General features: G+C 42.9%; 1 long non-coding RNA gene across 1 annotated transcript; it reads left to right on the top strand.

The window, feature by feature from the left end:
• The first annotated feature begins 23,619 nt into the window (after positions 1-23,619).
• LOC133568758 (uncharacterized) lies at positions 23,620-42,253 on the top strand. Its single transcript, XR_009809664.1, has 3 exons — positions 23,620-25,430; positions 35,115-35,251; positions 42,035-42,253. It is a non-coding gene; the product is annotated as an uncharacterized LOC133568758 (long non-coding RNA).
• The last annotated feature ends 29,836 nt before the right edge of the window (positions 42,254-72,089 follow it).

Below are 72,089 nucleotides of genomic sequence, written 5' to 3'. Positions count from 1 at the left end.
TTTTTTCCATAACTTGAGTCGATTTATTTTGGAAAACCTTGTTACATCGTTTAATGCATCACAACAAAATAAATGAGGCATAATAATGCGTTCATTCCACGACTGTATATATCGGCATCGGTTGATATCGGAATCGGTAATAACGAGTCGGACAATATCGGAATATCGGCAAAAAAAGCCATTATCGGACATCCCTAGTTGTCATGTGTGTTTAGTTATGTTCTGTTTTGTTTTTGACTCGATTAGTTCCTGTTTTTTGCGCACCCTTGTTTGTTTTGGTTCCCATGCCAACCGATTAGTTTTCACCTGCCATGTAACGCATCTGGTTCATTTGGACTCATGCACCTGTTAATCACCACAGCATGATTTAAGCCTGTAGTTGCCAGGCAGTCAGGCTGAGGACATCACTTTCTACTCACATCCTTGATCCATGCTGATGATCCATGCTCTTTTCTCATTTCCCGTAAGTTTTTTTTATTCATGCCAAAGTTTGCAAGTTTTGTTTTATGTCCATAGTTTATGTTGTAGTAATTTTGTTTCATAGCCAGGTTTTTGTACATTTTCTGTGAGCGCCTTGCGTTTGTTCCTTTTTTTTTTAGTTAAGATTAAAATATGTCGTTACCTTCACACCGTGTCTGATCCTGTCGCCTACATACAATATATGTATAAAAAAATATACATTTAGGCCTCCACTCGGGCTGGATCTCGGGGACCCCAAAGGGTTTTAGTCAAAAAAATATTAAAATATGTCATTATTTATTATTATTTTGTTTTACTATTAGTCAAGTTTTAAATCTCCAGATCAAAATTAGGTCCATCTGTTAATACAATGATTTTAAAGATTTAAGTTGTATGCCCTTTTTGTCAAAGAAAACCCTGTTTTTTGATGGAAAACAAACACAAAATATGCAATATTATCACCCAATATTTTTTTTAAGTGGAATATTTGAGATTATATAATAATCGGAGCCTTAAAAAAGTCAATAACTAATAACAGCATTGATTTTAATTCATTATTATTTTTTGAGCAATGACACTTAAAAACAAATCATACTAAAATTATTGGGGATCCAAAAGGGTCCTACTCATTAAAGTGTTAAAAATAAATTATACATTTTTTTTACTGTTTAATTTCAACACAATAATCTTGAGATAAAATGATCCATATCTATCCATCAATTATAAGTTTTATTGTTGTTTATGTTTTTTGTTTGTTCATTTTAGGCCCTTCTTATATGTGAAAAAACGCTCAGTTTTTTATACGGCAAACAAAATATGCAACATTTTCCCCAAAAAATATGTCGAAGTGGAAAATGTAACATGATTGTGAAGAGGCGGAACCGACGAGCCGACGGCGGGGCAGAACACGCGTTGGCCCTGCTCAAGATGGCGGACACGAGGCAGAGAATGCGGCGGAACGAAGAGGCGGAGCGCGCCGGGAGCGACGCCGCAGCAATCAAGATCAGGTGCGTGGCTCACACGCCGGCTCACAATCTGCCTATCTCCTCTCAGTGTATAAAAGGGGAGAAGGAGGAAAGATGAGGACGAAAGACAGGAGGAGAACCAGCAGCGGAAACAGGCGAGCGAAAACGACCGAGCGCGAGCCTAACGCAGCGACGAAGACGCGGCCGACTGAAACGGAGACCGGAACGAGCAGCGGGGGAGGAGCTAAAAGCCACCCAGCTTAGACTGAAGTTTTATTTGAAAAAATAAAAGGGTCAAATCTGCTCAGCAAAATGTCCTTCCTGAATGGTCCATGCAACCCGCACGATGACGGTAGGAGTCTGTCACAGTGACGTAATTGGAGCCCCGAATAGGTCCATAATTCATAATGACACTGATTTTGATTCATTATTATTTTTTGAGCAATGACACTTAAAAACCAATCACAATAAAATTATTGGGGATCCAAAAGGGTCCTACTTATTAAAGTGTTAGAAAATAAATTATACAATTTTTTTATTGTTTAATTTCAACACAATAATCTTGAGATCAACTTCAGATCTATCCGTCAATTATAAGTTTTATTGTTGTTTATGTTTTTTGTTTGTTCATTTTACGCCCTTCTTTAAAAAAAACAGCTCAGTTTTTTATACGGCAAACAAAATATGCAACATTTTCCCCCAAAAACATGTCGAAGTGGAAAATGTAACATGATTGTGAAGAGGCGGAGCCGGTGGAGCCGACGGCGGGGCAGGACACGCTTTGGCCCTGCTCAAGATGGTGGACACGAGGCGGAGAATGCGGCGGAACGAAGAGGCGGAGCACGCCGGGAGCGACGCCGCAGCAATCAAGATCAGGTGCGTGGCTCACACACCGGCTCACAATCAGTGTATAAAAGGGGAGAAGGAGGAAAGATCAGGACGAAAGACAGGATGAGAACCAGCAGCTGAAACAGGCGAGCGAAAACGGCCGAGAGCGAGCCGGACACAGCGACGAAGACGCGGCCGACTGAAACGGAGACCGGAACGAGCAGCGGGGGAGGAGCTGAAAAGCCACCCGGCTTAGACTGAAGCTTTATTTGAAAAAATAAAAGAGTCAAATCTGCTCAGCAAGATGTCCTTCCTGAATGGTCCATGCAACCCGCACGATGACGGTAGGAGTCTGTCACAGTGACATAATTGGAGCCTTCAATAGGTCAATAATTCATAATGACACTGATTTTGATTCATTATTATTTTTTGAGCAATGACACTTAAAAACCAATCACAATAAAATTATTGGGGATCCAAAAGGGTCCTACTTATTTAAGTGTTAGAAAATAAATTATACAATTTTTTTATTGTTTAATTTCAACACAATAATCTTGAGATCAACTTCAGATCCATCCGTCAATTATAAGTTTTATTGTTGTTTATATTTTTTGTTTGTTCATTTTAGGCCCTTCTTTAAAAAAAACAGCTCAGTTTTTTATATGGCAAACAAAATATGCAACATTTTCCCCGAAAAATATGTCAAAGTGGAAAATTTAACATGATTGTGAAGAGGCGGAGCCGGTGGAGCCGACGGCGGGGCAGGACACGCTTTGGCCCTGCTCAAGATGGCGGACACGAGGCGGAGAATGCGGCGGAACGAAGAGGCGGAACGCGCCGGGAGCGATGCCGCAGCAATCAAGATCAGGTGCGTGGCTCACACGCCGGCTCACAATCTGCCTATCTCCTCTCAGTGTATAAAAGGGGAGAAGGAGGAAAGATCAGGACGAAAGAGAGGAGGAAACAGACGAGCGAAAACGACCGAGCGCGAGCCGAACACAGCGACGAAGACGCGGCCGACTGAAACGGAGACCGGAACGAGCAGCGGAGGAGGAACTGAAGCTTTATTCAAAAAAATAAAAGAGTCAAGATGTCCTTCCTGAATGGTCCATGCAAGCCGCATGATGACAGCAGGAGTCTGTCACAGTGACGTAATTGGAGCCTCGAATAGGTCAATAATTCATAATGACATTGATTTTGATTCATTATTATTTTTTGAAGGAAGAAACAGCCTGCATGGCAGCTTTGTGTTATTATAGTCAACATTGCAACATTTTCTTGTTACATTTCACCCGTTTGTTCTTTTTACGTTTTAAAAATGTTTCAATCGTATTTTTAAAATGTGGCGTGGGGCCGTTAAAAAAACTTACCCGCGGGCCGCACTTTGGACACCCCTGAGTTAAATGTTTTACGATGCCCCCCCCGGAACAGATTAATGACACGTTCATCTATTCGCTGATTAGCGCGCTCATCAGGATGGGCAGAGCCGACGGCGGGGCAGGACATGCTTTGGCCCTGCTCAAGATGGCGGACACGAGGCGGAGAATGCGGCGGAACGAAGAGGCGGAGCGCGCCGGGAGCGACGCCGCAGCAATCAAGATCAGGTGCGTGGCTCACACGCCGGCTCACAATCTGCCTATCTCCTCTCAGTGTATAAAAGGGGAGAAGGAGGAAAGATCAGGACGAAAGAGAGGAGGAAACAGACGCGGCCGACTGAAACGGAAACCGGAACGAGCAGCGGAGGAGGAACTGAAGCTTTATTTAAAAAAATAAAAGAGTCAAACCCGCTCAGCAAGATGTCCTTCCTGAATGGTCCATGCAACCCGCACGATGACAGCAGGAGTCTGTCACAGTGACGTAATTGGAGCCTTGAATAGGTCAATAATTCATATTGACACTGATTTTGATTCATTATTATTTTTTGAGCAATGACACTTAACAACCAATCACAATAAAATTATTGGGGATCCAAAAGGGTCCTACTCATTTAAGTGTTAGAAAATAAATTATACAATTTTTTTTATTGTTTAATTTCAACACAATAATCTTGAGATCAACTTCAGATCTGTCCGTCAATTATAAGTTTTATTGTTGTTTATGTTTTTTGTTTGTTCATTTTACGCCCTTCTTTAAAAAAACAGCTCAGTTTTTTATACGGCAAACAAAATATGCAACATTTTCCCCCAAAAATATGTCAAAGTGGAAAATTTAACATGATTGTGAAGAGGCGGAGCCGGTGGAGCCGACGGCGGGGCAGGACACGCTTTGGCCCTGCTCAAGATGGTGGACACGAGGCGGAGAATGCGGCGGAACGAAGAGGCGGAGCGCGCCGGGAGCGACGCCGCAGCAATCAAGATCAGGTGCGTGGCTCACACACCGGCTCACAATCTGCCTATCTTCTCTCAGTGTATAAAAGGGGAGAAGGAGGAAAGATCAGGACGAAAGACAGGAGGAGAACCAGCAGCGGAAACAGGCGAGCGAAAACGACCGAGCGCGAGCCGAACACAGCGACGAAGACGCGGCCGACTGAAACGGAGACCGGAACGAGCAGCGGAGGTGGAACTGAAGCTTTACCCGTTTGCTCTTTTATATCACTTTTTACGTTTTAAAAATTTTTCATTCGTGCCGCACTTTGGACACCCCTGAGTTAAATGTTTTACGATGGCCACGTTTTGACCCCTCCCGGAACAGATTAATGACACGTTCATCTATTCGCTGATTAGCGCGCTCATCAGGATGGGCATGCGAGCTTCTCGCCCTCGCCCCGCCTCCCCGCACGTAAAAAAGCGTTGTCGTCTTGGAAGACCGCTGACCTTTTCAATCCCTCGCCCGCAGGCCGCCCGACTGACCCGCCGCTCCAGACAACAATAATTAACTCCATTTATTGCGTAATGCCATTTAAACGCCCCGCTCGTTTCTGGTTAGCACCCTCACCCTCGGCCTGGCTGGTATTACTCAAACACACACACACACATTTAACACACACACACACGGCTGAGTTGAGGTCACTTAGCGGGTGACGACATAACGATCGTGAATATTTGTGTGAAGGAAAGCACGCCCACACACACTGCAGATGCATGCATGAGCAGACAATTATCACCCGGTGTGTGTGTGTGTGTGTGTGCGCGAGTGTGTGTGTGTGCGCGAGTGAGAGGTCACTGAAAGTATGTTCCAGCCTACAGCGCTCTATGTGTATGTGTGTGTGTGTGTGTGTGTGTGTGTGTGTGTGTCCAGGGAGACCACACACCTGACTGAATCTGCGTTACCTTTATTGCCAACAGGAAAAAAAGCCAAAACATTTTTTACACGAGACTCGCAATCTGAAGAAGATAGTTTGTTATTATTCCACCTCACATTTTTTTACACATGCAAAAGTGAAGAAGACGACATGAAGAAGCCGAGGGAGGGAGTGAACAAAACCAAACTTTACTTGAAAAACCTATTCTCACTCCGGCTTACCAAAGGCATGCGGTAAATTTAGGCCTGCGCTTAAAAATTTGAGTGTGATGTAAGGATACCATCATGAAAAGCACCTTTAATTAAAAAAATAAACGTTATTATGGTCTTACCTTTACTTATAAATGAAGTTCATGCGCAGCTCCTTCTGATCAAAAGCATCGATAACTTGTTTATAGAAGTCTTCCTTATCTTCCTTCAGTTTTAAAAGTCTCTCTGTCTCGATGGAGATCTGCCTTTATTACCTCCTGCTTCGATTGAAAGTCCAGTTTAGAAAACTGTTTTATTTTAGATATGTAATCCTCCATGTTAAAAGTGCAAGCGAGATGAAAAAATAAACGATCGCTGCTTGTTGTCACTTCTTCTGCAGCCGAGTAGTCGCAAGAAGGATCACTAGCGCCCTCTACCACCAGGAGGCGGGAGTCATTTAATGACTCATATTTGACACACGCAGCTACGGTATATTAATAAAACATAGCTGCTTACTGTTCTTTTTAGCATATTCAATAGCTTGGACCTTAAATCCTACTGAATAAGTGAAGTGAAGTGAATTATATTTATATAGCGCTTTTCTCTAGTGACTCAAAGTGCTTTACATAGTGAAACCCAATACCTAAGTTAACATTTAAACCAGTGTGGGTGGCACTGGGAGCAGGTGGGTAAAGTGTCTTGCCCAAGGACACAACGGCAGTGACTAAGATGGCGGAAGCGGGGATCGAACCTGCAACCCTCAAGTTGCTGGCACGGCCGCTCTACCAACCGAGCTATACCGCCCCGAATAGCTCGTAATCTTCTTCCCTTTATGCGATTTCAAATGATTGAAATCAGCCTCCTCCATTTTGAAAATGATGACAGGTGAAGTGTCACTCGTGACGTGACGAGTTTGACCCGGGGGAAATTCTAGTCAGGCGCATACTATATGCCCGGCGGCGATTCAAGGAAATACGGTATACAAAGTACCACAAATGAGACAATTAAAGGTTGTGTTGTGGATGACTATAGTGTGTGTATATTTACAAACGCCTGGCCCCCCCAAAAAAAGGTTGCATGATCAGACTTGGGGTGTGTTTGTTTATTCGTTTGTTTCATTGTGATGAAAAAAAATTAGATAACGGACATAACACAGAATTAGAGTGATTTATCAATAAATCAATCAATTTTTATTTATATAGACCTAAATCACGAGCGTCTCAAAGGGCTGCACGAGCCACAATGACATCCTCGGTTCAGAGCTGACATCAGGGCAAGGAAAAACTCACAACCCAGTGGGACGTCAATGCAGATCGGATGCAATGGACGTCGAGTGGGTCTAACATATTATAGTGAGAGTCCAGTCCATAGTGGATCTGACATAATAGTGAGAGTCCAGTACATAGTGGATCGAACATAATAATGTGAGGGTCCAGTCCATAGTGGATCTAACATAATAGTGTGAGAGTCCAGTCCATAGTGGATCTAACATAATAGTTAGAGTCCAGTCCATAGTGGATCCAACATAATAGTGTGAGAGTCCAGTCCATAGTGGATCTAACATAATAGTTAGAGTCCAGTCCATAGTGGATCCAACATAATAGTGTGAGAGTCCAGTCCATTGTGGATCCAACATAATAGTGGGAATCCAGTCCATAGTGGATCTAACGTCATCGTGAAAGTCCAGTCCATAGTGGATCTAACATAATAGCGGGAGTCCAGTACATAGTGGATCTAACATAATAATGTGAGAGTCAAGTCCATAGTGGATCTAACATAATAGTTAGAGTCCAGTCCATAGTGGATCCAACATAATAGTGTGAGAGTCCAGTCCATAGTGGATCCAACATAATACTGGGAATCCAGTCCATAGTGGATCTAACGTCATCGTGAGAGTCCAGTCCATAGTGGATCTAACATAATAGTGAGAATCCAGTCCATAGTGGTTCTAACATAATAGTTTGAGAGTCCAGTCCATAGTGAATCCAACATAATAGTGAGAGTCTAGTCCATAGTGGATCTAACATAATAGTGTGAGAGTCCAGTCCGTAGTGGATCAAACATAATAGTGAGAGTCCAGTCCATAGTGGATCTAACATAATAGTTTGAGAGTCCAGTCCATAGTGGATCTAACATAATAGTGAGAGTCTAGTCCATAGTGGATCTAACATAATAGTGTGAGAGTCCAGTCCGTAGTGGATCTAACATAATCGTGAAAGTCCAGTCCATAGTGGATCCAACATAATAGTGAGAGTCCAGTTCATAGTGGATCTAACATAATAGTGAGAGTCCAGTTCATAGTGGATCTAACATAATAGCGAGAGTCCAGTTCATAGTGGATCTAACATAATAGTGAGAGTCCAGTCCATAGTGGATCTAATATAATAGTGAGAGTCCAGTCCATAGTGGATCTAACATAATGGTGTGAGAGTCCAGTCCATAGTGGATCTAACATAATAGTGAGAGTTCAGTCCATAGTGGATCTAACATAATAGTGAGAGTCCAGTCCATAGTGGATCTAACATAATAGTGTGAGAGTCCAGTCCATAGTGGATCCCACATAATAGTGAGAGTCCAGTCCATAGTGGATCAAACATAATAGTGAGAGTCCAGTCCATAGTGGATCAAACATAATAGTGAGAGTCCAGTCCATAGTGGATCTAACATAATAGTGTGAGAGTCCAGTCCATAGTGGATCTAACATAATAGTGAGAGTCCAGTCCACAGTGGATCTAACATAATAGTGTGAGAGTCCAGTCCATAGTGGATCTAACATAATAGTGTGAGAGTCCAGTCTAGAGTGGATCTAACATAATAGTGTGAGAGTCCAGTCTAGAGTGGATCTAACATAATAATGTCAGACAATAATATTTTATTAATCCTGCACGTGCAAACAAATGTTACACATTGGATGGAAAAAAGCAGCACTAAAGCACAGCAGCAGCCGCCGAGCCCCAACTTGTCTCCAGACACCGTTGAACACACGTCTTCTTCTCAAACACGTGCGTCACATGCACACTGCAACCAAGCAGAGTCATGCAAGGCGGCGGCGTGAATAATTAATAGCACCTTTTAGATCCCTTGAACTCCAAATATCAAACAAAGTCATCAGCGGCTCCGCGAGCGCTGCCAGGCCTTCTCCTCCTCCTCCTCCTCCTCCTCCTCCTCCTCCTCCGCCTTTCTCATCAATAATGTCGCCGAGAAGTTGCGTTCCCATTTCCCCGCTTTTCTTTCCAACTGTATGATTCCCTCGCTCCGCCATTTGCTCCTGTGCACGCTTTTAACCGTGTTTGTGCCGACTACAAAGGCCGTTCAAGTCCACTCCGGGTTTCGATTCATCATCAGAAATGTGTTCACCAAAGAGCCGAAGACGTCGAAGCACATCAAGCGGCGCTCCTGAAATCCATCAATTAACTTTTGATGTCGTTCAATAACACAGGTTCCATTAAAAGTCACAATCGCGACCACGTGTGGCGCTATTCTGTTCAAGTCTGTATCTAAAAAAACAATAAAAATAAACGAAATAAACCCAAAAAGGCGAGGACTAAAATGGAGAGTTAAGTCTCGATGTTGCAGAAGTACGACTATGTTCGTAAAATACAAGTATGACGCTTTTGTGTTTGAATGACTTGTGACGGATTCATGCCGTGGTGCGGGTTCCATGGACCACCAAGGAAGGACATTTGTGAGCAGGTTTGACTCTTGTTTATTTTTCAATCAAGCTTGTCTGCAGGTCGGGTCGCTTTTCAGCTCCTCCTCCACTGCTTGTTCTTCAGTCGCTTTTCAGCCGCCCCCGTCGTCGTCTGCGTCTTGCTCTCTGTCGCTTCCGCTCATCATGCAATCCTGCAGGCTCTCCAACCCCTTCCGCCCCGTTCTCTCCTCCTTCTCCCCTTTTTTACATTGAGAGGAGATACGTCAATTATGTCCAGGTGCAGAATCCAGGCACCTGATCTCGCTTGTGGCTCGCTCTAATTTTCCGCCTCCTCGCCGCCATCTTGGGCCTACCTCTCTGTCGGACTGTCGGCTCCGCCTCTCCACACACCTATTTTGGTTAAAAATATTTTTCACAAAACAGTAATTATAGTCTGCGAATTATGTGTTGTTGTTGTTGAGTGTCGGTGCTGTCTAGAGTTCGGCAGAGTAACCGTGTAATACTCTTCCGTATCAGTAGGTGGCAGCTAATTGCTTTGTACTAAATACTACACGGTCTAGCTCCATCCTATCTTGCCGATTGTATTGTACCATATGTCCCGGCAAGAAATCTGCGTTCAAAAGACTCTGGCTTATTAGTGATTCCTAGAGCCCAAAAAAAGTCTGCGGGCTATAGAGCGTTTTCCGTTCGGGCTCCAGTACTCTGGAATGCCCTCCCGGTAACAGTTTGAGATGCTACCTCAGTAGAAGCATTTAAGTCTCACCTTAAAACTCATCTGTATACTCTAGCCTTTAAATAGACCTCCTTTTTAGACCAGTTGATCTGCCGCTTCTTTTCTCTCTCCTATGTCCCCCCCTCCCTTGTGGAGGGGGTCCGGTCCGATGACCATGGATGAAGTACTGGCCGTCTAGAGTCGAGACCCAGGATGGACCGCTCGTCGGGACCCAGGATGGACTGCTCGCCTGTATCGGTTGGGGACATCTCTACGCTGCTGATCCGCTTGAGATGGTTTCCTGTGGACGGGACTCTCGCTGCTGTCTTGGAGCCACTATGGATTGAACTTTCACAGTATCATGTTAGACCCGCTCGACATCCATTGCTTTCGGTCCCCTAGATGGGAGGGTGGGGGGGCGGGGGGGGGTTGCCCACATCTGAGGTCCTCTCCAAGGTTTCTCATAGTCAGCATTGTCACTGGCGTCCCACTGGATGTGAATTCTCCCTGCCCACTGGGTGTGAGTTTTCCTTGCCCTTTTGTGGGTTCTTCCGAGGATGTTGTAGTCGTAATGATTTGTGCAGTCCTTTGAGACATTTGTGATTTGGGGCTATATAAATAAACATTGATTGATTGATTGATTGTAGATGTCAGGAACAGCGGGAGGCAGGGTGAAGGTAAAAAGGTGTCTAATGCTTCAGACCAATAATAAAAAAAAAGGTGAGGGGTCTGTCAGGTTCAAACACTGATGACATCTATTAATCAGACAAGACGCAAGAAACCAAGCAGAGACGGAGTTCAATTTAGCTCATGAGGAGAACGCATGGCACTGAACACTTAGTCTCACCCTATGCTCTATGGTTCAGCTCGCGTGTCCCTCTTTTTATTCAGAGTTCCATAGTCAACATCACTGAGGCCGCCTCTAAACGGAGTGGTCACATATATTATGCAAAGCAGGTCCAGGACGCACAGTAGGTGGAAAGGGCCGGGGGGCCTTGTGATTTCGCCTTGTTCCCGCTTCGTCTGCGTGTTGTCATCTTATCTTCGTTGAAGTCCTTGAGGTCGTTGGCTGTTAGCGGGCTAAAACAAAGAAAACATGTGTGGCAAAGGCCACCTCTCAGACAAGAAGTTCTGTCCTTGCTTGGATTGGAAAAAGTCTAAGTTGAGCACAATAGCTAGTAACAAAAGCGATGGACTTTAAGCATACTAAAGTTAGTGTGATATGGTAGGAGGCCACGGGGAAGACCCAGGACACGTTGGGAAGACTATGTCTCCCGGCTGGCCTGGGAACGCCTCGTGATCCCCCGGGAAGAGCTAGACGAAGTGGCTGGAGATTGGGATGTCTGGGCTTCCCTGCTTAGGCTGCTGCCCCCGCGACCCGACCTCGGATAAGCGGAAGATCATGGATGGATGGATATTCTAACAGTGTCTCTAAGAAAAGGCATTGAAGTTTAAGGAAGGCTACGCAGAAGGAAACTAAAACTGAACTGGCTACAAAGTAAACAAAAACAGAACGCTGGACGACAGCAAAGACTTACTGTGTAGCGAAGACGACGTCCGCTAAGTACATCCGAACATGACATGACGATCAACAACGTCCTACACAAAGAAGGATAAAAACCACTGAAATTTTCCTGATTGCTAAAACAAAAGTAGATGCGGGAAATATCGCTCAAAGGAAGAAACAGGAAATTACCAAAAAGAGAAATAAGATACCAAAATAAAAGCGCAAGACAAGAACTAAAACCCTACACAGGAAAACAGCAAAAAAAAAAGTCCAAATAAGTCAGGGTGTGATGTGACAGGTGGTGACAGTACACCTACTTTGAGACAAGAGCTATATTGATGCATGCTAGGTTATGCTTTAAAGTCATATCCAATGACTTTTTGCTGTCAACTGAGTTTCGTTTTTTAGCGATTTCTGCATTTTTTTCAACGCAAAAACTGTGCCTGAGCTCCAAAAATGTTGAAAAAGACTATCCTGGACAAAGAGAACATGCATTGTCATGTTTTGTGTAGTTATGTTCTGTTTTGTTTAAGACTCCATTGCTTCCCTGTTTTTTCACACCCTTGTTTTGTCACCATGGCGACCCATTAGATTCACCTGTCTCCCGTGTTGGACTCACGCACCTGTTTCAATCATGTCAATATTATTTAAGCACCGGTCGTTCTGGTGTCATTGTTTCATGATCTAATCACACTGGCCACCAGCAGCGAGAGCGATTCGAACAGAGAAAGCAACAATTTCCCCATTAATTTGAGCGGGGATGAAAGATTTGTGGATGAGGAAAGTGAGAGTGAAGGACTAGAAGAAAAAAAAAAGGAAAAAAAAGACTACACAGTGGGAGCGATTCAGATGTTATTAGACACATTTACTAGGATAATTCTGGAAAATCCCTTATCTGCTTATTGTGTTACTAGTGTTTAGTGAGTTTATATGGTCGTACCTGTATAACCCGAAGGTCGGCTCCTGACCTTTCTTCAGCACCAGTCGACGGGTGGCGGCGATGCTCGTCTCTGCCCTTCGCAAGGGACCCTCTTTGAAACACGATCTTTCGAAATGATCGCTGCATAATACACTGTACTTTGTGTGTGTGGTCCAATCCAACCGTGTTCGCTTGACCGCTCTGTTCCATAGTAAAGCTTGACCGTCATCTTTCGAGAATGTAAACAATGAAACACCGGATGTGTTTTTGTGTTGCTAAAGGCGGCCGCAATACACCGCTTCCCGCCTACAGCTTTCTTCTTTGACGTCTCCATTACTCATTGAACAAATTGCAAAATATTCAGCAACACAGATGTTTAGAATATTGTGGAATTATGTAATGAAAACAGACCATTTATAGCTGGGAACGGTGCTGGAATCAAATTATCCTTTACAATGCGTGACATCACGCGCACACATCATCATACCGAGACGTTTCAGCAGGATACTTTGGAGTGAAATTTAAAATTGCAATTCAGTGAACTAAAAAGGCCGTATTGGCATGTGTTGCAATGTTAATATTTCATCATTGATATATAAACTTTGTGTGTGTGGTCCAATCCAACCGTTTTCGCTTGACCGCTCATTTCCATAGTAAAGTTTGACCGTCATCTTTCGAGAATGTAAACAATGAAACACCAGCTGTGTTTGTGTTGCTAAAGGCGGCCGCAATTCACCGCTTCCCGCCTACAGCTTTCTTCTTTGACGTCTCCATTATTCATTTATCAAATTGCAACAGATTCAGCAACACAGATGTCCAGAATACTGTGGAATCATGCGATGAAAACAGACGACTTATAGCTGGGAACGGTGCTGGAACAAAATGTCCTCTACAATCCGTGACGTTACTCGCACACGTCATCATACCGGGACGTTTCAGCAGGATACTTAGGCGGGAAATTTAAAATTGCAATTTAGTAAACTAAAAAGGCCGTATTGGCATGTGTTGCAATGTTAATATTTCATCATTGATATATAAACTATCAGACTGCGTGGTCGATAGTAGTGGCTTTCAGTAGGCATTTAAGATCTAATCCGCGTCAACAGCAGGAAAAGAGAGAGAGAAGTCTTTGGACATCTGACAATGAATATGGAGGAGACTTAACAAGACCACACTTTGTCCTGTTAAAAAAAAAAAAAAAAAAAAACATTTAGCGACTCTATTGAATCCATTCGGGCGTGAACGCGAGCCAACAAAATTGCGGGCAGCAGATAATAGAGAAGCTTTTATATGAAATGGATTGAGAGAACCTTTGTTATAATGTGGTAGTCATCATTTGAATCCATTTCAGCACCTTTTTTTTTTTATATATGATAAAACATTTTAACTCTAGCACAGCACAAAGAAAAAAAAATACTAGTCAAAGATCCTTTTTTACGACAGGAACGCAAAGCTGGTTTTAAAAGCCTTATGCAAAAATATTTAATTAAAGATCCTTAATCTCGTATCACTTGTCAAAGATCTTCCACGTGACAGGAGCACTCTGCTGTTTTAATACAGCTGCAAACCCCGTTTCCATATGAGTTGGGAAATGGTGTTAGATGTAAATATAAACAGAATACAATGATTTGCAAATCATTTTCAACCCATATTCAATTGAATGCACTACAAAGACAACATATTTGATGTTCAAACTCATAAACTTTATTTTTTTTTTTGCCAATAATAATTAACTTAGAATTTCATGGCTGCAACACGTGCCAAAGTAGTTGGGAAAGGGCATGTTCACCACTGTGTTACATCACCTTTTCTTTTAACAACACTCAATAAACGTTTGGGAACTGAGGAAACTAATTGTTGAAGCTTTGAAAGTGGAATTCTTTCCCATTCTTGTTTTATGTAGAGCTTCAGTCGTTCAACAGTCCGGGGTCTCCGCTGTCGTATTTTACGCTTAATAAAGCGCCACACATTTTCCATGGGAGACAGGTCTGGACTGCAGGCGGGGCCAGGAAAGTACCCGCACTCTTTTATTATGAAGCCACGCTGTTGTAACACGTGCTGAATGTGGCTTGGCATTGTCTTGCTGAAATAAGCAGGGGCGTCCATGCAAAAGATGTCAGGTGATCCGTTGTGGTGAAGAAGGAGCTGAGCCGGAAGGCAAAGTTCTCAATTTACCGGTCGATCTACATTCCTATCCTCACCTATGGTCCTGAGCTTTGGGTCATGACCGAAAGGATAAGATTTTATTTGACATACCATTGATATTGTTTTATTATTATTATCATTATTATTATTATTATTATTTAAATTTAAATTGTTGCATGTCACTATAAAGTTATATAAGCCTTGCTTGTTCAATATTCAATGCAAAACTTGTTTGGGTCCCCATTAAAAGGTTAATTTGTGCAACTTTGGCCCTCGGCTTTGTTCAGTTTTCAATTTTGTCCCACTCTGTATTTGAGTTCGACACCCCTGCCTTAAAGGGAAAGGCCCCAGACCCCCTGGAGCTCATATGAATATGTCAATGCGTTTATCTCTAGTGAAATATTAATGGTGATGTGATGTGCAAGAAGGCAGCAGCAGGAGGAGAAGGAGGAGGAGGGGGAGGTTGTGAGACGTTTTGGCGGGAAATAAGAGGAGGCGAGGTAATTAGAAGAACGTTAAAAGTTGGCATTAAAGCCATGAGCTGCAAGATGTTGAGCTTCTTGCCAAACGTTTCACTTGGAAATGAATTCATGATCATTTTTTATTTTATTTGAATTTTTTTTACTTTCAACTCCCATTTGCCGGTGCCGGGAACTTGTTGGCACTAAAAGAGTATTAAGCAAGCTGTGTTGTAAAAAGTAAAATTATGCAGGAAAGACAAAAAAAAAAAAAAAAAGAAAAGTTGGACTTTGGCATTAAATGGCTGACAGTCTGCGGTACAAAAAGTGACTTAGACTTGCAGTCTCACTTAAACCTGCGAATAAAATGTCAAATATTGTGATATCATTTAGAAATACTTGACAAGTGCAACTCCTCTCAGAGTGAAATATTACAGTATTAGTACACTACAAAAATGAGCTAAAATGAAAAGAATGGGGGAAAAAAAAATTGCATGGACGGATAATTTTACTTGGATAAGAAAGTGAAGTGAAGTGAATTATATTCATATAGCGCTTTTCTCTAGTGACTCAAAGCGCTTTTACATATCCATCCATCCATTTCTACGGCTTATTCCTTTTCGGAGTCACGGGGGGCGCTGGCGCCTTTCTCAGCTACAATCGGGCGGAAGGCGGGGTACACCCTGGACAAGTCGCCACCTCATCGCAGGGCCAACACAGATAGACAGACAACATTCACACACTAGGGACCATTTAGTGTTGCCAATCAACCTATCCCCAGGTGCATGTCTTTAGAGTGAAACCCAATATCAAAGTTGCATTTAAACCTGTCAGGCTTGGTGTTTTAGTTGTTTCCTCTGTGTGTAGTATTTCCTGACAGCGCTCTTATTTTGTCTGTTTCCTGTGTTTCTCCCTGGGCGCTGTTTCCCCTCAGCTGCGGCTGATTTGCACTTGGCCGCACCTGGTGTCAATCAGCCCTGTGGTCTATCCGTTATATAGTGCTCAATACGCGGGGTCGAGCGGAATATACGTTAGGTCAGGAAAAAACACATCCCTACAAACCTGTTTTGCAGGATTCTCTGCTCTTCAGGGGATTTTATTGAAGTGTCTTTGGTTGTAACATTTATACATATAAGGGTATATTACATGGGGGTGTGTCCATTGTTACACAGTAGTGCCTTGCTTCACGCATATATATATATATATATATATATATATATATATATATATATATTTATATATATATATTTATATATATATATTCTGCCTGAATGCATCTGAGATAGGCTCCAGCGTGTCAGGCTTGCCCCTGACAGTTTGTCTATGTTTTAGATTTTTCCTCTGCATTTGTCTGTTTCCTGTGTTTAGTATGTCTTGTCCTTAGTTCCTGTCTAGTGCTCTTATTTTGTCAGCTTCCTGTCTTTTTCCCTGAGTGCTGTGTTCCCCTTCAGCTGCGACTGATTGGCATCTGGCCACACCTGCTGCCAATCAGCCGGCTCCTATTTGTACCTCCTTTGTCTTGTGTCAGTTGCTGGATCATTGTATTGTCTTGTCGTGTCAATGTCCTTTTCTACTTGTCATTCCTACTGGTCGTGCGATTGCAGCGTAGCGGTAAGCTATATTTGGTAGATGTTGGTAGCTTACTGTTTTTTGTTCCCTGCTTCCGATTTGTTTGTTCATAGCCCTTAGTTTGTTATATCCGCCCACGTGCGTGCTTTTTGTTTGTACCCTTTGTTTGTTCTAGTTCTAGTATTTTAAATTACACTATGTTTTCCTGCAAAATGCCTCCCTCCTTCTCTGCATCTTGGGGTTCGACACAAAATAACTCTGACACAGCGACCCCAAAAAGGACCAGCGGTAGAAAATGGATGGGTGGATGGATACAGTTGTGGTCAAAAGTTTACGTACATTTAAAGAACCACAGAAACCGCGACTACATATATATTTATATATATAAATATATATAATATATATATATATATACATATATATATATATATATATCCATCCATCCATTTTATGCCGCTTACTTCCTTTGGAGTCGCGGGGGCGCTGGTGCCTATCTCAGCTACAATCAGGCGGAAGGTGGTGTACACCCTGGACAAGTCGCCACCTCATCACAGTACATATGTGTGTGTGTATATATATATATATATATATATATATATATATATATATATATATATATATATATATATATATATATGTATACTATATCAGTCTAGGTCAAAAGTTTACGTTCACTAACATATACAGATCTTACTACAATAAGGCGTATTTGGTCGCCATCCACAAGCTTCTGGTTGACATTTTGACCACTCCTCTTGACAAAATTGGTCCAGTTCAGCTAAATTTGTCGGTATTCAAACATGGACTTGTTTCTTCAGCATTGTCCACACGTTCAAGTCAGGACTTTGGGAAGGCCATCCTAAAACCTTCATTCTAGCCTGATTCATCCATTCCTTTTACCACTTTTGGACGTGTGTTTGGGGGTCATTGTCCTGTTGGAACACCCAACTGCACCCCGAGACCCAACCTCCGGGCCGATGATTTTAGTTTAGTCCTGAAGAATTTGGAGGTAATCCTCCTTTTTTTTTCATCGTCCCATTTACTCTCTGTAAAACACCAGGTCCATTGGCAGCAAAACAGGCCCAGAGCATAATACTACCACCACCATGCTTGACGGGAGGCATGGTGTTCCTGGCATTAAAGGCCTCACCTTTTCTCACCTTTATATATATATGATATTTCATATTAAACCAGCAGGATCCCACTCCCCTTCACTCAGGGCCTGTTGTGCATTGTGTGTCATGTACACTAATGTGATACAATTGTCCAGGAAAAAAACCCAACAACAAGTGTTGAGAAGAAATGCTCATGAATATAAAGTTTTACGCCTGGGGTGCCATAAAAGGAAAGAATTTGATAAATCATTTATGGGGAGTCAGTGAGCTGACCATCTGGATGCTGCTTCTCCATCCATGCATGGACCATCTCTCCTTTCTCTCTCTCTCCCTCTCTCCTTTCGCTTTCGTTTGCTTTGGCTGCAGATTTTCTGCTGCTGAAAAGATTCCTGGCACCGCAATCCCTGCAGCTTTGTCGTTCCAACCCCCCCCCCCCCAATACACCCGCGATTTACCCCCCACCACCTTACCCCTTTTGGAGGAAAAAGGAAAGGCAGGTAGTCCGATTTATTGGGATCATTCCGATTTGACCTGCATCCCCTCCGTCACGCTCTGAAAGCCTCGATATGGAAACAAGCAAATTACTGTCGACCCCCCCCGACCCCCCACCCGCCCCAGCCCCCCCATCCCCAGTACACTGCAGTGGCGACTAATTAAAGCTGAAAGGGTTCCTGTTCCCCTTCTTTTGTTTTGCAAAACCACTCCCGGATTTAAAGTGGGAGCCTCCGCTTGAGTTGTGAAGCATATTTATGCCTGGGACCAGGCACACACACACACACACACACACACACACACTCAAAGACATCCAGTTTCCCACCACCAGCCGCACCGTGTGAACCCTCACCACCGTGTTGTCCACCTGTCCAATCTTTGGATTCAATCTCCATTTCATTTAACATATAAACCCCGTTTCCATATGAGTTGAGAAATTGTGTTAGATGTAAATATAAACAGAATACAATGATTTGCAAATCATTTTCAACCCATATTCAGTTGAATATGCTACAAAAACAACTTATTTTTTGTTGCAAATAATCATTAACTTTAGAATTTGATGCCAGCAACACGTGACAAAGAAGTTGGGAAAGGTGGCAATAAATACTGATAAAGTTGAGGGATGCTCATCAAACACTTATTTGGAACATCCCACAGGTGTGCAGGCTAATTGGGAACAGGTGGGTGCCATGATTGGGTATAAAAACGGCTTCCCAAAAAATGCTCAGTCTTTCACAAGAAAGGATGGGGCGAGGTACACCCCTTTGTCCACAACTGCGTGAGCAAATAGTCAAACAGTTTAAGAACAACGTTTCTCAAAGTGCAATTGCAAGAAATTTAGGGATTTCAACATCTACGCTCCATAATATCATCAAAAGGTTCAGAGAATCTGGAGAAATCACTCCACGTAAGCGGCATGGCCAGAAACCAACATTGAATGACCGTGACCTTCGATCCCTCGGATGGCACTGTATCAAAAACCGACATCAATCTCTAAAGGATATCACCACATGGACTCAGGAGCACTTCAGAAAACCACTGTCACTAAATACAGTTGGTCGCTACATCTGTAAGTGCAAGTTAAAGCTCTATTATGAAAAGCAAAATCCATTTATCAACAACATCCCGAAACGCCGCCGGCTTCTCTGGGCCTGAGATCATCTAAGATGGACTGATGCAAAGTGGAAAAGTGTTCTGTGGTCTGACGAGTCCACATTTCAAATTGTTTTTGGAAATATTCCACATCGTGTCATCCGGACCAAAGGGGAAGCGAACCATCCAGACTGTTATCGACGCAAAGTTGAAAAGCCAGCATGTGTGATGGTATGGGGGTGCATTAGTGCCCAAGGCATGGGTAACTTACACATCTGTGAAGGCACCATTAATGCTGAAAGGTACATACAGGTTTTGGAACAACATATGCTGCCATCTAAGTGCCGTCTTTTTCATGGATGCCGCTGCTTATATCAGCAAGACGATGCCAAGCCACATTCAGCATTTGTTACAACAGCGTGGCTTCGTAAAAAAAGAGTGCGGGTACTTTCCTGGCCCGCTCTCCCATGGAAAATGTGTGGCGCATTATGAAGCGTAAAATACGACAGCAGGACTGTTGAAGGACTGAAGCTCTACATAAAACAAGAATGGGAAAGAATTCCATTTCCAGAGCTTCAATTAGTTTCCTCAGTTCCCAAACGTTTATTGATTGTTGTTCAAAGAAAAGGTGATGTAACACAGTGGTGAACATGCCCTTTCCCAACTACTTTGGCACGGGTTGCAGCCATGAAATTCTAAGTTCAAATATGTTGTCTTTGTAGTGCAACACCAATAATTGACCCCTATTATGGGAAGAAAGAGAAGCAACCTATATTAACCTTCTAGATTGTTATAGTAACCATAGGTTAATTTTTGTCAGTGTTATTAGACCGAGGCTCCACAACATTTTGAGCAAAGAACCATGTTAGGTGGTTTTAAATGTAAGAAAAAAATCACAAATATAACCACTAAAATGGCATTAATTATACAATTAAAAAAAAAACACAAAATAAAACAACAATATTCAAATGTGACCTTAAAGGAACAGCCTCATATCGTGATTATACAGGCTTGAGGAGCTGTGACTAGCCGGGTTAGGCTCCTCTAGATTATAACCCTGAAGGACAGCCGAGCGGAAGCCAAATCATTTAGTCTGTGTGCTGATTGTCGCCTCAAATCATCATTAGCGTGCCTAATTTCCCCCTCCGGTCCAACAAATCTCATTGGCCGCCGCGCCTCCGTCCTCCTGGCCGCATTCCGCAGAGGAGACAAATGAGTTGCCATGGAAACAGAGCTGTCAGGCCATCGCCACTGCCCGCTGTGTCCAGACTGGGGAAAGATTCTGGTGACCTGACTGATCTCAGATCAGCACGTGAGTCACTCTAAACGGAACATCTTCTTCCAATGTCTTAGGCCCGTCTTTTGGTTTTGGCCTCCACCAAAATATCCCGGCTTCAAAATGTGAAGTTTGTACCGGAAGTGCATTTATGTATTTCCTGGCCCGTGCAAAACGCTCAAAAAGCCCCTCGGTGAAATCGACAATGATACTGCAAGTGTTCATCATGAATAAAAGTATTTTTATTATCAGTTTTCTTTGGCTGCAACATGTGCCAAAGTAGTTGGGAAAGGGCATGTTCACCACTGTGTTACATCACCTTTTCTTTTAACAACACTCAATAAATGTTTGGGAACTGAGGAAACTAATTGTTGAAGCTTTGAAAGTGGAATTCTTTCCCATTCTTGTTTTATGTAGAGCTTCAGTCGTTCAACAGTCCGGGGTCTCCGGTGTTGTATTTTACGCTTCATAATGCGCCACACATTTTCCATGAGAGACAGGTCTGGACTGGAGTCGGGGCAGGAAAGTACCCGCACTCTTTTTTTTTTAAGAAGCCACACTGTTGTAACACGTGCTGAATGCGGCTTGGCATTGTCTTGCTGAAATAAGCAGGGGCGTCCAATAAAAAGATGGCAGCATATGTTGTTCCAAAACCTGTATGTACCTTTCAGCATTAATGGTGCCTTCCCAGATGTGTAAGTTACCCATGCCTTGGGCACTAATGCACCCCCATACCATCACAGATGCTGGCTTTTCAACTTTGCGTCGATAACAGTCTGGATGGTTCGCTTCCCCTTTGGTCTGGATGACACAATGTTGAATATTTCCAAAAACAAGTTGAAATGTGGACTCGTCAGACCACGGAACACTTTTCCACTTTGCATCAGTCCATCCTAGATGAGCTCGGGCCCAGAGATGAAGGCAATGTTTCTGGATGTTGTTGATAAATGGCTTTCGCTTTGCATAGTTGAGTTTTAACTTGCACTTACAGATGTAGCGACCAACTGTATTTAGTGACATTGGTTTTCTGAAGTGTTCCTGAGCCCATGTGGTGATATCCTTTAGAGATTGATGTCGGTTTTTGATCCAGTGCCGTTTGAGGGATGGAAGGTCACGGTCATTCAATGTTGGAGTGATTTCTCCAGATTCTCTGAACCTTTTGATGATATTATGGAGCGTAGATGTTGAAATCCCTAAAGTTCTTGCAATTGCACTTTGAGAAACGTTGTTCTTAAACTGTTTGACTATTTGCTCACGCAGTTGTGGACAAAGGGGTGTACCTCACCCCATCCTTTCTTGTGAAAGACTGAGCACTTACAGATGTAGCGACCAACTGTATTTGGTGACATTGGGTTTCTGAAGTGTTCCTGAGCCCATGTGGTGATATCCTTTAGAGATGGATGTCGGTTTTTGATACAGTGCCGTCTGAGGGATCGAAGGTCACGGTCATTCAATGTTGGTTTCCGGCCATGCCGCTTACGTGGAGTGATTTTTTTCAGATTCTCTGAACCTTTTGATGATATTATGGAGCGTAGATGTTGAAATCCCTAAATTTCTTGCAATTGCACTTTGAGAAAGGTTGTTCTTAAACTGTTTGACTATTTGCTCACACAGTTGTGGACAAAGGGGTGTACCTCGCCCCATCCTTTCTTGTGAAAGACTGAGCATTTTTTGGGGAAGCTGTTTTTATACCCAATCATGGCACCCACCTGTTCCCAATTAGCCTGCACACCTGTGGGATGTTCCAAATAAGTGTTTGATGAGCATCCCTCAACTTTATCAGTATGTATTGCCACCTTTCCCAACTTCTTCGTCACGTGTTGCTGGCATCAAATTCTAAAGTTAATGATTATTTGCAAAAATTTTTATGAGTTAGAACATCAAATATGTTGTCTTTGTTGAAAAAGATTTGCAAATCATTGTATTCTGTTTATATTTACATCTAACACAATTTCCCAACTCATATGGAAACAGGGTTCCTTGCATGCTTCAGACTTTAATTACAAGTGTCAACTCTGAACGACGTCGTTTCAAGTAAACACTCAAATTCAAGACGGGTGAATCTGCGTAAAAACACTTTTTTTTTCCTGTGGTAAAAAAAACAAAAAAAACAATAAAAAACACCTGGGGCTTAATCTTCATACACTCCCCACAGCTTTGGTCTGATAACCCGACACACGGCGCCGGAGTTCAACAACAATATCAATCGGTGGCATTTGTTTGCAGGAAACTTGTGACTTCATCTCGGCCCCCGCCGACTCGGTCTTCATCACAAACAGCGGGCGCAGAAGGCCTGCTGTTTGTGATGTGGAACGCTTCATCTAAACGCTCATGTTTTCACGCAGAAAAAAAACTGCGCTCTCTTTGTTCGCTGAGTGAGAGAATAACTCTCTAGCCCTGAATCTATGGCTTTTTTCTTTTTTTTTTAGGTTGAAAGACCATGTGTGCTTTACACTGGTTTTCTTTTAGCCAATTCCACACAAAAATCCCAGTCCTAATAACTCCATCCATCCTCTTCCGCTTATCCAAATGTAATAGTGTGATGTTGGTGCGCTATATTATGAACGAGACAGAGTGTTATGTTTTATTTTGAAGTATTGGTTTTAATGTGAAAAACCGGATGTCCGATGCAGGAAGTGACTCTGCGTTTTTTTCGGATGTTTACTTCCTCTTCTATCGGACTTTTGATGATGAGGTAATAGTTCTTCATTGCTCTGTGTTTCTTGTGTAAATATTATTACTAAACTTTCATAATACTTTAAAAGTTAAACCATTAATGTTGTAGGTATAAGTGATGTGTTGTTTTAAGTATTTTTTTATGCACCATTTTGTTAAGTAAGGATTAGAGCGTCGAATGTTTGAAATGTTTGGTCATAATTACACATGGTATTTACGCAGGTATCACTCCGCCAGAAAAGTAGAGACCTGTGTATGTGTTTCATGTTTCCAACAAAGGTATGTGGATTTGTGTATTATTTTTTTTTTTTTGTGATCAAACGTTTTTGTTAACGTAATTTAAATTATTATTTTTTTTTGTATGGATAAATGTTGTTTATTCTCTCTTCTATCGTACTTTTGATGATGAGGTATCACTCCGCCAGAAAAGTAGAGACCTGTGTATGTGTTTCATGTTTCCAACAAAGGTATGTGGATTTGTGTACTATTATTATTTTTTTGTGATAAAACGTTTTTGTTATTGTAATTTAAATTATTATTTTTATATGAATGACTGTTATTTGCTTCCTCGTCTATCGGACTTTTGATGATGAGGTATCACTCCGCCAGAAAAGTAGAGACCTGTGTATGTGTTTCATGTTTCCAACAAAGGTATGTGGATTTGTGTATTATTATTATTTTTTTGTGATAAAACGTTTTTGTTAACGTAATTTAAATCATTATTTTTTTTGTATGAATGAATGTTGTTTATTCTCTCTTCTATCGGACTTTTGATGATGAGGTATCACTCCGCCAGAAAAGTAGAGATCTGTGTATGTGTTTCATGTTTCCAACAAAGGTATGTGGATTTGTGTATTACTATTATTTTTTTGTGATAAAACGTTTTTGTTATTGTAATTTAAATTATTATTTTTATATGAATGACTGTTATTTGCTTCCTCGTCTATCGGACTTTTGATGATGAGGTATCACTCCGCCAGAAAAGTAGAGACCTGTGTATGTGTTTCATGTTTCCAACAAAGGTATGTGGATTTGTGTATTATTATTATTTTTTTGTGATAAAACGTTTTTGTTGTTGTAATTTAAATTATTATTTTTATATGAATGACTGTTATTTACTTCCTCGTCTATCGGACTTTTGATGATGAGGTATCACTCCGCCAGAAAAGTAGAGACCTGTGTATGTGTTTCATGTTTCCAACAAAGGTATGTGGATTTGTGTATTATTATTATTTTTTTGTGATAAAACGTTTTTGTTGTTGTAATTTAAATTATTATTTTTATATGAATGACTGTTATTTACTTCCTCGTCTATCGGACTTTTGATGATGAGGTATCACTCCGCCAGAAAAGTAGAGACCTGTGTATGTGTTTCATGTTTCCAACAAAGGTATGTGGATTTGTGTATTATTATTATTTTTTTGTGATAAAACGTTTTTGTTAACGTAATTTAAATCATTATTTTTTTTGTATGAATGAATGTTGTTTATTCTCTCTTCTATTGGACTTTTGATGATGAGGTATCACTCCGCCAGAAAAGTAGAGACCTGTGTATGTTTTTCATGTTTCCAACAAAGGTATGTGGATTTGTGTATTATTATTATTTTTGTTTGTGATAAAACGTTTTTGTTGTTGTAATTTAAATTATTATTTTTATATGAATGACTGTTATTTACTTCCTCGTCTATCGGACTTTTGATGATGAGGTATCACTCCGCCAGAAAAGTAGAGACCTGTGTATGTGTTTCATGTTTCCAACAAAGGTATGTGGATTTGTGAATTATTATTATTTTTTGTGATAAAACGTTTTTGTTAACGTAATTTAATTTTTTTTTTTTTTTGTATGAATGAATGTTGTTTATTCTCTCTTCTATCGGACTTTTGATGATGAGGTATCACTCCGCCAGAAAAGTAGAGACCTGTGTATGTGTTTCATGTTTCCAACAAAGGTATGTGGATTTGTGTATTATTATTGTATTTTTGTGATAAAACGTTTTTGTTATTTTAATTTAAATTATTATTTTTATATGAATGACTGTTATTTACTTCCTCGTCTATCGGACTTTTGATGATGAGGTATCACTCCGCCAGAAAAGTAGAGACCTGTGTATGTGTTTCATGTTTCCAACAAAGGTGTCTAATAAATGATGAAACGACGGAATGGTGGAGTGTCTCCTACTTATAAAAAAACTACACAACGCAGAATAAAACTCACTACACGAGGTCGGGTCGCGGGGTCAGCAGCCTAAGCAGGGAACCGCAGACTTTCCTCTCCCCAGCCACTTCGTCCAGCTCCTCCCTGGGGGATCCCGAGGCGTTCCCAGGCCGGCCGGGAGACATAGTCTTCCCAAGGTGTCCTGGGTCTTCCCCGTTGGATGTGCCCTAAACACCTCCCTGGGGAGGCCCTCGGGTGGCATCCTGACCTGATGCCCGAACCACCTCATTCCTAAGGGAGAACCCCGCCATCCGGCAGAGGAAACTCACTTAGGTCGCCTGCACCCGTGATCCCGTTCCCCCGGCCACAACCGAAAGCTCATGACCCTAGGTGAGGATGGGAACGGTAAATTGAGAGCTTTGCCTTCCGGCTCAGCTCCTTCTCCACCACAACGGGTCGATACAGTGTCCGCATTACTGAAGACGCCACACTGACCCGCCTGTCGATCCTACGATCCACCTTGCCTGCACTCGCGAACAAGATTCCGAGGTATATGACTACCCACAGCTCATGACCATAGGTGAGGATGGGAACGTAGAACGACCGGTAAATTGAGAGCTTTGCCTTCTGGCTCAGCTCCTTCTTCACCACAACAGATCGATACAGTGTCTGCATTACTGAAGACGCCACACCGACCCGCCTGTCGATCCCACGATCCACCCGCGAACAAGACTCCAAGGTATAGGACTACCCAAAGCTCATGACTATCGATGAGGATGGGAACGTAGAACAACCGGTAAATTGAGAGCTTTGCCTTCCGGCTCAGCTCCTTTTTCACCACAACGGATCGATACGGCGTCCACATTACTGAAGACGCCGCACCGATCCGCCTGTCGATCCCACGATCCACCCCGCCCCCACCTGCGAACAAGACTCCGAGGTACTTGAACTCCTCCACTTGGGGCAGGGTCTCCTCCCCAACCCGGAGATGGCACTCCACCCTTTTCCGGGCGAGAACCATGGACTCGGACTTGGAGGTGCAGATTCTCTAATAACTGTGATACAAAAATTGCTGCAAATTAGGATCATTATTATTAAATTAAGTACTTTCATAGTTAGAGCATAAAAAAAATGTTTACAGCCTTCTAAATATGTGTTTTTTTTACGTAGGCGGAAGTCATGCCTGGTGAATATCTTTATCGGTCGTCACAATATCATAATAGAGAATTAAAGATAAATACTGCTGTAAGGGTTGCCCTCTAGTGGGTTCTACCACGAGAGCCCGGGTTTCAGGGTTTAACACTAATATATTTTCATTCAATAGTTCAATGCTTTTGCTTTCCAGCCAAATGTCTTTCTCTGAGTTTGTGTCACTCTCTCTCTGGCTCCCACTCCAACTCCAACTAAGTGTCTCGTCCCGGCTGCTGCTAGTAAAGGCCACAGATGATTACATAACCAGCCCACCTGGGCCATCTAATAACTAAAATTAAAATTAGTCACAAGGCGACTCGGTAAAGTATCTGGGTATTGTTTTTGACCCAACTCGTTTGAGTCACACATTAAGATTGTTACTTCTTTCATCTCCGTAATATCGCTAAAATTCGGTCCATTCTGTCCATTAGCCATGCTGAGATCTTTATTCATGCGTTCATTACGTCTCGTCTAGATTACTGCCCAAAAAAAGTCTGCGGGCTATAGAGCGTTTTCTATTGGGGCTCCAGTACTCTGGAATGCCCTCCCGGTAACAGTGAGTGATGCCTTTAAATCGCATCTTAAAAACGCTTTTGTATACTCTAGCCTTTAAATAGACCTCCTTTTTAGACCAGTTGATCTGCCGCTTCTTTTCTTTTTCTCCTATGCCCCCCCTTTTCTCCCTTGCGGACACATTGGGAAGACTATGTCTCCAGGCCAACGCCTCGGGATCCCCCGGGAGGAGCTGGACTAAGTGGCTAGGGAGAGGGCAGTTAAACTTAGACTTAGACTTAGACTTAGACTTAGACTTCCCTTTTATTGTCATTCAAATTTGAATAATGCAGTACAGATAAGAACGAAATTTTGTTGCATTAGCTCATGGTAGTGCAGGATAAAAGAGCAATAAGGTGCAGATATAAATAAATAGATGACTACAGATAAATATATTGCACTTTTGCATATGCATCCACGTTTATGGATGTATGTTATATTGTCTTTATATTCCAGCCAGTTAATCAATTTTGGGGGGGGAATTGAGGGGATTATTATGATGCGTTTGAGAGTCTTACGGCCTGAGGGACGAAGCTGTTACAGAATATGAAGGTTCTGCTTCGGAGGCTGCGGAACCTCTTTCTAGAGTCCAGCAGTGAAAACAGTCCTTTGTGGGGGTGGGAGGAGTCTCTGCAGATTTTCTGAGCCCTGGTCAGGCAGCGGCTTTTTGCGATCTCCCGGATAGGAGGAAGAGGAGTGCTGATGATCTTTTCCGCCGTCCTCACCAGTCTCTGCAGAGACTTCCAGTTTGAGGCACCGCAGGCTCCAGTCCAGACAGAGATGCACTTGGTCAGTAGGCTCCCTATAGTGCCTCTGTAGAACGGAGGGAAGGAACTGTGCTCTTTTCATCCGATGCAAAAAGTGCATGCGCTGCTGAGCTCTTTTTTACAAGAGGTCATATTGTCAGTTATCTGCACCCCCAGGAACTAGGTGCTGCTTACCATCTCCGGTGCTGTGCCGTTGATGAAGAGTGGAGTTCGGCTTGACCGGTGCTTCCTGAAGTCGACGATGATCTCCTTGGTCTTGTCGAGGTTCAGAATCCAGGTTGTTGGGTTCTGCACCAGTCAGCCAGATGTTTCACCTCCTCCCTGTAGTCCATGTCCATGTTGTCATGGATGAGGCCCACTACTGTCGTGTCGTCCGGATACTTCACAATGTGGTCAGTAGTGAACCTGGTGCAGCAGTCATGTGGACAGCAGTGGAGGTTTTTTCTGGGCTTCCCTGCTTAGGCTGCTGTCCCCGTGACCCGACATTGAATAAGCGGAAAAAGATGGTGTGGCGTCTGTCCACCATACTCTGTATTTTTCTGTGTGTGCTGACACAAACTGTTTTTGGGTCCCCGCCTTACAAACTTTTTGGACTAAACTGCGTCTTCAACTTCACTGCAACTTTTCAACAATTCCCTTGCTCGGAGCTTTTTATTTTGGTAGATTGGTTGTAAGGAAAGCACAAAAGAAACAAAATAGCAAAACCCTTGCATCCGACCGGGCAAAATCAAAAAGTAAGCTTTAACATAAAGGCCGATTGAAACATCAATCTTTTGTTTTTTTAATAACAGTTTTTGTTCTGCAGCTGCAAATAATGCACAGCGTCCCACTGGGTCTTATAAACTATGGCAGGATGCGTTATTAGTTTTTAAATCATGCCTTGTCATTTGCTTATTATAACTAAAGTTTATGTAATAGTCGACAGACATAAAGTAAAATTGTTTCGCCGCCTTCTCCAGAAATAATGTAGTTCTAGTTTCTAATTGGCTGATACGACCTTAAGAAATTGTTCTTGTCAACAGATTCAACTATTTAGTCAAAAGCAGGGGGGGTTATATTGTAGCATCCTGGAAGAGTTAGTACTGCAAGGGATTCTGGGTATCTTCTGCTGTGTTTATGTTGTGTTACGGTGCGGATGTTCTCCCAAAATGTGTTTGTCATTTTTGTTTGGTGTGGCGCATATTTGTAACAGTGTTAAAGTTGTATATACGGCCACCTTCAGTGTGATATGTATGGCTGTTGACCAAGTATGCCTTGCATTCACATGCATGTGTGAAAAGCCGCTATGTGATTGGGCTGGTACGCAAAGACAGTGCCTTCAAGGCCCGCCCCCAAAATTGATGTCTTGGTGGAAATAGAGAGAAATTCAGGGGAATGGTTTTTTCTTGAAATTTTTGGAAGGGGCACTGAAATTCAGGAGTCTCTCGGGAAAATCGGGAGGGTTGACAAATATGTCAATCAACCCACTCCCTCGGTCTCTCTGTTTCTGCCCCTCCCTCACAAATTCTGCTGCATGCGCAAATCTTCACAATTTGTTTTGTTTTCAACCCCTTCTTAACCCTGGACGTACATTGAAAATACACGCAACCCTAATTCAAAATGTCGGGACATTTGAGGCATTTAAGAAACCCCGCCCGGACAGCCCTGCAAAAGAGGACATGTCCAGGGAAAAGAGGACGTGTGGTCAGTCTATTAGAAGCAGAAAAAAACTGATAGAACATTAGCTGTGCCTCATGCTGCAAAACTCTACACTTTACACAGAGTTTGTGGCTCGAACTTCAAATACAAACCCCGTTTCCATATGAGTTGGGAAATTGTGTTAGATGTAAATATAAACAGAATACAATGATTTGCAAATCATTTTCAACCCATATTCTATTCAATGCACTACAAAGACAAGATATAAACTTTATTATTTTTTTTGCAAATAATAATTAACTTAGAATTTCATGGCTGCAACACGTGCCAAAGTAGTTGGGAAAGGGCATGTTCACCACTGTGTTACATCACCTTTTCTTTTAACAACACTCAATAAACGTTTGGGAACTGAGGAAACTAATTGTTGAAGCTTTGAAAGTGAAATTCTTTCCCGCTCTTGTTTTATGTAGAGCTTCAGTCGTTCAACAGTCCGGGGTCTCCGCTGTCGTGTTTTAAGCTTCATAATGTGCCACACATTTTCGATGGGAGACAGGTCTGGACTGCAAGCGGGCCAGCAAAGCACCCACAGTCTTTTTTTTTTACGAAGCCACGCTGTTGTAACACGTGCTGAATGTGGCTTGGCATTGTCTTGCTGAAATAAGCAGGGGCGTCCATGAAAAAGCTGTCAGCATATGTTGTTCCAAAACCTGTATGTACCTTTCAGCATTAATGGTGCCTTCACAGATGTGTAAGTTACCCATGCCTTGGGCACTAATGCACCCCCATACCATCACAGATGCTGGCTTTTCAACTTTGCGTCGATAACAGTCTGGATGGTTTGCTTCCCCTTTGGTCCGGTTGACAAGATGTCTAATATTTCCAAAAACAATTTGAAATGTGGACTTGTCAGACCACAGAACACGTTTCGACTTTGCATCAGTCCAGCTTAGATGATCACTGTCCCAGAGAAGCCGGTGACGTTTCTGGATGTTGTTGATAAATGGCTTTTGGGTTGCATAGTAGGGCTTGAACTTGCACTTACAGATGTGCGACGAACTGTATTTAGTGACAGTGGTTTTCTGAAGTGTTCTTAAGCTCATGTGGTGATATCCTTGAGAGATTGATGTCGGTTTTTGATACAGTGTCGTCTGAAGTATCGAAGGTCACGGTCATTCAATGTTGGTTTATGGCCATGCCGCTTATGTGGAGTGATTTCTCCAGATTCTCTGAACCTTTTGATGATATTATGGACCGTAGATGTTGAAATCCCTAAATTTCTTGCAATTGCACTTTGAGAAACGTTGTTCTTAAACTGTTTGACTATTTGCTCACGCAGTTGTGGACAAAGGGGTGTACCTCGCCCCATCTTTTCTTGTGAAAGACTGAGCATTTTTTGTTAAGCTGTTTTTATACCCAATCATGGCACCCACCTGTTCCCAATTAGCCTGCACACCTGTGGGATGTTCCAAATAAGGGTTTGATGAGCATTCCTCAACTTTATCAGTATTTATCGCCACCTTTCCCAACTTCTTTGTCACGTGTTGCTGGCATTAACTCATTGTATTCTGTTTATGTTTACATCCAACACAATTTCCCAACTCATATGGAAACAGGGTTTGTGCAAAAGGTCAGAGAAATCTAACGTTCCAATACGTGACGGACAAACTTCAACTCTCTGTCCGTCTTGATTGAATAATGCATGCGCTGTAAGCACCGCCTCACATGTGCTCGGCCTCGTAATGACGCGATTAGGAATATCCAGGGTGAATTATTAACGCGACACGTGTAGCGGCGTCGTAATATCGTCGTTAAAAAAAAAAAAACACCAGAAGTGCTTAGACAAGCAAACGGGGCGCGAGTGTAAATATGTCTTCTAAGGACGACTTCTCTTTTACGTAACGTACATTCAGACTTGCGTTACGATCCTGCTGGGTGGGGGAGGGGGGTTCGGATTAAAGCCCTGAATTCCCGCCTAATCCCAATCCAGATGAGGGTGTGCAAAAAACGGGTGGTGCAGAGGACAAAGGAGTCTGCAAAGTGTGAGAGAAATTGGAGCGCCATCAAGACATTTGCAAACTTTAATTCCAGGCTCCGCCTCCACGCAATGAAGGAAACGCAACATTTCATCATTTAGCACCGCCCACCTGTACTTGCCAACCCTCCTGAATTTTCCGGGAGACTCGCGAATTTCAGTGCCTCTCCCGAAAATCTCCCGGGACAACCATTCTCCCGAATTTCTCCCCGATTTCCAGCCGGACCTGAGTTTTTGCACTAAAAAACAGACTAAGAACAGAAAACTTGCACTAGGCATAAACAGGCAAAACAAAGAGCTAGCATGGGAGCTACAAAACAGAAAGCATAGCGCGGAAGCTAGCAAGTACAAAAACTTTTTTTTTTACCAGAGTCGGGAATCAGCGTCGTCACTTTTTGCATGGAACCAAAACTTTACGAGGCGAGAAAGAGTCACTGAAAGGGCAAGCTTAAATAAGGATGGTAATCAACAAACAGGTGTGAGTCCGGAAACAAGGATGAGGTGAAACAAATAAGCAACCATGGTGACAGAACAAAACAAGGAAGTGCACAAACCAACTCAACAATCCACAAAACCTATGATCCGGGTAGCGCATCATGACAGATAGATAGAGAGAAAGAGAGAGAGAGATGAAACTTTGTTTTCAGCACAAACCCGTTCAAGATTCGACAAACAGTGTACAAGGTTACAGAAAAGGAACGGTGATGGGTCGCCACAAGGCACCTCGTAAAAAGATGACAAAAAGGTAAAACCCTGGGGAAGGATGTGTAAAAAAATACAATCTGGACTGTGATCCTAAGGGGGCCCAGTCTGGAGTGGGAAAAAAACCTCCATAGCAAAGCACTTATACATATTACAACATACGTCTCGAGATATCTAGCAACAGAGGGAAGGGAGTGCGGGGTCATGGTGGTAGGCCGCAGCTCTAAGGCGCTGACCAACCTTTCATCACCCCTATGGGATTTGCGTGAAACTCAAGACCGCCCTGACATGTTCTTTACAAGTGTATGTAAACCTTTGCAAGTTGTTATTGGGGGAAAATAAAATACAAATGCAAACAAATCAGAAAGCGCTAGACTGTGAGGGGACGTCAACATATGTGATATATTGTATTTTGGATTCTGGCTCCTTGGTGGCATATGGCAGCAAGTCTGAGATAGCGGCACACAAGAACAGCGCGCCATGATGGAGGATCGGCGGCGGAGCGACGCGTCACTTTGCTTAATGACTGGTGACGCCGGCAAGATTTGTGATCTTTGAGGGTTGCTCCCCGGCTCAAAGAAGGGGAATGAGTGGTGGGACGATCCCATCTGAAAGCTGCAGCAACGGAATTGTCGCCATTCATCTCTGTCTCCCACGCTGAAAGCGCCTGTGGACGCGCACGCCGTGTGACACCACGCTGCTGGTCCAGACGCCGACGCCGCGGAGGAGACTCAAGCACAGAACGGCAACCTAATAAACACAAATACTCTTAGCACTTTTTCCCCGATATTAGACGAGGTAAAATGATTTTAGGGACTGAAAAAAGTGGTCTCCAACAGTGTTCCCGTTTGGTAGGTCTCCAGATATATTGGATCGTACTTAATAGAGGTGTAATGTAACGCTAGACCTGGGGTGGGCAAGACAAAATGTTGAAAAGGCCATATTGGACCAAAAAATAAAACTCAAAAATTTAAAAGCCTTATATAAGTGTTATAATGAAAGCAACACATGATGTAAATGTCTATATTAGCCTACTATCATAATCCGACTCAAATCTTCCTTGACAGAAATGTTGCATTTAAATCTTTATTCTACATTGTGGAGAGGCGTGGCCGGCAGTGCGACAGCGAGGCAGGGCACGCCGTAGCCCGGCCAAAGATGGTGGCGAGGAGGCGTAGCTGGCAGTTCGACAGCGAGGCAGGGCACGCCGTAGGCTGGCCCAAGATGGCGGCGAGGAGGCGTGGCCGGCAGCGAAGCAGGGCACGCCGTAGCGCTGTCCAAGATGGCGGCGAGGAAGTGTGACCGGCAGTCTGACAGCGAGGCAGGGCACGCTGTAGCCCGGCCAAAGATGGCGGCGATGTGACGTGGCCGGCAGTCCGACAGCGAGGCAGGGCACGTCGTAACCCGGCCCAAGATGGCGGCGAAGAGGCGTGGCCGGCAGTCTGACAGCGAGGCAAGGCACGCCGTAGCCCGACCCAAGATGGTGGCGCGGATGCCTGGCCGGCAGTTCGACAGCGAGGCAGGGCATGTCGTAGCCCGGCCCAAGATGGCGGCGAAGAGGCGTGGCTGGCAGTCTGACAGCGAGGCAAGGCATGCCGTAGCCGTAATGTTTGCTGTGGTCTGGAACAATAAGGCACACAAACAACACAGCAGTACAGGTAATTTGTCATGAGACGTTTTAGTAATGTTTTCCAATGTCGTAAAACTGTTTAGGAATAATATAAAATGTTACCATTTCTGTCAACAAAGATTTGCATCAGCCTAACGTTCTACACTCTCTTTCGGGGGACCCAGGTTTGAGTTCTGGGTGGAACGGCAGGGGTTGGACCAGGCGAGGTTTCCAGTGGTGCCGTGACCCGGATGTGAGTGACGTTTAGGAGATTAGCGCTGGCTGCTCGTCTATGCATCGGTTGGGGACATCTCTGCGCTGCTGACCTGACTCCGCTCGGGATGGTCTCCTGCTGGCCCCACCATGGACTGAACTCTCACTATAATGCTAGATGCACTATGGACTGGACTCTCACAATGTTATGCTAGATCCCCTCGACGTCCATTGCACCGGCTGCTCAGGGTGGCGGTCCCCTTCAAGGTTTCTCATTGTCCCATTGGGTTGAGTTTTTCCTTGCCCTGATGTGGGATCTGAGTCGAGGATGTCGTTGTGGCTTGTGCAGCCCTTTGAGACACTCGTGATTTAGGGCTATATAAGTAAACATTGATTGATTGATTGATCCCTAGCCTGCTTGACTCTCTTTGGGGGGACCCTGATTTGAGCCCCCAATGGAATGGATTGGATCGAACCTGGCGAGGTTTCTAAGTGGTGCTGTGGCCTGGATGAGAGTGAAGTTTGTGGGTGCGGGTGATTAACCGAGCCGTGTACCAGTGCTGCGGTACCACTGTGTACGGTGGTTTACCGCATTCCCTAGCAACTTTTACCAGCTTTTAGCTCGCTTAACTTTCATTTGGAGGGCCCAGGTCTAAGTCCCGGATAAAACGGCAGGTGGCGGACCAGGCGCGGTTACCACGGTACTGTGACCTGGAGAAAGAGAGGTCTAGGGGGTTAGCGTAACAGTGGTCAGTCAGTGGTCGCTGGACTTTGAGTTGACAGTCCAGGTTTTTAGCTCCACGCCTAGGTTTTGGAATAATTATGTATATCACACTAACTTTAGTATACTTAAAGTCCGTTGTTTTAATTAGCTACTGTGCTCAAGTTAGACTTTATATAATCTATGCAAGGACAAAACTTCTTGTTTACTCAGCCACAGATGTTTTCTTTGTTTTAGCCCGCTAACAGCCAAGGACTTCTAGGACGTCAACGAAGATAAGATGACAGCACGCAGACAAAGCAGAGACTTCAATGACCTCAATGAAGATAAGATGACAACACGCAGATGAAGCGGGGACAAGGCGAAATCACAAGGTCCCCACCCCATTCCGCCACGTACTGTGCGTCCTATATGTGACCACTCTTTTTAGAGGCGGCCTCAGTGATGGTGACTATGGAACTCTGAATAAAAAGAGGGACACGGGAGCTGAACCTTAGAGCGTAGGGCGAGACTGTGACTAAGTGTTCAGCACCATACGTTCTCCTCATGAGCTAAATTGAACTCTGTCTCTGCTTGGTTCCTTGCTTCTTGTCTGATTAATAGATGTCATCAGTGTTTGAACCTGACACTAGGGCTCTTTAGTATCATTCGGGGTACCCAGGCGGGGCTACTTTGGTGCCGTTACCCAGATAAGGGTAGGTTTTAGTGGGGGGGAGAGTGTAACAGAGGCCAACCAGTGCAGCTTTGCCAGTGTGTACATTTGTTAAATCCACTCCCTAACTCCTTTTAACAGCTTCAGCTCAATGCCCAGCATTCTAAACTCTCATTCAGGTGAAAGTAGGGGTTATATTTGCACCAATTATGATGAAAAACGGTCCTTGTCGAGTGGAGTCGCTGTAAAAGAAGCCAGTGATGGGTTTAGGGCTACAGGAGGAAGTGGTGCGGAGCAAATAGGATGGCGGGCTCAATGTCATCAGTGTCTCGCATAATTGAGCCAATGGCATGTTGATCTTTGGGTTAATGAAGACAAAGCACACACAAGAATGTGGTGCTTTTGAGTGGGGGGAAAAGCCAACAATGAATACTAATGCAAAGGATGGCATTATGAAAATCGGGACGCATATTGATGTTTTTTTTTTCCTCACATTAATGATTTTGGAAGGCAGGTTATTTGTGTTGTGGAGACAATCACTTTGCAGTGACTAGCACAGTGTTGATGTTGAACCAGCAGCAGGCTAAAAGTAAACATCACTTGGATAGAGGGACGACATCTACTGTAAGGCAAACATCACTTGGATAGAGGGATGACATCTACAGTTGTAAGGCAAACATCACTTGGATAGAGGGACGACATCTACAGTTGTAAGGCAAACATCACTTGGATAGAGGGACGACATCTACAGTTGTAAGGCAAACATCACTTGGATAGAGGGACGACATCTACTGTTGTAAGGCAAACATCACTTGGATAAAGGGACGACATCTACAGTTGTAAGGTAAACTTCACTTGGATAGAGGGACGGCATCTACAGTTGTAAGGCAAACATCACTTGGATAGAGGGACGACATCTACAGTTGTAAGGCAAACATCACTTGGATAGAGGGACGGCATCTACTGTTGTAAGGCAAACATCACTTGGATAGAGGGACGCCATCTACAGTTGTAAGGCAAACATCACTTGGATAGAGGGACGCCATCTACAGTTGTAAGGTAAACATTGCTTGGATAGAGGGACGACATCTACTGTTGTAAGGCAAACATCACTTGGATAAAGGGACGACATCTACAGTTGTAAGGCAAACATCACTTGGATAGAGGGACGACACCTACAGTTGTAAGGCAAACATCACTTGGACAGAGGGACGACATCTACAGTTGTAAGGTAAACATCGCTTGGATAGAGGGACGACATCTACAGTTGTAAGGCAAACATCACTTGGATAAAGGGACGACATCTACAGTTGTAAGGCAAACATCACTTCGATAGAGGGACGACATCTACAGTTGTAAGGCAACCATCACTTGGATAGAGGGACGACACCTACAGTTGTAAGGCAAACATCACTTGGATAGAGGGACGACATCTCTGCAGTTGTAAGGCAAACATCACTTGGATAGAGGGACGACATCTACTGTTGTAAGGCAAACATCACTTGGACAGAGGGACGACATCTACAGTTGTAAGGCAAACATCACTTGGATAGAGGGACGACATCTACAGTTGTAAGGCAAACATCACTTGGATAGAGGGACGACATCTACTGTTGTAAGGCAAACATCACTTGGACAGAGGGACGACATCTACAGTTGTAAGGCAAACATCACTTGGATAGAGGGACGACATCTACAGTTGTAAGGCAAACATCACTTGGATAGAGGGACGACATCTACTGTTGTAAGGCAAACATCACTTGGATAAAGGGACGACATCTACGGTTGTAAGGTAAACTTCACTTGGATAGAGGGACGGCATCTACAGTTGTAAGGCAAACATCACTTGGATAGAGGGACGACATCTACAGTTGTAAGGCAAACATCACTTGGATAGAGGGACGACATCTACTGTTGTAAGGCAAACATCGCTTGGATAGAGGGACGCCATCTACAGTTGTAAGGCAAACATCACTTGGATAGAGGGACGACATCTACAGTTGTAAGGTAAACATCACTTCGATAGAGGGACGACACCTGCAGTTGCAAGGTTAACATCACTTGGATAGAGGAACTCCATCTACAGTTGTAAGGCAAACATCACTTGGACAGAGGGACGACACCTACAGTTGTAAGGCAAACATCACTTGGATAGAGGGACGACATCTACAGTTGTAAGGCAAACATCATTTGAATAGAGGGACGACATCTACAGTTGTAAGGCAAACATCACTTGGACAGAGGGACAACATCTACAGTTGTAAGGCAAACATCACTTGGATAGAGGGACGACATCTACAGTTGTAAGGTAAACATCACTTGGATAGAGGGACGACATCTACAGTTGTAAGGCAAACATCACTTGGACAGAGGGACGACACCTACAGTTGTAAGGCAAACATCACTTGGATAGAGGGACGACATCTACAGTTGTAAGGCAAACATCATTTGGATAGAGGGATGACATCTCTACAGTTGTAAGGCAAACATCACTTGGACAGAGGGACGACACCTACAGTTGTAAAGCAAACATCACTTGGATAGAGGGACGACATCTACAGTTGTAAGGCAAACATCATTTGAATAGAGGGACGACATCTACAGTTGTAAGGCAAACATCACTTGGACAGAGGGACAACATCTACAGTTGTAAGGCAAACATCACTTGGATAGAGGGACGACATCTACAGTTGTAAGGTAAACATCACTTGGATAGAGGGACGACATCTACAGTTGTAAGGCAAACATCACTTGGACAGAGGGACGACACCTACAGTTGTAAGGCAAACATCACTTGGATAGAGGGACGACATCTACAGTTGTAAGGTAAACATCACCTGGATAGAGGGACGACATCTACAGTTGTAAGGTAAACATCACTTGGATAGAGGGATGACATCTACAGTTGTATGGTAAACATCACTTGGATAGAGGGACAGCATCTACAGTTGCAAGGTTAGCATCACTTGGATAGAGGGACGACATCCACAGTTGTAAGGCAAACATCACTTGGATAGAGGGACGACATCTACAGTTGTAAGGCAAACATCACTTGGATAGAGGGACGACATCTACAGTTGTAAGGCAAACATCACTTGGATAGAGGGACAGCATCTACAGTTGCAAGGTTAGCATCACTTGGATAGAGGGACGACATCCACAGTTGTAAGGCAAACATCACTTGGACAGAGGGACGACACCTACAGTTGTAAGGCAAACATCACTTGGATAGAGGGACGACATCTACAGTTGTAAGGCAAACATCACTTGGATAGAGGGACGACATCTACAGTTGTAAGGCAAACATCACTTGGATAGAGGGACAGCATCTACAGTTGCAAGGTTAGCATCACTTGGATAGAGGGACGACATCCACAGTTGTAAGGCAAACATCACTTGGATAGAGGGACGACATCTACAGTTGTAAGGCAAACATCATTTGGATAGAGGGACGACATCTCTACAGTTGTAAGGTAAACATCACTTGGATAGAGGGACGACATCTACAGTTGTAAGGTAAACATCACTTGGATAGAGGGACGACATCTACAGTTGTAAGGCAAACATCACTTGGACAGAGGGACGACACCTACAGTTGTAAGGCAAACATCACTTGGATAGAGGGACGACATCTACAGTTGTAAGGTAAACATCACCTGGATAGAGGGACGACATCTACAGTTGTAAGGTAAACATCACTTGGATAGAGGGATGACATCTACAGTTGTATGGTAAACATCACTTGGATAGAGGGACAGCATCTACAGTTGCAAGGTTAGCATCACTTGGATAGAGGGACGACATCCACAGTTGTAAGGCAAACATCACTTGGATAGAGGGACGACATCTACAGTTGTAAGGCAAACATCACTTGGATAGAGGGACGACATCTACAGTTGTAAGGCAAACATCACTTGGATAGAGGGACAGCATCTACAGTTGCAAGGTTAGCATCACTTGGATAGAGGGACGACATCCACAGTTGTAAGGCAAACATCACTTGGACAGAGGGACGACACCTACAGTTGTAAGGCAAACATCACTTGGATAGAGGGACGACATCTACAGTTGTAAGGCAAACATCACTTGGATAGAGGGACGACATCTACAGTTGTAAGGCAAACATCCCTTGGATAGAGGGACAGCATCTACAGTTGCAAGGTTAGCATCACTTGGATAGAGGGACGACATCCACAGTTGTAAGGCAAACATCACTTGGATAGAGGGACGACATCTACAGTTGTAAGGCAAACATCATTTGGATAGAGGGACGACATCTCTACAGTTGTAAGGTAAACATCACTTGGATAGAGGGACGACACCTACAGTTGTAAGGCAAACATTACTTGGATAGAGGGACGACATCTACAGTTGTAAGGCAAACATCCCTTGGATAGAGGGACAGCATCTACAGTTGCAAGGTTAGCATCACTTGGATAGAGGGACGACATCTACAGTTGTAAGGCAAACATCCCTTGGATAGAGGGACAGCATCTACAGTTGCAAGGTTAGCATCACTTGGATAGAGGGACGACATTAACAGTTGTAAGGCAAACATCACTTGGATAGAGGGACGACATCTACTGTTGTAAGGCAAACATCATTTGGATAGAGGGACGACATCTCTACAGTTGTAAGGTAAACATCACTTGGATAGAGGGACGACACCTACAGTTGTAAGGCAAACATTACTTGGATAGATGGACGACACCTACAGCGTTAAGCAGGAAAATGTTGGCAAACAAAATATGATGGCTTGTACCGCTGTTATACAAGAAATGTACAAAAACCAAAGCCAGTGAAGTTGGCAGGTTGTGTAATTCCTAAATAAAAAATGATTACAAATCATTTTCAACTTATATTTAATTTAAAAGACTGCAAGGGCAAGATATTTAATGATCTAACTGAGAAACTTAGTAGTTTTTTTCCAGATAATCATTAACTTAGAATATAATGACAGCAACTCATTGCAAAAAAGTTGGCACATGGGCATTTTTACCACTGTGTTACAAGGCCTTTCCTTTTAATTTTTAAAGCTTTTCAGGTGGAATTTTTTCCCATTCTGCTTAAGTTGTTCAACCTGTCTCTGTTGTAGTATTTTAGGCTTCAGAATGCGCAACGCAATTTCAATGGGAGACAGGTCTGGACTACAGGCAGTCCAGATCAGTACCTGCAGTCTTCTGATATGAAGCCCCGCTGTTTGGCATTGTCTTGCTGAAATAAGCAGGGGCGTCCATGATAACTTTGCTTGGATGACAACATATGTTGCTCCAAAACCTTTCCACATTAATGGTGCCTTCACAGATGTGTAAGTTACCCATGCCTTTGGGCACAAACACACCCCCATTGGGGCGGCATAGCTCGGTTGGTAGAGCAGCCGTGCCAGAAACTTGACGGTTGCAGGTTCCATTCCCGCTTCCGTCATCCTAGTCACTGCCGTTGTGTCCTTGGGCAAGACACTTTACCCACCTGCTCCCAGTGCCACCCACACTGGTTTTAAATGTAACTTAGATATTGGGTTTCACTATGTAAAGCGCTTTGAGTCACTAGAGAAAAGCGCTATATAAATATAATTCACTTCACTTCACACTACCATCACAGACGCTGGCTTTTGAACTTTGCGGATGTTTTTTTTTTCCTCTTTGTTCCGGAGGACACCACGTCCACAGTTTCCAAAAACAATTTGAAACGTAGACTAGTCAGACCACAGAACTCGGTCGGTAGAGTGGCCGTGCCAGCAACGTGAGGGTTGCAGGTTTGATTCCCGCTTCCGCCATTCTAGTCACTGCCGTTGTGTCCTTGGGCAAGGCACTTGACCCACCTGCTCCCAGTGCCACCCACACTGGTTTAAATGTAACTTAGATATTGGGTGTCACTATGTAAAGCGCTTTGAGTCACTAGAGAAAAGCGCTATATAAATATAATTCACAATTCACTTCACAACACTTTTTCACATTACATCAGTCCATTTTAGATGAGCTCGGGCCCAGCGAACCCGGCGGCGTTTCTGGGTGTTGTTGATAAATGTTTAGAGCACGTCCGACCGGTAGGAGGCCACGGGGAAGACCCAAGACACCTTGGGAAGACTATGTCTCCTTGGCATGGGAACGCCTCGGGATCCCCCGGGAGGAGCTGGACGAAGTGGCTGGGGAGGAGGGAAGTCTGGGCTTATCTGCTTAGGCTGCTGCCCCCGCGACCCGACCTCGGATAAGCGGAAGAAAATGGATAGATTTATTCCTTCACTTTCTCAGTCTTTTTTGCCACTTGTGTCAGCTTTTTTGCAACATGTTGTAGGCATCCAATTACAAATATTAGCAAAAAAATTAAGTTTTCCAGTTTGAACATTAAGTGTTTTGACTTTGCGGTCTATTCATGTGAATATAGGTTGAAAAGGATTTGCAAATCCTTGTATTTTTTTTATTTATTCACGATTTACACAACGTGCCAACTTCACTGGTTTTGGGTTTTGCATTTAATCCGCCAAGCCTCTCTTCCTTCTCCGTAGCTGACGTTACCGAGGAGGAGCGTCTGAGGACGGCGAGACACAACGATGCGGGTCAGCAGAGCCGAGAGGAGCAGGTGTCACAGAAGAGGCGTTTAATAGGATCTCCTAAAACCTCTTAGACTCCTTCCATGACTCCGGCGCTCATGGCCCACTTTTCACCAGCACATTGCGACCTGGTTCCTTTGCTCCGACCACCTCTACGTGCAAAAAAATCTTATTATTTTCCCCAAAAAATTAATAAAAGGTCATATGTCCTGCTTCTAAATGACCTCCTTTTACTTCTCGTGGATGTAGAATGATCCACTATGGACACAAAGTAATAGTGAGAGTCCAGTCCATAGTGGATCTAACATACTAGTGAGAGTCCAGTCTATAGTGGATTTAACATAATAGTGAGAGTCCAGTCCATAGTGGATCCAACATAATAGTGTGAGAGTCCAGTCCATAGTGGATCTAACATAATAGTGTGAGAGTCCAGTCCATAGTGGATCTAACATGATAGTGAGAGTCCAGTCCATAGTGGATCTAACATAATAGTGAGAGTCCAGTCCATAGTGGATCTAACATAATAGTGAGTGTCCAGTCCATAGTGGATCTAACATAATAGTGAGTGTCCAGTCCATAGTGGATCTAACATAATAGTGTGAGAGTCCAGTCCATAGTGGATCTAACATAATACTGAGAGTCCAGTCCATAGTGGATCTAACATACTAGTGAGAGTCCAGTCCATAGTGGATTTAACATAATAGTGAGAGTCCAGTCCATCGTGGATCCAACATAATAGTGTGAGAGTCCAGTCCATAGTGGATCTAACATAATAGTGAGAGTCCAGTCCATAGTGGATCTAACATACTAGTGAGAGTCCAGTCCATAGTGGATTTAACATAATAGTGAGAGTCCAGTCCATAGTGGATCCAACATAATAGTGTGAGAGTCCAGTCCATAGTGGATCTAACATAATAGTGTGAGTACAGTCCATAGTGGATCTAACATAATAGTGGGTGTCCAGTCCATAGTGGATCTAACATAATAGTGAGAGTTCAGTCCATAGTGGATTCAACATAATAGTGAGAGTCCAGTCCATAGTGGATCCAACATAATAGTGTGAGAGTCCAGTCCATAGTGGATCTAACATAATAGTGTGAGTCCAGTCCATAGTGGATCTAACATAATAGTGGGTGTCCAGTCCATAGTGGATCTAACATAATAGTGAGAGTTCAGTCCATAGTGGATTCAACATAATAGTGAGAGTCCAGTCCATAGTGGATCTAACATAATAGTGTGAGTCCAGTCCATAGTGGATCTAACATAATAGTGAGAGTTCAGTCCATAGTGGATTCAACATAATAGTGAGAGTCCAGTCCATAGTGGATCCAACATAATAGTGTGAGAGTCCAGTCCATAGTGGATTTAACATAATAGTGAGAGTCCAGTCCATCGTGGATCCAACATAATAGTGTGAGAGTCCAGTCCATAGTGGATCTAACATAATAGTGAGAGTCCAGTCCATAGTGGATCTAACATACTAGTGAGAGTCCAGTCCATAGTGGATTTAACATAATAGTGAGAGTCCAGTCCATAGTGGATCCAACATAATAGTGTGAGAGTCCAGTCCATAGTGGATCTAACATAATAGTGTGAGTACAGTCCATAGTGGATCTAACATAATAGTGGGTGTCCAGTCCATAGTGGATCTAACATAATAGTGAGAGTTCAGTCCATAGTGGATTCAACATAATAGTGAGAGTCCAGTCCATAGTGGATCCAACATAATAGTGTGAGAGTCCAGTCCATAGTGGATCTAACATAATAGTGTGAGTCCAGTCCATAGTGGATCTAACATAATAGTGGGTGTCCAGTCCATAGTGGATCTAACATAATAGTGAGAGTTCAGTCCATAGTGGATTCAACATAATAGTGAGAGTCCAGTCCATAGTGGATCTAACATAATAGTGTGAGTCCAGTCCATAGTGGATCTAACATAATAGTGAGAGTTCAGTCCATAGTGGATTCAACATAATAGTGAGAGTCCAGTCCATAGTGGATCCAACATAATAGTGTGAGAGTCCAGTCCATAGTGGATTTAACATAATAGTGAGAGTCCAGTCCATAGTGGATCCAACATAATAGTGTGAGAGTCCAGTCCATAGTGGATCTAACATAATAGTGAGAGTCCAGTCCATAGTGGATCTAACATACTAGTGAGAGTCCAGTCCATAGTGGATTTAACATAATAGTGAGAGTCCAGTCCATAGTGGATCCAACATAATAGTGTGAGAGTCCAGTCCATAGTGGATCTAACATAATAGTGTGAGTACAGTCCATAGTGGATCTAACATAATAGTGGGTGTCCAGTCCATAGTGGATCCAACATAATAGTGAGAGTCCAGTCCATAGTGGATCTAACATAACAGTGAGAGTCCAATCCATAGTGGACCTAACATAATAGTGAGAGTTTAGTCCATAATGGATCTAACATAATAGTGAGAGAGTTCAGTCCATTGTGGATCCAACATAATAGTGAGAGTCCAGTCCATAGTGGATCTAAGATAATAGTGAGAGTCCAGTCCTTTGCTATTAAACGACCTCCTTCTACTTCTGGTGGATGTGCTCGTTATGTTATGCGTAACACAATGTTTCTAATTAAAGGTCGTGCTCATGGTAAAGCAACAGTTCCGAGTGTAAACGCCACGGAGGCCAAGCGCCAACGTGTCTGGCCGCCGCGTGACCCGCACACCGACCGCCTGGCCCGGCAAAGCGCCTGCCGACTGTGTGCTCAGCTGCTGGCCACAAAGCCTCTTGACAGCTTGTGTCTTTATTTAGTTCCGTCACTTAGCGGGCCGCCGCTCAGCCGTAGCTTATTTCCTGACACAGGGCGCCACGCTGGACGTGGCGTCTTTCGGCACGAAGCCCTTCAAGATTCGACACACAAACAGTGTACAAGGTGACAGAACAGGAACGCTGATGGGTCGCCACAAGGTGCCCCCGTAAACGATGGGGAAAAGGTACAACGCTGGGGAAGGATGAGTAAAAAAATACCATCCGGATTGGGCTCCTAAGGGGGCCCAGTCTGGAGTGGGAAAAAACCTCCATAGCAAAGCACTTATACATATTACAACGTACATCTCGAGATATCTAGCAACAGAGGGAAGGGAGTGCGGGGTCATGGTGGTGGGCCGCAGCTCTCAGGCGCTGACCAACCTTTCATCACCCCTATGGGGTTTGCGTGAGACTCAAGACAGCCATGACGTTAGGTCGGCTCTCCAAGAGCTTCGCAAGTTGTTAATGAGGAAAACAAAATACAAATGCAAACAAATCAGAAAGCGCCAGACTGTGAGGGGACTCAGCATTGTAAAGTAGGCCACCGTTTCAGCTGCTGTGGTTATAAACCCTTGTGTGATGTTACTATTGTTGTTGCTCAGCCAGCGTTTGTGGGTCTGATGGACCCGTTGCATTGTGTGGCTTTTAAGGCCTCACAATCATAAACTTTTATGTTAAAATACTGAACACAATAAACATCAGGACTGGACACCGGTCGCCGTTCAATAGTATGAGAGTCCAGTCCATAGTGGATCTGACATAATAGTGTGAGAGTCCAGTCCATAGTGGATCTAACATAATAGTGTGAGAGTCCAGTCCATAGTGGATCTAACATAATAGTGTGAGTCCAGTCCATAGTGGATCTAACATAATAGCGAGAGTACAGTCCATAGTGGATCAAACTTAATAGTGAGAGTCCAGTCCATAGTGGATCTAACATAATAGTGAGAGTCCAGTCCATAGTGGATCCAACATAATAGTGAGAGTCCAGTCCATAGTGGATCTAACATAATAGTGTAAGAATCTAGTCCATAGTAGATCTAACATAATAGTGTGAGAGTCCAGTCCATAGTGGATCTAACATAATAGTGAGAGTCCAGTCCATAGTGGATCTAACATAATAGTGTAAGAATCTAGTCCATAGTAGATCTAACATAATAGTGTGAGAGTCCAGTCCATATTGGATCTAACATAATAGTGAGAGTCCAGTCCATATTGGATCTAACATAATAGTGTGAGAGTCCAGTCCATAGTGGATTTAACATAATAGTGTGAGTCCAGTCCATAGTGGATCTAACATAATAGTGAGAGTCCAGTCCATATTGGATCTAACATAATAGTGTGAGAGTCCAGTCCATAGTGGATCTAACATAATAGTGAGAGTCCAGTCCATAGTGGATCTAACATAATAGTGTAAGAATCTAGTCCATAGTAGATCTAACATAATAGTGTGAGAGTCCAGTCCATATTGGATCTAACATAATAGTGAGAGTCCAGTCCATATTGGATCTAACATAATAGTGTGAGAGTCCAGTCCATAGTGGATTTAACATAATAGTGTGAGTCCAGTCCATAGTGGATCTAACATAATAGTGAGAGTCCAGTCCATATTGGATCTAACATAATAGTGTGAGAGTCCAGTTCATAGTGGATCCATCATAATAGTGTGAGTCCAGTCCATAGTGGATCTAACATAATAGTGTGAGAGTCCAGTCCATAGTGGACCTAACATAATAGTGTGAGAGTCCAGTCCATAGTGGATCTAATATAATAGTGAGAGAGTCCAGTCCATAGTGGATCTAACATAATAGTGTGAGAGTCCAGTCCATAGTGGATCTTACATAATAGTGTGAGTCCAGTCCATAGTGGATCCAGCATAATACTAAGAGTCCAGTCCATAGTGGATCTAACATAATAGTTTGAGTCCAGTCCATAGTGGATCTAACATAATAGTGAGAGTCCAGTCCATAGTGGATCTAACATAATAGTGTGAGTCCAGTCCATAGTGGATCTAACAAAATAGTGTGAGAGTCCAGTCCATAGTGGATCTAACATAATAGTGTGAGAGTCCAGTTCATATTCGGGCCAGCTAGAGACCACCCTGAGTGGAAACAGGTCTGCAGCGCAGACACGTCCCCAACTGATGCACAAATGAGTGGTCCACCCTGGGTCCCAATTTTGGATAGCTAGTACCTCATCTATGGTCAACTAATCTGGGCAGCGCAGAAAATAAACAGCAGATCAACTGGTCTAAAAAGGAGGTCTATTTAAAGGCTAGAGTATACAAATGAGTTTTAAGGTGAGACTTAAATGCTTCTACTGAGGTAGCATCTCGAACTGTTACCGGGAGGGCATTCCAGAGTACTGGAGCCCCAATAGAAAACGCTCTATAGCCTGCAGACTTTTTATGGTCTCTGGGAATCACTAATAAGCCAGGGTTTTTTCAATTATAATTAAATTATCCGATGGCCATGGATGAAGTGCTGGCCTGTGCATCAGTTGGGGACCTGTCTCCACTCGGCGTGGTCTCCAGCTGGCCCGAATATGAACTGGACTCTCACTATTATGTTAGATTCACTATGGACTGAACTCTCACTATTATGGTGGATCCACTATGGACTGGACTCTCACACTATTGTGTTAGATCCACTATGGACTGGACTCTCACACTATTATGTTAGATCCACTATGGACGGGACTCTCACTATTATGTTAGATTCTCTATGGACTGAACTCTCACTATTATGTTAGATCCACTATGGACTGGACTCTCACACTATTATGTTAGATCCACTATGGACTGGACTCTCACTATTATGTTGGATCCACCATGGACAGGACACTCACACTATTATCTTAGATCCACTATGGACTGGACTCCCACACTATTATATTAGATCCACTATGAACTGGACTCTCACACTATTATGTTAGATCCACTATGGACTGGACTCTCACTATTATGTTAGATCCACTATGGACTGGACTCTCACACTATTATCTTAAATCCACTATGGACTGGACTCTCACTATTATGTTAGATCCACTATGGACTGGACTCTCACTGTTATGCTATGTCCACAATGGACTGGACTCTCACACTATTATGTTAGATCCACTATGGACTGGACTCTCACTATTATGTTAGATCCACTATGGACTGGACTCACACTATTATGTTGGATCCACTATGGACTGGACTCACACTATTATGTTAGATCCACTATGGACTGGACTCTCACACTATTATGTTAGATCCACTATGGACTGGACTTTAACCATATTATGTTAGACCCACTATGGACTGGACTCTCACACTATTATGTTAGATCCACTATGGACTGGACTTTAACCATATTATGTTAGATCCACTATGGACTGGACTCTCACACTATTATGTTAGATCCACTATGGACTGGACTCACACTATTATGTTGGATCCACTATGGACTGGACTCACACTATTATGTTAGATCCACTATGGACTGGACTCTCACACTATTATGTTAGATCCACTATGGACTGGACTTTAACCATATTATGTTAGACCCACTCGACGTTCATTGCATCCGGACTCCTGCCACTGCCGCTCATCCATGGGCGGGGCACCTCCGCACAGCTGCAGGAGATTTGCAATCAGCGCACCTGCCCCAGATGAACGAGCTGCCTTTTTAAGAGAATAGTTTTCTGTACCTTTGTAAGCATCCCGTCTCAGGCTTTTATCCCACATACTCGCTCTTCCCCTGTGACTTCCGTGTTTTTGTTGTGTCTGATGTTCCTGTGTCTTCCCGGCAGCGCTTCCCGTGTCCCCCTGTGATCCCCTGTTGTTGGATTCTTGACCTTCCTCTTGGACGCGTTTCTCTCGACGCCTCTCGCTCGCCTCGGATCATCTGCCTTCCCCACGGACTTCGGCGTTACCCGCTCTCGTTCAACATTTACGGTAACACTCAACAGCTAATATACACACATAGTCTTACACCATACACACTCTTGGATTTTGTCTCGCTCTATTTCCTTGGTTAGTTTAATTATTATTGTTTGTTTTATTATACATAGTATATATTTATCAATCAATGTTTACTTATATAGCCCTGAATCACTAGTGTCTCAAAGGGCTGCACAAACCACAACACAAACCACTACGACATCCTCGGTAGGCCCACATAAGGGCAAGGAGAACTCACACCCTGTGGGACGTCGGTGACAATGATGACTATGAGAACCTTGGAGAGGACGAAGGCAATGGATGTCGAGCGGGTCTAACATGATACTGTGAAAGTTCAATCCATAATGGATCCAACACAGTCGCGAGAGTCCAGTCCAACACAGCAGTGAGAGTCCCGTTCACAGCGGAGCCAGGAGGAAACCATCCCAAGCGGAGGCGGATCAGCAGCACAGAGATGTCCCCAGCCGATACACAGGCAAGCGGTACATGGCCACCGGAATCGGACCGGACCCCCTCCACAAGGGAGAGTGGGACATAGGAGAAAAAGAAAAGAAACGACAGATCAACTGGTCTAAAAAGGGAGTCTATTTAAAGGCTAGAGTACACAAATGAGTTTTAAGGTGAGACTTAAATGCTTCTACTAAATAATAATAAATACTTAGAACTATACAGCACCCTGGTGTCTGTTGCCGTCACCTCCCCTCAGTCCATACATAACAAAGGTGAAGTTTTGATACCGAAACGCTTCCCGGAAGAGGTGCTTTAAGACATGGCTCGCTAGCTAGCGGCTAAAGTCCATCCCCAGTCGGCAGTCTTTTAGCTACTTCTAAATCACTAATCCTGGTCTCCATGGCGACAAATAACGAGGACTAGCTGAACGTGCTTCACTACACACCGTAGCTCAAAATGTAAACAAACGCCATTGGTGGATCTACACCTGACATCCACTGTAATGATACCAAGTACAAGAGCGTAGCTAATGGAGACTACTATGATTACAAAAAACATGCACCTGGGAATAGGTTGATTGGCAACACTAAATTGGCCCTAGTGTGTGAATGTGAGTGTGAATGTTGTCTGTCTATCTGTGTTGGCCCTGTGATGAGGTGGCGACTTGTCCAGGGTGTACCCTGCCTTCCGCCCGATTGTAGCTGAGATAGGCGCCAGCGCCCCCCGCGACCCCGAAAGGGAATAAGCGGTAGAAAATGGATGGATGGATGGATATTCTTCTTTCGTTGTTTACTACTACTATAGCAGTGTGGTGCGTTCAGTGACACTCTGGAAACCCGGACTTCAAAGCTCTGATTGACTTTGATTGTACTATTAAAGCATGTTACAACTTTATTTTGATCATTTGTTTTGTCCTATGCAATCGAAAAAATAAATAAATAGCCTAAAGTCTGAACCGTGGGAAGCCTTCCTAGACCATCCCCCTTTAACGGGATCACACGGAGACACAATTGCGCGTTCATGACTAAAACATTTGATTGAATAATGAATGTGTTTGCCGACAAGCGCGTGACAGCGCTGAACCCGACTGTACATCTGCGATGGAGCGTTAGTGTGGGAGGTGGAGGGCGGGTGGGGTGATGCATGTGTAGCATTACGTGGGCGGAGGCAGGAAGTCCGGCTACCAGTCGGGATGCAGCAGGAGTTTCAACCCACAGCTTTAATTGTGTTTGCCGGTGTCAGCCGTGCAGGGGTTACCTATTAGGTTACATAATCACTGCAGCCAGCACATACTTCGTGTCCAGTTCATGGCCGCACGCCACAATTAGCTTTACACACCCGAGTGCGGCCGTCGTTTGCTGGTATTGATCCAACGGATGGACAGCTTGAAGCCTTTTTTATGACGAGTCCAAACCGTAGACCTTAGCCAGGTTTGACACATGTATTTGTATGCGTGCGGGTTCAATGGACCACCCAGGAAGGACATGCTTTTGAGCAGGTTTGACTTCTTTATTTTGCAATGAATCTGTCTGCAGCCCGGATCGCTTTTCAGCTCCTTCCTCCGCTGCTCGCTCACGGTCCGATCTTTCAGCCACCGTCGTCGTCGTTCTCGTCTTGCGCTCGGTGTTGCTCTCGCTCCTCCTGCGCTCTTTCCTCCTCGATCTCTCCTCCTTCTCACCTTTTATACAGTGTCAGGAGAAATGTTAATTGCCAAGCACCTAAATTCGATTGCGCCGCTCCACTCCGCCGCACTCTCCGCCTCCTTGCCGCCATCTTGGGCAGGGCTGCAGCGTGCCCTGGCCCATCCCACACTAAGTTATCACAAAAACTTTGTGTTTCGATGAGAAGCAAAAACATGTCTTTCAACCTACCAAGTGAAGTGAAGTGAATTATATTTATATAGCGCTTTTCTCTAGTGACTCAAAGCGCTTTACATTGTGAAACCCAATATCTAAGTTACATTTAAAGCAGTGTGGGTGTGGCACTGGGAGCAGGTGGGTAAAAGCGTCTTGCCCAAGGACACAACGGCAGTGACTAGGATGGCGGAAGCGGGAATCGAACCTGCAACCCTCAAGTTGCTGGCACGGCCGCTCTACCAACCGAGCTATGCCGCCCCAAGAAGAAGGCTTGTAAAACTCCACGGTGTAGGATGGGAAACAACATGAAGGTGTTGTGTTTCTTTCATGTATTGCAATCAACAGAAAGATATTGTCGTGACCCAAGAACTACAGATTTTGATGAGAAGCAAAAACATGTCTTTCAACCTACCAAGAAGAAGGCTTGTGAAACTCCACTGTGTAGGATGGGAAGCAACATGAAGGTGTTGTGTTTCTTTCATGTGTTGTAATCAACAGAAAGATTTTGTCGTGACCCAAGAACTACAGAGTGGAGAGGAAGCAGGGCCTGACTCCCCTCCAAGCGCCGCTTTTTTAACTCTTTTAGGAACCTCTTTTTTTAACTCTTTTACGAACCTCTTTTTGAACCCTTTTACGAACCTTTTTTTGAACTCTTTTACAAAAAAAAGTCATATCCTTTTATGAAACTTTTTTGAACTTTTTTACGAACCTCTTTTTGAACCCTTTTACGAACCTCTGTTTGAACTCTTTTACGAACCTCTTTTGGAACCCTTTTACAAACCTTTTTTAAAATCTTTTACAACCTTTTTTTAACCCTTTTACAAACCTTTTTTGAACTCTTGTACGAACCTCTTTTTGAACCTTTTTACGAATCTCTTTTTGAATTCTTTTACGAATCTCTTTTTGAACACTTTTACGAACCTCTTTTTGAACACTTTTACAACCTTTTTTAATCCTTTTACAAACTTTTTTTTACTCTTTTACAAACCTCTTTTTGAACCCTTTACAAACTTATTTTTGAACTCTTTTAGGAAACTTTTTTGAACTGTTTTACGAAGCTCTTTTTGAACTTTTTTATGAACCTGTTCTTAAACTTTTTTACGAACCTCTTTTTTGAACTCGTTTACATTTTTTTAACCCTTTCACGAACCTTTTTTTGAACTCTTACGAACCTCATTTTTAACCATTTTACAAACTTTTTTTGGAACTCTTTTAAAAAGCTCTTTTTAAACTCTTTTACGAACCTCTTTTTTGAACTCTTTAACAACCTTTTTCAATCTTTTAACAAACATTTTTTTAAACTCTTTTACAAACCTCTTTTTGAACCCTTTTACTAACCTAATTTTGAACTCTTTTACGAAACTTTTTTGAACTCTTTTACAAACCTCTTTTTGAACCCTTTTACTACCCTAATTTTGAACTCTTTTACGAAACTTTTTTGAACTCTTTTACAAAGCTCTTTTTGCACTTTTACAAACCCCTATTTGAACCCTTTTTACGAACCTCTTTTTTTTAAACTCTTTTACAACCTTTTATGAACCCTTTTACAAACATTTTTTTGAACTCTTTTACGACCTCTTTTTTGAACTGACCTTTTCTTTTCAACTGTTTTGTAATCCAAGGCAATGACTGTTTACGACCCCGTCCCTTTGGAAGCAGCTTTTGCCATGTGGTCAGGGAAGGTCCAAAGAAGGAGGCGTGCAATCTTTTGGGCGTAATGACACTGTAGAAGGTTACAGATGTACACGTTTCTCCTCATTGAGCCGAATTGAATTCTGTCTCTGTTTGATTCTTTGCTTCTTGTCCTGTTTAGTAGATGTCTTCAGTGTTTGAACCTGACAGTAAGTTTGTTCACATTTTGTGACTTTAGTTTGTTGATTGTCAATTATTTTGTCTTGTTTTTGAACACTGACTTTTTGCAGTGCAACTTGCCAGTTGGTCAATCCGTGTTTCATGCCGGAGGAAATCGGACAGCATCATTTTTTATTTTATTTTGTGTGCATTGCTATAACGCAAAGTAAATCAAAACAACACTTTGGAACTCGGCAGGTGTGATCTCACGGAGAAAAATGCATGCATGCACATCAAGATAGCTCGTCGCCTCCCTCCGAAGATTGTAGTCGGTTAAACAAATACAAATCCTTCAATCTTGATGAAAATCTATCAATTCCAAGACGGCGCTCGGCGAAAGGTATTTTCTGCCTCTGTGAGACCCGAGCGAGCGTTCTTATTCCCCTCATGCGGCGGCGGCGTCATAATGAAGGCACGAGGCAATCAATCTTCCCATCTGAGACTCCGACACAAGCAAGGTGACGAGCACAAAACAACAAAAGTTTCTAATCCGTCTCAATTATTAAGTTTGCGTCAGAGCGGGACGCCAACACCCCGGAGACCGTGGAGCGCGGCCGCGGTTTTTGGAAAACAGAAACAACGAAAGGAAAATGAATTGTCTCGCGCTCTTGTCAAAGGCAGCACATTTTGGGAATTATGCAAAAAAAAAAAGTCTAAAGATATGCTGGACATGCTACTCAACAACAATTTCACACTTTTTTTATTACTAATTATTAATTACGTTTTTTTTTTTCACATAACATCCCAAAAAGGAATATATCCAACAAAAAACTAACTCCCTGAATATTTCAATCAACCAATCAATGTTTATTTATATGAGATCCCAAATAAGGGCAAGGAAAAACTCACAACCCAGTGGGATGTCAATGTGGATGAATATTAGAAACCTTGGAGAGGACTGCTTTATCATCTACCTTCCTCCCGGACTTCCGTGTTCTCCGCTCTCGTTCAACATTTACGGTAACACTCAGCAGCTAATATACACACATAGTCTTACACCATACACACTCTTGGATTTTGTTACGCTCCATTTCCTTGGTTAGTTTAATTATCATTGTTTGTTTATTATATATATCAATCAATCAATCAATCAATGTTTACTTATATAGGCGTAAATCACTAGTGTCTCAAAGGACTGCACAAACCACAACACAAACCACTACGACACCCTCGGTAGGCCCACATACGGGCAAGGAAAACTCACACCCAGTGGGACGTCGGTGACAATGATGACTAGGAGAACCTTGGAGAGGAGGAAAGCAATGGATGTCGAGCGGGTCTAACATGATACTGTGAAAGTTCAATCCATAATGGATCCAACATAGTCGCAAGAGTCCAGTCCAAAGCGGATCCAACACAGCAGCGAGAGTCCTGTTTACAGCGGAGCCAGCAGGAAACCATCCCAAGCGGAGGCGGATCAGCAGCGCAGAGATGTCCCCAGCCGATACAGTGTGTATATATATATATACATAGTGTATATATATATTTACATAGTGTATATATATATTTACTTAGAACTCTACCGCCCCCTGGTGTCTGTTGCCGTCACCTCCTCCCAGTCCTTACATTACAAAGCTGAAGTTACAGCACTGAAACGCCCTCAGGAAGAGGTGCTTGAAGACATGGCTGGCTAGCTAGCGGCTAAAGTCCATCCCCGGTTGGCAGTGTTTTAGCTACTTCTAAACCACTTATCCTGGTCTCCATGGTGACAAATAAAGTACGTTTCTTATAAGTATCATCCCTGCAGGACGAGGAAAAGCTAAACGTGCTTTACTACACATCGGAGCTAAAAATGTAAACAAACGCCATTGGTGGATCTACAACCTGACATCCACTGTAATGATACCAAGTACAAGAGCGTAGCTAGTCGATACTTGACTCTCACACTATTAACTCGATCCACTATGGACTGGACTCTCACTATTATGTTAGATCCACTATGGACTTTACTCTCACTATTATGTTAGCTCCACTATGGACTGGATTCTCACTATTATGTTAGATCCACTATGGACTGGAGTCTCACACTATTATGTTAGATCCACTAAGGACTGGACTCTCACACTATTATGTTAGATCCACTATGGACTGGACTCTCACACTATTATGTTAGATCCACCAAGGACTGGACTTTCACACTATTATGTTAGATCCACTATGGACTGGACTTTCACACTATTATGTCTGATCCATTATGGACTGGACTCTCACTATTATATTAGATCCACTATGGACTGGACTATCACCATTATGTTAGATCCACTATGGACTGGACTCTCACTATTATGTTTGATCCACTAATGACTTGACTCACACTATTATGTTAGATCCACTATGGACTGGACTCTCACTATTATGTTAGATCCACTAATGACTTGACCCACACTATTATGTTAGATCCACTATGGACTGGACTATCACTATTATGTTGGATCCACTATGAACTGGACTCTCACTATTATGTTAGATCCACTATGGACTGGACTCTCACACTATTAACTCGATCCACTATGGACTGGACTCTCACTATTATGTTAGATCCACTATGGACTGGAGTCTCACACTATTATGTTAGATCCACTAAGGACTGGACTCTCACACTATTATGTTAGATCCACTATGGACTGGACTCTCACACTATTATGTTAGATCCACCAAGGACTGGACTTTCACAATATTATGTTAGATCCACTATGGACTGGACTTTCACACTATTATGTCAGATCCACTATGGACTGGACTTTCACACTATTATGTTTGATCCATTATGGACTGGACTCTCACTATTATATTAGATCCACTATGGACTGGACTATCACCATTATGTTAGATCTACTATGGACTGGACTCTCACTATTATGTTAGATCCACTAATGACTTGACTCACACTATTATGTTAGATCCACTAATGACTTGACCCACACTATTATGTTAGATCCACTATGGACTGGACTATCACTATTATGTTGGATCCACTATGAACTGGACTCTCACTATTATGTTAGATCCACTATGGACTGGACTCTCACACTATTATGTTAGATCCACTATGGACTGGACTCTCACTATTATATTAGATCCACTATGGACTGGACAATCACTATTATGTTAGATCCACTATGGACTGGACTATCACTATTATGTTAGTTCCACTATGGACTGGACTCCCACACTATTATGTTGGATCCACTATGGACTGGACTTTCACACTATTATGTTAGATCCACTATGGACTGGACTTCACACTATTAGGTTTGATCCATTATGGACTGGACTCTCACTATTATATTAGATCTACTATGGACTGGACTATCACCATTATGTTAGATCCACTATGGACTGGACTCTCACTATTATGTTAGATCCACTATGGACTGGACTCTCACTATTATGTTAGATCCACTAATGACTTGACCCACACTATTATGTTGGATCCACTATGGACTGGACTTTCACACTATTATGTTAGATCCACTATGGACTGGACTTTCACACTATTATGTTTGATCCATTATGGACTGGACTCTCACTATTATATTAGATCCACTATGGACTGGACTATCACCATTATGTTAGATCCACTATGGACTGGACTCTCACTATTATGTTAGATCCACTAATGACTTGACTCACACTATTATGTTAGATCCACTATGGACTGGACTCTCACTATTATGTTAGATCCACTATGGACTCGACTCTCACTATTATGTTAGATCCACTATGGACTGGACTCTCACTATTATGTTAGATCCACTATGGACTGGACTCTCACACTATTATGTTAGATCCACTATGGACTGGACTCTCACACTATTATGTTAGATCCACAATGGACTAGAGTCTCACTATTATGTTAGATCCACTATGGACTGGACTCTCACTATTATGTTAGATCCACTATGGACTGGACTCTCACACTATTATGTTAGATCCACAATGGACTAGAGTCTCACTATTATGTTAGATCCACTATGGACTGGACTCTCACTATTATGTTAGATCCACTATGGACTGGACTCTCACTATTATGTTAGATCCACTATGGACTGGACTCTTACTATTATGTTAGATCCACTATGGACTGGACTCTCACTATTATGTTAGATCCACTATGGACTGGACTCTCACTATTATGTTAGATCCACTATGGACTGGACTCTCACTATTATGTTAGATCCACAATGGACTGGACTCTCACACTATTAACTCGATCTACTATCTCAGGATAGACTCCAGTACCCCCCGAGACCCTAAAAGGGACAAGCGTTAGAAAATGGATGGATCGATGGATGGATGGATGACAAGCGGTAGAAAACTGATTGATGGATGGGCAAGAAAGGACAGATCAAAAAAATAACAATAAAACAACATTTTTAAAATATATATGTATTATTATTTGTTATTTTTTTGATTATTTAATTAATTTATTATTTATTATTTAAATGTTTATTTTTTTGACTAAGGACTACCCGAGCCCCACAGGCCATAGTTTGGGGACCCCTGCTTTGTAACATCACTCCATCAGTTTTTGAGGTCCTTGTCTTGGAAACATATTTCGACCCCTGGTCTCAAGATCACCATATTTTGGTCACATGGCCCCCCTGGTCATGTGACTTCTCCCCCAGCCAATCGGCAAAGAAACCATTTCTTCCTATTTGAGCGATTTCAACATTTCCCACCTGGTTTTTGCTGCACTTTTAAGGAAAAATCAGTGGCGGAAAACGCTGAGAGCATCATTTATTTTTTTATTTATTTTTTGCACACGTAACACACTCGAACACATTCAGGTCACTGCTGCTGTAATTGTTTGTGAAGGATTACAACAAGAAGGGGAACAAAAGAAGAAGCCAGGCCTGGAAATAGAAGTACTTTTAGGAAAGTGAAGTGACACACTGCAAAAAGTCAGTGTTCAAAAACAAAAATACAAAAATGAGGGGTATTTTATTTGAAGTAAGCAAAATTATCTGCCAATGGAACAAGAAAATCTGGGTTGACAAGACTTTCCAAAACGAATTTTGCTGGTGTTTCCTGCCTTTACCTGGTCAACATATCTTTACCTGCACTTTACCTACCTTCTTTGTATCCTGGTGTCAAACTGGTTTGTCCTTCTTTCACCCAGTCAACATATCTTTACCTGCACTTTACCTACCTTGTCTGTATCCTGGTGTCAAACTGGTGCCTCCTTCTTTCACCCAGTCAACATATCTTTACCTGCACTTTACCTACCTTCTCTGTATCCTGGTGTCAAACTGGTTTGTCCTTCTTTCACCCAGTCAACATATCTTTACCTGCACTTTACCTACCTTCTCTGTATCCTGGTGTCAAACTGGTTTGTCCTTCTTTCACCCAGTCAACATATCTTTACCTGCACATTACCTACCTTCTCTGTATCCTGGTGTCAAACTGGTTTGTCCTTCTTTCACCCAGTCAACATATCTTTACCTGCACATTACCTACCTTCTCTGTATCCTGGTGTCAAACTGGTTTGTCCTTCTTTCACCCAGTCAACATATCTTTACCTGCACTTTACCTACCTTCTCTGTATCCTGGTGTCAAACTGGTGCCTCCTTCTTTCACCCAGTCAACATATCTTTACCTGCACTTTACCTACCTTCTTTGTATCCTGGTGTCAAACTGGTTTGTCCTTCTTTCACCGAGTCAACATATCTTTACCTGCACGTTACCTACCTTCTCTGTATCCTGGTGTCAAACTGGTGCCTCCTTCTTTCACCCAGTCAACATATCTTTACCCGCACAGTACCTACCTTCTCTGCATTGTGTGGTCTCGCTGGTGCTTCCTGCTTTTAATTAGCCATCTTGAGACGGCAGCAGCGTAGCAGCAGCAGCGCAGCAGTTCTTTGTATGCTCGTAAAATCAAAACCGGAGCAGTTATTAAAACTCTTCTCTCAACTTTTAATCAGAAGGGTTCAATCTCTCTCCTCTGCGAGTTTGAAGCCGACACAACAAACGCGCTCAGAGGAGATAATGTTTGAAAAAAGGTGACGGGTTTTTACTAAACTTTTGTTTTGAAGGGGTAATTGCCAACTTCCTGTTGATTTTAGCTGAAGGATGTAAATCTGTGGTTCTTAACCTGGGTTCGATCGAACCCGAGGGGTTCGGCGGCGCTTCTGCCGCGGAGGTCAAGACACACCCAACTCATCGTGAAAATAAAAACTTCTCCCTATCGGCTTATTATGTTCCCTCTAATTTCCATCTGATTTGCAGGTGTGTAATTTGTTGTGAGTTCATGCACTGTGTTGGTTTTGTTCTTTGAACAAGGTGATGCTCATGCACGGTTTATTTTTTGTACCGGTAAAAAAAACATAGCTTCGTCTTGAATTTGAAAAAAATATATATATATTTTTCACTAAAGAAGGGTTCGCTGAATGGGCATATGAAACTTGTGGGGTTCGGACCTCCAACAAGGTTAAGAACCACTGCATGAAATGTAGGTCTAAGTGAGACCTACATAGAGGGTTTTGTTTCATGTCTCTATGACATTCCTAACAGAAGCAGTTTTGTCTGTGTTTTCTTCCTAGGAGTAGTTTGATCTTTCTTTTATTCCTAGGGGGCGCTAAAGCGCAATTTTGAGTTTTGGTTTTTTGATTAGATCGCAATTTTTGCGAAACCTGATGTGTGTGTAAAATTTGTTGGGTGTTAAAGCATGTTCGGACCTCCAACAAGGTTAAGAACCACTGCATGAAATGTAGGTCTAAGTGAGACCTACATAGAGGGTTTTGTTCCATGTATCTACGACATTCCTAACAGAAGCAGTTTTGTCCGTGTTTTCTTCCTAGGAGTAGTTTGGTCTGTGTTTTATTCCTAGGGGGCGCTAGAGCGCAATTTTGAGTTTTGGTTTTTTGATTAGATCGCAATTTTTGCGAAACCTGATGTGTGTGTAAAATTTGTTGAGTGTTAAAGCATGTTCGGACCTCCAACAAGGTTAAGAACCACTGCATGAAATGTAGGTCTAAGTGAGACCTACATAGAGGGTTTTGTTTCATGTCTCTACGACATTCCTAACAGAAGCAGTTTTGCCCGTGTGTTCTTCCTAGGAGTAGTTTGGTCTGTGTTTTATTCCTAGGGGGCGCTAGAGCGCAATTTTGAGTTTTGTTTTTTTGATTAGATCGCAATTTTCGCGAAACCTGATGTGTGTGTAAAATTTGTTGAGTGTTAAAGCATGTTCGGACCTCCAACAAGGTTAAGAACCACTGCATGAAATGTAGGTCTAAGTGAGACCTACATAGAGGGTTTTGTTTCATGTCTCTACGACATTCCTAACAGAAGCATTTTTGTCTGTGTTTTCTTCCTAGGAGTAGTTTGGTCTGTGTTTTATTCCTAGGGGGCGCTAGAGCGCAATTTTGAGTTTTGTTTTTTTGATTAGATCGCAATTTTCGCGAAACCTGATGTGTGTGTAAAATTTGTTGAGTGTTAAAGCATGTTCGGACCTCCAACAAGGTTAAGAACCACTGCATGAAATGTAGGTCTAAGTGAGACCTACATAGAGGGTTTTGTTTCATGTCTCTACGACATTCCTAACAGAAGCATTTTTGTCTGTGTTTTCTTCCTAGGAGTAGTTTGGTCTGTGTTTTATACCTAGGGGGCGCTAGAGCGCAATTTTGAGTTTTGTTTTTTTGATTAGATCGCAATTTTTGCGAAACCTGATGTGTGTGTAAAATTTGTTGAATGATAAAGCATGTTCGGACCTCCAACAAGGTTAAGAACCACTGCATGAAATGTAGGTCTAAGTGAGACCTACATAGAGGGTTTTGTTTCATGTCTCTACGACATTCCTAACAGAAGCAGTTTTGTCTGTGTTTTCTTCCTAGGAGTAGTTTGGTCTGTCTTTTATTCCTAGGGGGCGCTAGAGCGCAATTTTGAGTTTTGGTTTTTTGATTAGATCGCAATTTTTGCTAAACCTGATGTGTGTGTAAAATTTGTTGAGTGATAAAGCATGTTCGGACCTCCAACAAGGTTAAGAACCACTGCATGAAATGTAGGTCTAAGTGAGACCTACATAGAGGGTTCTGTTTCATGTCTCTACGACATTCCTAACAGAAGCAGTTTTGTCCGTGTTTTCTTCCTAGGAGTAGTTTGGTCTGTGTTTTATTCCTAGGGGGCGCTAGAGCGCAATTTTGAGTTTTGTTTTTTTGATTAGATCGCAATTTTTGCGAAACCTGATGTGTGTGTAAAATTTGTTGAGTGATAAAGCATGTACGGACCTCCAACAAGGTTAAGAACCACTGCATGAAATGTAGGTCTAAGTGAGACCTACATAGAGGGTTTTGTTTCATGTCTCTACGACATTCCTAACAGAAGCAGTTTTGTCTGTGTTTTCTTCCTAGGAGTAGTTTGGTCTGTGTTTTATTCCTAGGGGGCGCTAGAGCGCAATTTTGAGTTTTGGTTTTTTGATTAGATCGCAATTTTTGCGAGTCCTGATGTGTGTGTAAAATTTGTTGAGTTTTGAAGCATGTTAAGGGGGTCGAATTATTGCTCAAAGAGGCGGCGTTATAATAATAATAAAACCTTAGAAATACAATAGGGTCCTCTGTCCCAAAGGGACATTCAGTCCCTAATTAGCTAACCTCATTGAACCCCAAAATAGCTTAAAATAAGTATATTCTCACTAATAATAACAAGTGCACTTTTCTTGGCAGAATAAAAGGAGATCGTTTTGCTCAATATGTTGAAAAATATTCTTAAATGAATTAAATGCTAGTGCCATTTTTTTGACATCATGATATGTGCTCGGCATCATGATTTTTTTTTTTCATGCTTGAAATAAGGAATTATAACTTTAAAAAAATAGTTTTATACTTGTGAGTGTTGTTGACACAGTTTTGCAACAGTTGATATTGTAGTTTCAAGCATGTTTTACTCAATATAGGTCATCAAATCTCAGCAACAAGCTGATATATCTTAGTGACATCATTTAGAACACATAAAACAAGTAAAACACTAATATAAAAGCTGGTTAGTGAGAAGAATGATCTTATCAGACAGAAAATAAGCAAACATCACCCTTATTTGAGATATTACCGCTTTCAACATAAAAAAATATTTTTTTATATGTGGAATTAAAGACATAAATATTTGGTAGTTTGTTAAAAAGCAATACTAAACATTAAAGAATAGTGTGGCTATTGTTAGCTGCTTGTTGACAACAATGTTGGATAAAAGGCAGAATAAACTTGGATTATTCTATTAGGTTTTTATATATAGTAACTTAATTAAACATGATTAGGGGGCACAGATGATACCCTAGCTGTCCAAAGTCTGGACCCGGGGTGGACGACTCATCTGTGCATCAGTTGGGGATGTCTCTGTGCTGCTGACCTGTCTCCGCTGGGGATGGTCTTCTGCTGGGCCCACTATGGACTGGACTCTCACTATTATGTTAGATCCACTATGGACTGGACTCTAACTATTATGTTGGATCCACTATGGACTGGACTCTCACACTATTATGTTGGATCCACTATAGACTGGACTCTCACACTATTATATTAGATCCACTATGGACTGGACTCACACTATTATGTTGGCTCCACTATGGACTGGACTCACACTATTATGTTAGATCCACTATGGACTGGACTCACAGTATTATGTTAGATCCACTATGGACTGGACTCTGACTATTATGTTAAATTTACTATGGACTGGACTCTCACTCCATTGTGTTAGATCCACTATGGACTGGACTCTAACTATTATGTTGGATCCACTATGGACTGAACTCTCACACTATTATGTTGGATCCACTATTGTCTGGACTCTCACTATTATGTAAAATCCACTATGGACTGGACTCTCACTATTATGTTGGATCCACTATGGACTGGACTCTCACTATTATGTTAGATCCACTATGGACTGGACTCTCACTATTATGTTTGATCCACTATGGACTGGACTCTCACTATTATGTTAGATCCACTATTGACTGGACTCTCACTATTATGTAAAATCCACTATGGGCTGGACTCTCACTATTATGTTAGATCCACTATGGACTAGACTCTCACACTATTATGTTAGATCCACTATGGACTGGACTCTCACTATTATGTTAGATCCACTATGGACTGGACTCTCACTATTATGTTAGATCCACTATGGACTGGACTCTCACTATTATGTTAGATCCACTATGGACTGGATTCTATTATGTTAGATCCACTATGGACTGGACTCTCACACTATAATGTTAGATCCACTATGGACTGGACTCTCACACTATTATGTTAGATCCACTATGGACTGGACTCTAACTATTATGTTAGATCCACTATGGACTGGACAAAGTAAACATTGATCGATTGATATTTAATCCTACTTAGATCCTAGTTTTGCGGTGCAGGTGCATGGTGTTCGGGGTTAAGGGTGAAGAAATGAACCCACAACATCAGTTCCCGTGTTTATGTTTGAGTCCCCTGCAGATAGTCCGTGTTTCAAACCCACTCCACTGATAACCTGATTCTTCATCACCTTCCACATCGGGGATGACAAATACCTTCCCGGGAGGCCTTGGCAGCCGGCACTAACGTATTACCTGAGGGTCACCTTGTCCCGCTCCCCCTCTCATCACAAAATAGCTTCTGGCTGTGAACAAGGCCACGTTCCAGCCGGGCATATATCTTACCTAGCTGCTCTGCGTCCCGGGGGTATCCCTAAATAAATAGGAGAAAAGTGATGAACTCAGTGTTTGCCCCCAAAAATGGTGGTATTTTCTTCAGATAAAGGGGTTCCTTCTGTCATGTTCCACATCAGACCTGGCTTGCGTCCGCACAAAACATACACAAGACGTAGAAAACGGACGTGCGGGATGAAGTATTGACATCGCCTCTGGCATGACAGCACATCTGGCGCCCATCACAGTGGACGCACTTTCCACAAATGTGGAACACGCCTGGTAAGCGAGCAACTTTAAGACGGGCCAATAAAAGTAAAAAACCCTGGTATAAATGCCGGTTACCTAGCAACAAGTATCCCGAAGATTTAACTCGAAATGCATCTATTTTTTCTCTCTCTCTCTCTCTCTCTCCGGTTGACAGTGTTGTTTTGTTTAAAGGGGAACATTATCACAATTTCAAAAGGGTTAAAAACAATAAAAACCAGTTCCCAGTGGCTTGTTGTATTTTTGGAAGTTTTTTTCAAAATTTTACCGGTAAAAAAAGCTTTAAAGTGCTTGATTTTTGCTATTTGCGATGCCACTATCCATTTCCCTGTGACGTCACACAGTAAACAAACAATGGCGGTCACCACAGCAAGATATAGCAACGTTAGCTCGGATTCAGACTCGGATTTCAGCGACTTAAGCGATTCAACAGATTACGCATGTATTGAAACAGATGGTTGGAGTATGAAAGTATTGATGAAGAAACTGAAGCGAATAGCTATTGACGCTATTCATAGCTATAGCATGGGCGAATAGCTGCGTTAGCATCGCCGGTAAAATGTGCGGACCAAACGATCAGGACTTTCGCGTCTCGTGACACTGGAGCAATTTAAATCCGTCGATTGGTAAGAGTTTGTTTCGCATTAAATGTGGGTGGAAGGAAACGTAATATAGTTGCAAATTTATTGGTGATTCCCAAAGCCCAAAAAAAGTCTGCGGGCTATAGAGCGTTTTCCGTTCGGGCTCCAGTACTTTGGAATGCCCTCCCGGTAACAGTTCGAGATGCTACCTCAGTAGAAGCATTTAAGTCTCACCTTAAAACTCATTTGTATACTCTAGCCTTTAAATAGACTCCCTTTTTAGACCGGTTGATCTGCCGTTTCTTTTCTTTTTCTTCTATGTCCCACTCTCCCTTGTGGAGGGGGTCCGGTCCGATCCGGTGGCCATGTACTGCTTGCCTGTGTATCGGCTGGGGACATCTCTGCGCTGCTGATCCGCCTCCACTTGGGATGGTTTCCTGCTGGCTCCGCTGTGAACGGGACTCTCGCTGCTGTGTTGGATCCGCTTTGGACTGGACTCTCGCAACTGTGTTGGATCCATTATGGATTGAACTTTCACAGTATCATGTTGGACCCGCTCGACATCCATTGCTTTCCTCCTCTCCAAGGTTCTCATAGTCATCATTGTCACCGACGTCCCACTGGGTGTGAGTTTTCCTTGCCCTTATGTGGGCCTACCGAGGATGTTGTAGTGGTTTGTGCAGCCCTTTGAGACACTAGTGATTTAGGGCTATATAAGTAAACATTGATTGATTGATTGAAATGCATCTGCAGGTTATCCATACATCTCTGTGCCATGTCTGCCTTAGCACCGCCAGTAAATAGCATGTTAGCGTTGATTAGCGTAGCATGTTAGCATCGATTAGCTGGCAGTCACGCCGCGACTAAATATGTCTGATTAGCACATAAGTCAACATCAACAAAACTCACCTTTGTGATTTTGTTGAATTTATCGTTGCAAATGCATCTACAGGTTATCCATACATCTCTGTGCCATGTCTGCCTTAGCACCGCCGGTAAATAGCATGTTAGCGTCGATTAGCGTAGCATGTTAGCATCGATTAGCTGGCAGTCACGCTGCGACCAAATATGTCTGATTAGCACATAAGTCAACATCAACAAAACTCACCTTTGTGATTTCATTGACTTTATAGTTGCAAATGCATCTGCAGGTTATCCATACATCTCTGTGCCATGTCTGTCATCGCCGGTAAAATGTGCAGACACTCTGGTACATTCAATGGGGGTCTGGAGGCAGATTTCTTGCCAGTGGTGCAACTTGAATCCCTCCCTGTTAGTGTTGTTACACCCTCCGACAACACACCGACGAGGCATGATGTCTCCAAAGTTCCAAAAAATAGTCGAAAAAACGGAAAATAACAGAGCTGGGACCCAATGTTTACAATGTGTTGAAAATGAAAATGGCGGCTGTGTTACCTCGGCGACGTCACCTTCTGACGTCATCCCCTCCAGAGCGATAAACAGAAAGGCGTTTAATTCGCCAAAATTCACCCATTTAGAGTTCGGAAATCGCTTAAAAAAATAGATGGTATTTTTTCTACAACATCAAGGTATATATTGATGCTTACATAGGTCTGCTGATAATGTTCCCCTTTGAGGTTTGGAGGAAGAACCAGAACCTGTTCTAACTAGAGATGTAATAATGAAGGCTATTATTCTTAGCTAACATTGCTTAACACAATAAGTAATGAATAATTCCACTGGTAATCAGGGTTAAAAATAACATTCAAAATATATAAAAATCTCATGCATTTTTATCCATCCATCCGTTTTCTACCTCAACCGTTCAAAAAGTCAAGAATGGTAAGAAGTATTTTATTCATTATTAATTAGCTTCGGAATAAAAATTTTATTGAAAAGAATAACAGACGTGTTGTACCCTAATGTTGGTTTTACATAAAAATGCACACAATTAGTTGTATTCAGTGTTAAAAAATTATTATGTGGCTCTCACGGAAATACTTTTTAAAATGTTTGGCTTCCATGGCTCTCTCAGCCAAAAAGGTTCCCGACCCCTGTTATAAAGGGTAAATCCTTTTATTTATTTATTTATTTATTTATTTTTCTTTGTCATGAAAAAGGGTGGGGTTTTGGGTTGGTGCACTAACTATAAGTGGATCTTGTGTTGTTTATGTTGATTTAATAAAAATACAAAACTAAAAATAAAATTTATAAAAAATTATTCTGTGGCCCGGTACCCGGGACCACAGCCCTAACCCATATATATATATATATATAATCATACTAATCACAAGCAAACTTAAGTGTTCAACATGATAGATAGATAGATAGATAGATAGATAGATAGATAGATAGATAGATAGATAGATAGATAGATAGATAGATAGATAAATAGATAGTACTTTATTATAAGACACATTAACGAGATCCCACATTATAAACTTGTATAAACACATTGCTGTGCAAGCAAATAAGATATTAAGTTTATATATTGTACAGACTGTGCTCGCTCGACACATCCACAACAAGAAATTAAATTTTTTTTAAAATAAATAAAATGGCTTTTAGGAAGCCAGAACATTGTATACATAATCGTGACCAGGAAAATATAGTGTGTGTGTTGCCTATTCATTTATTTTCAAAATAAAAGTTGGTCAAAATATTTCAGTGTGTGTATAAGTACTTATAACGTGGTAACAATGATAAACGTGATCATTCTGGTCACAACAACCGTTTTATGATATTTCCTTATAGTTACCGTACATCTCGAGTAGCTACTGTCCTGTACATGCCATTAATCCGAAATTGTTTTCTCATAACATACATTTTTCCACGGCCAGTGTGACATATTCGTGGCATCGTGATGTGGATGGTGCTCTTCCAAAATGCAGGTCGGGCTCGGACTAAGCGTACAGGTAAGAAACATTGTTTATTTAAACTAAAAACAGGCTAAGAACAGAAACACTGGTGCTAGGCAGAAAAGGCCAACCCAAAAGCGCTAGCATGGGAGCTAGGAAGACAAACGGAAACACTTGCACGAGGCACAAAAGGGAAAACAAAACTACTTGCATGTGAGCTAGAGAAACAACAAGCTTAGCAAGAAAACTAGCAAGTCTAAAACAGTGATTTACCCGAGTAGGGGGTCCACGAAGTCACCGATTGCGTGTCGCAAAACTCGACGAGACGAGGACGAGTAAATGAAAAAGGCAGGCTTAAATACTGAAGAAAACAATTACCAACAGGTGCGAGTCTATATATATATATATATATATATATATATATATATATATATATATATATAGGTGGAACTAATAGGCAACCATGGTGACAGAACAAACAAGGAAGTGCACTAACTAAGAATCGGAAGAATCCAAGAACAACCAAGACACAAAAAAGGACTCAAAAACCCAAAACCGTATATGATCCGACCGGCGGATCATAAAAGCTGGTTCAAGCTGGGATCCGCCTTTTGTGCAAGTCGCTGCTCTGTACAAAGGGCACACACACACACACACACACACACACACACACACACGCGGGATGGGTAAACTCAGAGCTGAACAACACCTTAAATAATTCTATATAAATTACAAGTACTAACTCAGCATCTTTTGATGGCAGTTAGGCTGTGTGGTCCACGATAAATAACTGCAAGATTCCAAACAATGGCACCACTCATAAAGATAAACTTGCCATGGTGGCAGTTTTATCAGAACTGCCAACATTCATCAAATCAGCCTTTTTCCCGCCCTCAGGACCCTTTTATTTTGTGGTAGTCTGTGGCAAATACCAACGTTTCAAACCCCTAGGACCAATGAGGAGATACATAGTCTAAGGACTTCAACTTTGATCACCTCACATCACTGGACCCTGACCTGGATTTGCCAAGGATCGTGTAGTGACTGTCTGTGCACCAGTCTCCCCACGTTATACAAAGTCACGCACAGGCATCCTCCATAAAGGGATACCCCCCTACCAGGAGGATCGTCATACTCGTTTCGAGTGACTGATGATGATTTTGTGGTAGACTGTGGCAAATACCAACGTTTCAACCCCTAGGTCCAATGAGAAGATACATAGTCCAAGGATTTCAACATTGATCACCTTACATCACTGGACCCAGGTTTAGATTTGCCAAGGATCGTGTGGTGACTGTCTGTGCACCAGTCTCCCCACGTTTAACAAAGCCTCGCACAGGCAACCTCCGTAGAGGGATACCCCCCTACCAAGAGGATCGTCATACTCGTTTCGAGTGACCGCCGATGATGTCCAGTCGTCTTGAACTGCATGCCACTGGACCCTGACCCGGATTTGCCAAGGATCGTGTGGTGACCGTCTGTGCACCAGTCTCCCCACCCTTAAACAAAGTCACACACAAGTATCCTCCATAAAGGGATACCCCCCTACCAGGAGGATCGTCATACTCGTTTCGAGTTACTGATGATGATTTTGTGGTAGACTGTGGCAAATACCAACGTTTCAAACCCCTAGGTCCAATGAGGAGATACATAGTCTAAGGACTTCAACATTGATCACCTCACATCACTGGACCCTGACCCGGATTTGCCAAGGATCATGTGGTGACCGTCTGTGCACCAGTCTACCCACCCTTAAACAAAGTCACGCACAGGCATCCTCCATAATTTGATACCCCCCTACCAGGAGGATCGTCATACTCGTTTCGAGTTACTGATGATGATTTTGTGGTAGACTGTGGCAAATACCAACATTTCAACCCCTAGGTCCAATGAGGAGATACATAGTCTAAGGACTTCAACATTGATCACCTTACATCACTGGACCCTGACCCGGATTTGCCAAAGATCGTGCGGTGACTGTCTGTGCACCAGTCTCCCCATGATAAACAAAGTCACGCACAGGCATCCTCCATAAAGGGATACCCCCCTATCAGGAGGATTGTCATACTCGTTTCGAGTGACTGATGATGATTTTGTGGTAGACTGTGGCAAATACCAACGTTTCAACCCCTAGGTCCAATGAGGAGATACATAGTCTAAGGACTACAACATTGATCACCTTACATCACTGGACCCAGGTTTAGATTTGCCAAGGATCGTGTGGTGACTGTCTGTTCACCAGTCTCCCCACCCTTAAACAAAGTCACGCACAGGCATCCTCCATAAAGGGATACCCCCCTACCAGGAGGATTGTCATACTCGTTTCGAGTTACTGATGATGATTTTGTGGTAGACTGTGGCAAATAACAACGTTTCAACCCCTAGGTCCAATGAGGAGATACATAGTCTAAGGATTTCAACATTGATCACCTCACATCACTGGACCTTGACCCGGATTTGCCAAGGATCGTGCGGTGACTGTCTGTTCACCAGTCTCCCCACGATAAACAAAGTCACGCGCAAGTATCCTCCATAAAGGGATACCCCCCTACCAGAAGGATCGTCATACTCGTTTCGAGTTACTGATGATGATTTTGTGGTAGACTGTGGCAAATACCAACGTTTCAACCCTTAGGTCCAATGAGGAGATACATAGTCTAAGGACTACAACATTGATCACCTTACATCACTGGACCCAGGTTTAGATTTGCCAAGGATCGTGTGGTGACTGTCTGTGCACCAGTCTCCCCACGTTTAACAAAGTCACCCACAGTCATCCTCCATAAATGGATACCCCCCTACCAGGAGGATCGTCATACTCGTTTTGAGTGACCGCCGATGATGTCCAGTCAGTCGTCTTGAACTCCATGCCACTGGACCCTGACCTGGATTTGCCATGGATCGTGTAGTGACTGTCTGTGCACCAGTCTCCCCACGTTTAACAAAGTCACCCACAGGCATCCTCCATAAAGGGATACCCCCCTACCAGGAGGATCGTCATACTCGTTTCGAGTGACTGATGATGATTTTGTGGTAGACTGTGGCAAATACCAACGTTTCAACCCCTAGGTCCAATGAGGAGATACATAGTCTAAGGACTACAACATTGATCACCTTACATCACTGGACCCAGATCCAGATTTGCCAATGATCGTGTGGTGACTGTCTGTTCACCAGTCTCCCCACGATAAACAAAGTCACCCACAAGTATCCTCCATAAAGGGATACCCCCCTACCAGAAGGATCGTCATACTCGTTTCGAGTTACTGATGAGGATTTTGTGGTAGACTGTGGCAAATAACAACGTTTCAACCCCTAGGTCCAATGAGGAGATACATAGTCTAAGGACTACAACATTGATCACCTTACATCACTGGACCCAGGTTTAGATTTGCCAAGGATCGTGTGGTGACTGTCTGTTCACCAGTCTCCCCACCCTTAAACAAAGTCACGCACAGGCATCCTCCATAAAGGGATAGCCCCCTACCAGGAGGATTGTCATACTCGTTTCGAGTTACTGATGATGATTTTGTGGTAGACTGTGGCAAATAACAACGTTTCAACCCCTAGGTCCAATGAGGAGATACATAGTCTAAGGATTTCAACATTGATCACCTCACATCACTGGACCTTGACCCGGATTTGCCAAGGATCGTGCGGTGACTGTCTGTGCACCAGTCTCCCCACGATAAACAAAGTCACGCACAAGTATCCTCCATAAAGGGATACCCCCCTACCAGAAGGATCGTCATACTCGTTTCGAGTTACTGATGATGATTTTGTGGTAGACTGTGGCAAATACCAACGTTTCAACCCTTAGGTCCAATGAGGAGATACATAGTCTAAGGACTACAACATTGATCACCTTACATCACTGGACCCAGGTTTAGATTTGCCAAGGATCGTGTGGTGACTGTCTGTGCACCAGTCTCCCCACGTTAAACAAAGTCACGCACAGGCATCCTCCATAATTTGATACCCCCCTACCAGGAGGATCGTCAAACTCGTTTCGAGTTACTGATGAGGATTTTGTGGTAGACTGTGGCAAATACCAACGTTTCAACCCCTAGGTCCAATGAGGAGATACATAGTCTAAGGACTACAACATTGATCACCTTACATCACTGGACCCAGATCCAGATTTGCCAATGATCGTGTGGTGACTGTCTGTTCACCAGTCTCCCCACGATAAACAAAGTCACCCACAAGTATCTTCCATAAAGGGATACCCCCCTACCAGAAGGATCGTCATACTCGTTTCGAGTTACTGATGAGGATTTTGTGGTAGACTGTGGCAAATAACAACGTTTCAACCCCTAGGTCCAATGAGGAGATACATAGTCTAAGGACTACAACATTGATCACCTTACATCACTGGACCCAGATCCAGATTTGCCAATGATCGTGTGGTGACTGTCTGTTCACCAGTCTCCCCACGATAAACAAAGTCACCCACAAGTATCCTCCATAAAGGGATACCCCCCTACCAGAAGGATCGTCATACTCGTTTCGAGTTACTGATGAGGATTTTGTGGTAGACTGTGGCAAATAACAACGTTTCAACCCCTAGGTCCAATGAGGAGATACATAGTCTAAGGACTACAACATTGATCACCTTACATCACTGGACCCAGGTTTAGATTTGCCAAGGATCGTGTGGTGACTGTCTGTGCACCAGTCTCCCCACGTTTAACAAAGTCACCCACAGGCATCCTCCATAAATGGATACCCCCCTACCAGGAGGATCGTCATACTCGTTTCGAGTTACTGATGATGATTTTGTGGTAGACTGTGGCAAATAACAACGTTTCAACCCATAGATCCAATAA

This window comes from Nerophis ophidion, linkage group LG14 (assembly GCF_033978795.1).
Source record: "Nerophis ophidion isolate RoL-2023_Sa linkage group LG14, RoL_Noph_v1.0, whole genome shotgun sequence".
In the NCBI taxonomy this organism is placed as follows: Eukaryota; Metazoa; Chordata; class Actinopteri; order Syngnathiformes; family Syngnathidae; genus Nerophis; species Nerophis ophidion.
Note: the sequence above shows the minus strand (reverse complement) of the source record. Positions and strands in the feature narration are given on the sequence as shown.